At 45.5% G+C, this 71,654-nt stretch overlaps 2 protein-coding genes and 3 pseudogenes across 2 annotated transcripts; 3 read left to right on the top strand and 2 right to left on the bottom strand.

The window, feature by feature from the left end:
* Positions 1-5,366: 5,366 nt before the first annotated feature.
* Positions 5,367-6,016, top strand: TMEM217 (transmembrane protein 217). Its single transcript, XM_010334104.3, has one exon. It carries the CDS (start codon positions 5,381-5,383, stop codon positions 6,014-6,016), a length of 636 nt encoding a protein of 211 aa, XP_010332406.2. The 5' UTR covers positions 5,367-5,380.
* A 10,492-nt stretch (positions 6,017-16,508) lies between these two features.
* On the top strand, positions 16,509-17,057 carry TMEM217B (transmembrane protein 217B). The gene has a single exon (XM_039467684.2). The coding sequence runs from the start codon at positions 16,509-16,511 to the stop codon at positions 17,055-17,057; it is 549 nt and encodes a 182-aa protein (XP_039323618.1).
* Positions 17,058-32,108: 15,051 nt separating this feature from the next.
* Positions 32,109-45,021, top strand: LOC101046693 (ras-related protein R-Ras2 pseudogene; annotated as a pseudogene).
* On the bottom strand, positions 33,572-33,976 carry LOC101046382 (MICOS complex subunit MIC13 pseudogene; annotated as a pseudogene).
* Positions 45,022-47,966: 2,945 nt separating the features above from the next.
* On the bottom strand, positions 47,967-48,062 carry LOC120363444 (U6 spliceosomal RNA; annotated as a pseudogene).
* Positions 48,063-71,654: the final 23,592 nt, after the last annotated feature.

Below are 71,654 nucleotides of genomic sequence, written 5' to 3'. Positions count from 1 at the left end.
TTGTTAGTAACTATGGATGGATCTTCTCCTGACAGTTAAAAATCTTTATCTGGGTGTCTGAATGTTTAAATAATACAAATACACCCCCTCTTGAAACTATCAACAAGGAAATAAATACATACAATTACAGCTATCCTCAAGACTGTTGTGAAACTCTAATACAGTGCCTGGCACAAAGTAAGCTTTCACTAAATGTTTATTATTATCATTATTTTTATTTTATTTATTTATATTTTTGTTTTGTTTTGTTTTGTTTTTTTGAGACGGAGTTTCCCTCTTGTTACCCAGGCTGGAGTGCAATGGCGCAATCTCGGCTCACTGCAAACTCCGCCTCCTGGGTTCAAGCAATTCCCCTTCCTCAGCCTCCTGAGTAGCTGGGATTACAGGCACGCGCCACCATGCCCAGCTAATTTTTTTTGTATTTTTAGTAGAGACGGGGTTTCACCATGTTGACCAGGATGGTCTCGATCTCTTGACCTCGTGATCCACCCGCCTCGGCCTCCCAAAGTGCTGGGATTACAGGCTTGAGCCACCGCACCCGGCTATTTTTATTTTTGAGGCAAAGTCTCACTCTGTTGCCCAAGCTGGAGTGCAGTGGCGCGATCTCGGCTCACTGCATCTTCTGCCTCCTGGGTTCAAGCAATTATCTTATCTCATCCTCATGCGTATCCAGGACTACAGGCACATGCCACCATGCCCGGCAAATTTTTGTATTTTTAGTACAAATGGAGTTTCATCATATTGGTCAGGCTGGTCTCAAACTCCTGACCTCAGGTGATCCACCTGCCTTGGCTTCCCAAAGTGCTGGGATTACAGGGGTGAGCCACTGCACCTTGTCTTATTATTATTTTTTGAGATGGAGTTTCACTCTTGTTGCCCAGGCTGGCGTGCAACGACACAACCTTGGCTCTTTGCAACTCCACCTCCTGTGTTCAAGTGATTCTGCTGCCTCAGCCTCCCAACAAGCTGGGATTACAGGCATGTGCCACCACGCCCGGCTAGTTTTGTATTTTTAGTAGAGATGGGGTTTCACCATGTTGGCCAGACTGGTCTCAAACTCCTGACCTCAGGTGATCCACCGGCCTTGGCCTCTCAAAGTGCTGAGATTACAGGCATGAGCCACTGCGCTCAGCCTGAACTTTTTTTTATCATTATCTTTATCATTATCTCATTTCACTGATATCCTCATGTAAAGTAAATATTTTAATTTGCAAAATTAAAACAATTTAATACTTTGTATATATCTTTATATATATATATATATATATATATATATATATATATATATATGAAAAAAAAAACTGTAGGAAAAAAATGACCCAACACTGAGATTTTAAAAGTCACAAACAGGAATACAGGGGGAAAAAAAATTAATGTTTCCGCCGGGCGCGGTGGCTCAAGCCTGTAATCCCAGCACTTTGGGAGGCCGAGGCGGGTGGATCACGAGAGATCCAGACCATCCTGGTCAACATGGTGAAATCCCGTCTCTACTAAAAATACAAAAAATTAGCTGGGCATGGTGGCACGTGCCCGTAATCCCAGCTACTCAGGAGGCTGAGGCAGGAGAATTGCCTGAACCCAGGAGGCGGAGGTTGCGGTGAGCCGAGATCGTGCCATTGCACTCCAGCCTGGGTAACAAGAGCAAAACTCCATCTCAAAAAAAAAAAAAAAAAAAAAAAAAAAAATTAATGTTTCCATGTTACAGAAAGTTTCATATTTACATTATCAAGTGAAATAAAGAGATTTCTAAAGCAAGAGTCTAGAATTCTAAGGCCTTTTAGAGAAAGATAGGCAAGTCAAATAAATGGATGAGATTGAGGAGTACGATGATACTAGGGCTGGGTATGGTGGGTTGTACCTATGGTCCCAGCTACTTGAGAGGCTAAGGCAGGAGAATCACTTGAGCCCAGGAGTTTGAGGCCAGCCTGGGTAACATAGCAAGATCCCATTTCAAAAAAAAAACAAAAAACAAAAAACAAAAAACAGATAAAGTTAATAAGGAGTGTTAGAGATTATAGAAATTAGGACAGTATTCACTTGCCTTAAAGTATTTGAATTTGAATTTCCTTAATAGATTGTTCTGTTTGAGGACCGTGTTGCAATTTCTTGCTCCCTGAATTTCCTGGTCTGTTCTCCTTTCCCAGGTTAAACACCATTGTTGGCCGAGTGCAGTGTGGCTTATGTCTGTAATCCCAGCACTTTGGGAGGCCGAGGTGGGAAGATCATGAGGTCAGGAGTTTGAGACCGGCCTGGCCAACATGGTGAAACCCCCTCCTTACTAAAAATACAAAAATTAGCCAGGTATGGTGGTGCATACCTGTAGTCTCAGCTATTTGGGAGGCTGAGGCACAAGAATTGCTTGAACCCAGGAGCTGGAGGTTGAAGTGAACTGAGATTGTGCCACTGCACTCCAGCCTGGGTGACAGAATGAGGATCCATCTTAAAAAAAAAAAAAAAAAAAAAAAAAGATTCCACTTACATGACATATCCAGAGTAGTCAAATTAATAGAAACGAAAAGTAGAATGATAGTTTCCAGTAGCTGGAGTAGGAGGAAATGAGAATTTGTTGCTTAATGGGTGTAGAGTTTCAGTTTTGCAAGATGAAAAAGTTCAAGAGATGGGTCGTACAACAAAATGAATATACTTAACACTACTAAACTGTCTACTTAAAAATGGTTAAGATGTAAAATTTTATCTTGTGTATGTGTATATTAATATCTGTGTATTGTATGTGTATGAATTATGCTATAATAAAAGTAAAATAAATAATGCAAAAATCTAGTAATCATAATTGTTTTATAATCAGATATTACTGCAATTCTGTTTTGCTATCTGTTGTTTCGGCTGGTTCTCACAGTGCCTTGTTCTTTATATGCTTGGTTATTTTTCACTCTGTACTGGTCATTGTCCCTGAAAAACTACTGATGAAGATTCTTAGAGGATGAAGACCAGCATAAAAGTCAATCCTCCAGAGAGGATCTGAATTTGCTTCTGCAGGCACTTAGACACACTTTCAGTTCAGGACTACTTTAAACTAGGTTTATAACTTAAAAAAAAAAATACTTCATCCAATTTGGGCTATGAATCCACACACACACACACACACACACACACACACACACACACGCACACGCACACAGAGCCAGCTATGATTACAATGTCCTTTTCTTGGAGTTTTCTGGCAGAAAGATGTAGGGGAGGTTTACTCCTGATTCACCTTTTCCCTAATCACAGGCCTTTGGGGGTGCTCACAACTAATATAGGAAACACTCCTCATCTTGGTGGACCCTGGGCTTTGATTTCATTCCTCTTTACCCTGCATGGTTGTCATAATGAAATTCAATTTTGCCTAGACTGGCAAATAACCTCAGAGCAAAATTTACTTCCTCCCACTTGGGCAGCACTTCTAAACTTTATTTTTTAATTAATTATGTATTTATTTATTTTCAGACAGAGTCTCGCTCTGTCACCCAGGCTGCAGTGTAGTGGCCTGATCTGGGCTCACTGCAACCTCCGCCTCCTGGGTTCAAGCAATTCTCTTGCCTCAGCCTCCTGAGTAGCTGGGATTACAGGCACGTGCTGCCACACCCGGCTAATTTTTGTATTTTTAGTAGAGATGGGGTTTCACCACGTTGGCCAGGCTGGTCTTGAACTCCTGAGTTCAGGTGATCCATCCGCCTCAGCCTTCAAAAGTGCTGGGATTACGGGTGTGAGCCACCACACCTGGCCTTATACTTTATATTTTTAAACTATTTTATCCAGTATTTTTTTGTGTCAGGACCCAAATAATCTAACCAGTCAGAAGTCCCTCTACTTTATTTCCTGTTTCATTGACTTCTGCTCTTCTATTTATTTTCTTCCTACTTTTGTATTGTTCTTATTTTCCCTCTGACTTCTTGAGTTGAATACTTAGCTCCTTATTACATTTTCTTTTCTATTGTAAGGCTAGTCTATCCTAAAGCTCTAAATTTCCTTTAAAGTACATCTTTCATTGTAATCCATATTTTGATATGCAGCAGAGGAGTGACTGCCCAAAGCCAGTTGGTGTCCTCCTGTTTCTATCAACTCCACCCCAACAGGATTCTTGTGATACCCTGGTTATATTCTGAAACATCTGCATTCAGGTCTGAAAAAGTACAGGCAGTTTTCACCATCTGGGTAGCAATGGTAGCCCAAGGCAATGCTAGGCGAGTTAACAGCATAATTTTTTTTTTTTTGATACAGGGTCTTGCTTTTGTCACTTAGGCCAGAGTGCAGTGGCGTGATCTTGGCTCACTGCAATCTTGATTTCCTGGACTCAAGTGATCCTCCTACCTCATTCTCCCAAGCAGCTAAAACTACAGGCATGCGCCACCAAACCGTAGACATGTATCTCATCTTTGAGCAGAAGTACCTAGGGAATGGCAATTGCACTGAGATCGCACCAAAGTACAAGGGTTCAAGTGACATCATCAATAACTTCATCACCTGCTGGAGTTGGAAAATCATCCTCTTCCTATCTTTTATCACCATCTTCATCAGCTGCTTCCTCCTGTACTCAGTGTATGGTCTTGAACTGCTGGACTCAAGCAATCCTCACGCCTCAGCCTCCCAAAATGCTGGGATTACAGGCATGAGCCACTGTGCCCAGCTAAGAGCATAATTTAAACCATCTTTTCCTAACTCAGTTTTTTCCAACACTAGCTTCGTATGAAAATTACTAGGGAGTTTTGAAAAATACCGTCGTCTGTGTCCCACCCAGAGAATGTTGTGATTGGTCTGGGAGGTGGGGCCTGGACTTGGATACTTCTGGTGATTCTAACGTGAAGCCGGGTTGAGAACCACTGCTGTAATTGTATCTGGTCATTGCCACCAACTTGAGTGAATCCTTTCTCTTCCCCACCCCCAGTCCATTTTAAACAGCCTCTGTCTTCCCAAGGCTGTAATTTCCTGGTTTCCATATTTCTTTTCTTTTCTTTTTTTTTTTTGAGACAGAGTTTCGCTCTTGTTACCCAGGCTGGAGTGCAATGGCAGGATCTTGGCTCACCGCAACCTCCGCCTCCTGGGTTCAGGCAATTCTCCTGCCTCAGCCTCCTGAGTAGCTGGGATTACAGGCACGTGCCACCACGCCCAGCTAATTTTTTGTATTTTTAGTAGAGACGGGGTTTCACTACGTTGACTGGGATGGTCTCGATCTCTTGACCTCGTGATCCACCCGCCTCGGCCTCCCAAAGTGCTGGGATTACAGGCTTGAGCCACCGTGCCCGGCCTGGTTTCCATATTTCTGTCTCTATTTCTCCAAGGTGGATTTGGGGAAGGAGGCAGAAACCCTGGTAATTTACCATGTTGGCAGGAACTAGAATTCTCCCTCGTGTTGTTTGTCTTCACAGGAGGTCTCGGGATGAAACAGCAGCGGTGGTGTGGAATGACTGCCAAAATGGGCTCTGTGTTGTCAGGGGTCTTCACCATCCTGGCCGTAGACATGTATCTCATCTTTGAGCAGAAGTACCTAGGGAATGGCAATTGCACTGAGATCGCACCAAAGTACAAGGGTTCAAGTGACATCATCAATAACTTCATCACCTGCTGGAGTTGGAAAATCGTCCTCTTCCTATCTTTTATCACCATCTTCATCAGCTGCTTCCTCCTGTACTCAGTGTATGCCCAGATCTTCAGGGGCCTGGTCATCTACATTGTCTGGATTTTTTTCTATGAAGCTGTAAACGTCGCAATACAAATCCTCACTAACATCGACCTCAGCATTGAAGAGGTCAGAGTCATGCGCTGGTTTGGCTTGGTGTGTCGTACACTCCTGCACTGTTTCTGGATGTTCTTCGTCATCACCTATGCCCACATAACCTACAAAAACCAGAGCCAGGGAAGTATAATTTCATACAAGAGACGAATTTCTATGGTGGAGTCTATGCACAACAGAAATAAAAGATTATCAGGTTTTACTGGGCTTGGGGGCTTACACCTGGAATCCCAGCACTTTGGGAGGCCGAGGTGGGTGGATCACCTGAAGTCAGAGGTTTAAGACCAGCCTGGCCAACATGGCGAAAACCTGTCTCTACTAAAAAAAAATACAAAACTTAGTCAGGCATGGTGGCATGCACCTGTAATCCCAGCTACTTAGGAGGCTAAGACAGGAGAATCGCTTGAACCTGGAGGTAGAGGTTGCAGTGAGCCAATATTGCGCCTGAGTGACAGAATGAGACTCTGTCTCCAAAACAAATTAAAAAATAAATAAAAATTAACAGCTTTATCCACCACTATAAGCAATAATGTTGGCCCTTTTCTTTCCCCTGAGAGGTAGGTCTCTTAGGTTTCCAGGGAAGTTCTGCTTCCTTCCCACACCCCACTTCTGCTTAGCAGTCCTGAAAGTAATACTGCCACTCTTTCAGGAGAACATGAAGAGAAAATGTGATTATAATCAGAACTGGAACATCCTGCTTATTGAAGGTGTTCGGTTAAAGAATATTGTGATTTATCAAACCTTCTGCGAATTCCACCTTCCTTATTTGGTCAGTACCACCTTATTGGTCAAAATGAGTGGAGTAAAATGAAGCTGAATTGCAGTATGGCAATCCTTTTTTCTTGGTATCTTCGTTAGCCTTCAATCCATAACTCTTTAATTTAACCCTGGGATAAGCAAATCTGTATTTATACCTCATATTTTTGTAGCACAAAGGATACTGTTGGTCCTAGGGTGGGTTTGTGCTGTGATTTTCCCACTATGTCTTCTGTTTTATTCCAGATAGGGAAAATAATAAAAATATAGAGAAAATTCGTTCTTCAATTTCTGTCTTGAGTTTCCCCACCCTTCCCAAATTTGCCAAGGAGTATGAAAGGCAGGCACTTCCTTAATCAAAGGTACATGTTAAATATATTTCTGTATCTGCTGCTGTGCTGTACACTGTAGTGTGAACACTGTACTGAACATTGTGTATATACTGTATACAAAAATGTATAAGATACGAAGTCTGACTATGAGAATTTTGTAGTTTAGCGGAAGAAACTAAATTATTGCTTATGAATCAATTAGCTAGCCAATCATACAAGACAGTATATGATTACACACTATCACAAATCACCAGACATCACTTTGGTTTCAGGTTCAGAGACTGTCTGAAGCCCCCCGTTTTTTTTTTTTTGAGACTGAATCTCTCTCTGTTGCCCAGACTGGAGTGCAATGGTGCAACCTCGGCTCACTGCAACCTCCACTTGCAGGGTTTAAGCAATTCTCCTGCTTCCGCCTACAGGCACGGACCACCACGCTTGGCTAATCTTTGTATTTTTTAGTAGAGATGGGGTTTCACCATGTTGGTCAGCCTGGTCTCGAACTCCTGACCTCAGGTGATCCACCTGCCTCAGCCTCCCTAAGTACTGGGATTACAGGTGTGAGCCACCCACTGCACCCAGCTGGAAGCACTTTAAACTGAGATGGAAGACAAACCAAGAATATGTCTGCTTCAAACATTAGACATTGCATTGAGTTTTTGTCTTGTTAATAGATTTCTTAAAGTATAATTGACATACAATAAAATACTGCACATATTTAAAGCATATAATTTAACAAGTTTTGACTATGTGTATCCCAGTGAAACCATCACCACAATTAAGTTCATAAATGTATATATCACCTTCCAGCTTCGGTGTATCCCTGACTCCTGACTCGGTCCACACCATCTCCACCATCACCAGGCACTGATTTGCTGTCACTATGTATTAGTTTGCATTTTCTAGAATTTTACGTAAACGGAATAATACAGCATGTACTCTGTTTCAGTCTGGCTTCTTTTACTCAGCATAATGGCTTTGAGATTCATCCATGTTGTATTGCGTATTGATAATTCATTCTTCTTCATTGCTGAGTGGTATGCCACGGCAGGAATGTACCACAGTTCATTTATTCATTTGCCCATTGAAGGACATCTGGTAGTTTGCAGTTTTTAGTAATTATTAATGAGAACACTATAAACATTTGTATACAAGACTTTGATAGATCTATGCTTTCATTTATCTTAGGTAAATATCATTTTAATTTTTTAAGATGCTGGCATTTTTTTTCCAGAGTGGCTATACCATTTTATATTTCCACTGGCAATATATGAAAATTCCAATTCCTCTACCTCTTCACCAGCACTTAATACAGACAGTCATTTTTCATTAAAGCTAGTCTACTTTTTTTTTTTTTTTTTTTGAGACTGAGTCTCCCTCTATTACCCAGGGTGGAGTGCAGTGGCACAATCTTTGCTCACTGCAACCTCTGCCTCCTGAGTAGCTGGGATTACAGGGGTGAGCTACCATGCCCAGCTAGTTTTTCTGTATTTTTAGTAGAGATGGGATTTTATCATGTTGGCCAGCCTGGTCTCAAACTCCTGACCTCAGGTGATCTGCCTGCTTTGGCACCCCAAAGTGCTTGGATTACAGGCGTGTGCCACCATGCCTGGCTGAGCTATTCTAATAGTATATAGTATTATATCATTGTCGGGCAATCCTTCATGTGCTTACTCAGCACCCTTATATCTTCTTTGGTAAGGTATCTGTTCAAATCTTCTGCCCATTTCTAAAAATTAGGCTAGCCAAGTTTTTTTATTGTTGAGTTTTGGGAGTTCATTATATTTCCTGGACACAAATCTTTTATCAGATATATGATTTGTAAATATTATTTCCAGTTTGTGCCTTTTCTTTTCATTCTTTTTCATGTGTCCTTTGAAGAGCAGAGATTTTTAATTTCAATGAAGTCCAATTTATCAATTTGCTATTATTTTATTTATTTATTTATTTAGAGACAGAGTTTTGCTCTTGTTGCCCAGGCTGGAGTGCAATGGCGTGATCTCGGCTCACTGCAACCTCTGCCTCCCAGGTTCAAGTGATTGTCCTGCCTCAGCTTCCCGAATAGCTGGGGCCCCACCACGCCCAGCTAATTTTGTATTTTTAGTAGAGACCGGGTTTCTCCATGTTGGTCAGGTTGGTCTCGAACTCCTGACCTCAGGTGATCCGCCCGCCTCAGCCTCCCAAAAGGCTGAAATTACAGGCATGAGCCGCCGTGCCTGGCTATCCATTTGTTATTTTATGGACCATAATTTTGGTTATGATGTCTAAGGAATCTTTGCCTAATCCAAGATCACAAAAGTTTTCTCCTATTTTCTTCTAGAATTCATATTTTTCTGTTTTATATGTAGGTCTATAATCCATTTTGAGCTCTTTTTTATGTGTGTATGAGAGATATGGATCAAATTGCCCATTTTTGCTCTTGGATCTCCAATTATTTCCGCATCAGCTGTTGAAGAGATTATCCTTTCTCCACTGAATTGACTTTATAGATACATGTATACCCAGTTATTGACTCCATTCTGTTCCACTGATCTATTTGTCTCTCTTTATGCCAATGTCGTCCTGTTTTGATTATAATAAATGAGTCTATAAATCACATTCCTCGATCTTATTTTAGCTACTCTAGGCTGTCTTAATCTGCACTGCCATAACAGAATACCCAAGACTGAGTAATTTACAATGAACAAAATCATGAACTCCTGGGCTCAAACAGTCCTCATGCCTCAGCCTCCCAAAGTGCTGGAGTTACAGGTGTGACCCACTGTGCCTGGTCCATTTATTTTTAAAATTTGTTTTATTTTATTTTTTGAGACAAGGTCTCTTTCTGTTATGCACACTGAAGTGCAGTGATATGATCTTGGCTTACCGCAATTTCCATCTCCTTGGTTTAAGCAATCCTCCCACCTCAGCCTTCTAAGTAGCTGGGATTACAGAAGTGTGCCACTATGCCTGGCTGGTTTTTTTTTTTTTTTTTTTTTTTCTTTTTTAGATGGAGTCTTGCTCTGTTGCCAAACTGGAGTGTACTGGTGCGATCTCAGCTCACTGCAACCTCTGCCACCCGGGTTCAAGCAATTCTCCTGCCTCAGCCTTCTGATAGCTGGGATTACAGGTGTGTACCACGACACCTGGCTATTTTTTGTATTTTTAGTAGAGACAGGGTTCCACCATGTTGACCAGGTCAGTCTCAAACTCCTGACCTCAAGCGATCTGACCACCTCAGCCTCCCAAAGTGCTAGGATTAGAGGCATGAGCCACCATGCCTGGTAGAAAAATTAATTAACTATTACTATTTTCTATACTATGTTTTATGACTTCCTACAATTATATGAAATATGTGTCACAAACACTGACATCTATCCAAGCCAGGGTTTAGGAATTATATTTTTTAAAAGATAAAGGCAGCTCACTCTACTTTTGAGGATTTTTATCTACTTGGTCAATGGATATCAAGAAGCTTCAAGTGACTAAAAACTCAAGAGAAGGAATAAAATATACCACACTGCAATACGAATGAGAATGCTTGATTTTGGCTAAACTAGGGTCGTTAGGGGTACTATACCCAACAAGTGTTGTAAATATTTTGTAGCAAACAATCTACACTGTGGCATATTCAGATAAATAAAATGTATATAAATAATTGATTTATAGTAATCCTGTAATCCAAATGGATTGTCTTCTCAAAGAGAGATTTGAATGTCTGATTTCATATGTTTTCCTTCTCAAAGAGGAGACATTTAAAACATTCTATTTGTGAATGCAAAGGTAAGTCAAAGAAACCACAATTGCTAGAGGAGTTTTTTTTTTTTTAAGGATGAGAGTGGGGAACAAGTCTGCACGGACTGCTGTGATCACAAATGGCTTCACTAAAGTGACAGGATTTGATACGTCTTGAAAGATGGTTATAATTTTAATATATGATAAAGAGACAGGTAATATTCCACAGGTCATGCGTGACGGACCATAACATCACAGCAATCGGGACTCACCAATCTTTCATCCTTAGTCTTTGCTTTCTTTGGATTAAAAGATACAAAGATGCTAATAGTCATGCCGAGGTAAATTATAAAACTTCTCTCCCTATTACCCCTCTCCTTTCTTCACCCATCCAAATTTTTTAAATGGACATACATTGCATTTTTTAAAAAGGCTAAATTTATGTCACCAAACATTATAGGAAGTTCAACTTCCCATATGACAGCACAAGGAAAACCATGGAACTGCTCCCCAGTGAAACTGCTGAAAATTATTTTTAAAACAAACCTGTAAGGCCTCTGGAAATGTCCCCAACGGCATACAGCAAGTGAAGTATCTCTTCAAGAAAATCAATGATCTGCTTTTAAAAAGTGAGAGTCGCCGGGCGCGGTGGCTCAAGCCTGTATTCCCAGCACTTTGGGAGGCCGAGGCGGGTGGATCACGAGGTCAAGAGATCAAGACCATCCTGGTCAACATGGTGAAACCCTGTCTCTACTAAAAATACAAAGCATTAGCTGGGCATGGTGGCGCGTGCCTGTAATCCCAGCTACTCAGGAAGTTGAGGCAGGAGAATTGCCTGAACCCAGGAGGCGGAGGTTGCGGTGAGCCGAGATCGCGCCATTGCACGCCAGCCTGGGCAACAAGAGCGAAACTCCGTCTCAAAAAAAAAAAAAAAAAAAAAGTGAGAGTCAACGTGAACTCTAGACCTCAGCTCAAGGCAGGGGGCAGGAACCTGGTGCCCAGGCAGACCCTGCTGAGGGCATGTGATAACAGAGGGCCCGGACCCCAGCACATACCTTCTTCCACAACCCAAATCTCCTTCTTACTGGCTCCCAGTTCGGAGGACTCCCGAGCAAACCTCTCTTCTCTTCCTTCACCACACTGGCGAGCTACTTCTGTTATGGGGCAAAGGAAGGGGCACAATCACACATGAGGAGAACACAGGACTGTCCTCTGGCCGACCAATTTCCAGTGGGGGACAGCTTGTTGGAAGCCTGACTTGGCCTTTCTCTGAGGCGACCGTACGGTTCGATAAGTGCCTGCTCACTCTGCTTCCAAGGCGGTGCCTTGTTTCTGTGACCTCCAGAAGGCAGAAACGCTGTCCTGATATGGCAGAAGGGACGGAGAAGCAAAAGAAACTAGCTAGTTCCCTCCTGTCCCCTTATAAGGTCACTTATCCATTCATGAGGGCTCTGCTCTTATGATTTAATCGCCTCCTCAAGGCGCCATAGTTGAATGCTGTTGCATTAGGGATTAAGTTGTAACATGCATTTTGAACTGACAAACAGTCAAACCGTAGCAGTCACCGTTTGCCAAGCCGCCCTCATCACCGTCTTTCCCACTCCCATCCTAAGTGTGCGTCTGCCCCCGTGCTCCTCACCTCGATGGACGGGCTGTCTTCCACCCAGGTGCTCATCCAGACTCCTTCTCCCACAGCCCCGGACCCCAAATCTGTCCCCCGACATCCCCCTGCTGCCTCGCTTCACCTCATTTCCTTCCGTAGCCTCTCAACTGCTCTGCCTACCTCCACCTTTGCTCCCTTTCTGACCCATGGCCCTCAAAGCAGCAAGAAAAATTTTTCTAAAATGCAAATATGGCCAGGCGCAGTGGCTCACGCCTGTAATCCTAACGCTTTTGGAGGCCAAAGCAGGCAGACCAGTGAAGGTCAGGAGTTCAAGACCAGCCTGGCCAACATGGGGAGACCCCTTCTCTACTAAAACTACAAAAATTAGGTGGGCGTGGTGGCGGGTGCCTGTAATTCCAGCTACTTGGGAGGTTGAAGCAGGAGAATCGCTTGAACTTGGGTGTGGAGATTGCAGCGAGTTGTAATTGTGCCACTGCACTCCAGCCTGGGCAACAGAGTGAGACCTTGTCTCAAAAATAAATAAATAAATTGCAAATCTGGTTATGTCTGCCTGCCTGCCTGCCTGTCTGTCTGTCTGTCTCTCTCTCTCTCTCTCTCTCTCTCTCACACACACACACACACACACACACCCTGAAGACCTTCTCCTTTACCTTTCAGAGAAACATCCACATGGCCGGTAGTGGGTAAGGATCTTTCCTGATCTGGCCCCTGCCAACCTATACAGCCTTCCCCTCTGCTCAAGGCACGCCAAACTTGCTGTTTCCAAAATGGCTGCTGCCTGTCCCTGTGCCTACCTGGATGCTGTCCCCTTTTTCTGCTTAGTTAATGTCCTTGTCCTTTAAGACCCAAGCTCAGCTAAGAAAAAGGCTAAAAAATAAACAAGAACAACAACAAAAAACAAAACAAAAAAGAACCAAGCTCAGCTATTGCCTCTTCCAGAAAGCCTTCCCTGCTTCTCACGATGATTTTCATCTCTCTCATTGTTACATCTTGACAACACTGAGCCATCTCTTTCTTTACCACGTTTATCACACTGCTTTGCAAGTTTCCTGTTTTCCTTTTCCTTTTTTTTTTTTTTTTTTTTTGAGATGGAGTCTTGCTCTGTAGCCCAGGCTGGAGTACAGTGGCGTGATCTCGGTTCACTGCAACCTCCGCCTCCCAGGTTCAAGCAGTTCTCCTGCCTCAGCCTCCTGAGTAGCTGAGATTACAGACGCATGCCAGCATGCCCAGCTAATTTTTGTATTTTTAGTAGAGATGGGGTTTCGCCATATTGGCCAGGCTGGTCTTGAACTCCTGACCTTGTGATCTGCCCATCATGAGTTTTCTTTTTTCTTTTTCTTTTTTTTTTTTTTGAGATGGCGTTTCGCTCTTTGTTACCCAGGCTGGAGTGCAATGGCGCGATCTCGGCTCACCACAACCTCCGCCTCCTGGGTTCAGGCAATTCTCCTGCCTCAGCCTCCCGAGTAGCTGGGATTACAGGCACATACCACCATGCCCAGCTAATCTTTTTTCTTAATTAAAAAAAATTCTATGAGCTGGGCGCAGTGGCTCAAGCCTGTAATCCCAGCACTTTGGGAGGCCGAGGCGGGTGGATCACGAGGTCGAGAGATTGAGACCATCCTGGTCAACATGGTGAAACCCCGTCTCTACTAAAAATACAAAAAATTAGCTGGGCATGGTGGTGCGTGCCTATAATCCCAGCGACTCAGGGGGCTGAGGCAGGAGAATTGCCTGAGCCCAGGAGGCGGAGGTTGCGGTGAGCCGAGATCGCGCCATTGCACTCCAGCCTGGGTAACAAGAGCGAAACTCCGTCTCAAAAAAAAAAAAAAAAAAAAAAATTCGATTTGTTTTTTAATTTGTCCAGCTTCCACACTAGCATATTTACCTGTCTATCTCCAGTACCAAGCTCAGCCCCCAGCACCGTAGATACTCAATAGATGTTTGCTGTGTGAGTGTTGAATGAACAGAATGTACCACAGGCAGCGACAGAAAGAGAAGTCAGGTCGTTATTATAGTGAACCAGGAAAGAGGTGCCAAGGGTGGGGACCACGGCTGGGGCAGCAGACCTGTGGAACCAGTGGAGTTTATATAGACATTTCCTTGAGACTTGCAGCATGGACGTAGAGCAAAGGAATAAAACTGTGTGGTTCAGGGCCCTATTTTTGGATAATCCAGGCAAATACTCCATGGGTAGTGGCTGCTCTGGAAGCTGCCCTGTGAACAGGGCAGAGGTGAGGTTTTGTTGTGCAGACAGGCAAGTAACAGTGCAGCTATCCACCAGACAACACACTGTCTCCCTCCTGGGCCCCTCCAGGTTCTAGGGAGCACTGAGAGGTTTGTGTATCTGGAGATCTGAGTCGCACAGGGTTGGGAGGATGGTAGGGAATAAAGTATAAGAAATTTGAGATGAATCTGGAAAACATTATGCTAGATGAAGTAAGCCAGATACCAAAGGACAAATGTTTTATGATTCCACTTATATGAGGGACCTAGAGCAGTCAAATTCATAGAGGTCGCAAGAAAAATGGTTAGCAGGGAACAGGGGAAGAGGAGAATAGGGAGTTGATGTTTAATGGATATAGAACCTTTGATGGGAATGATGAAAAAGTTCTGGAGATGGCTGGCCATGGTGGCTCATGACTGTAATCCCAGCACTTTGGGAGGCTGAGGTGGGCAGATCACTTGAGGTTAGGAATTCAAGACCAGCCTGGCCAACACAGTATAACCCTGTCTCTTCTAAAATTAAAAAAAAAATTAGCTGGGCATGATGGTGCATGCCTGTTATTGCAGCTCCTTGGGAGGCCGAGGCAGAAGAACTGCTTGAACCTGGCAGGCAGAGGTTGCAGTGAGCCAAGATCACACCACTGCACTCCAGCCTGAGTGACAGAGCAAGACTCTGAAGAGAGAGAGAGAGAGAGAGAGAGAGAGAGAGAGAGAGAGAGAGAGATTGAGAGACAGACAGAGAGAGAGAGAGAGAAAGAAAGAGAAAGAAGGCCGGGCTTGGTGGCTCAAGCCTGTAATCCCAGCACTTTGGGAGGCCGAGGCAGGTGGATCACGAGGTCAAGAGATCGAGACCATCCTGGTCAACATGATGAAACCCTGTCTCTACTAAAAATACAAAAAATTAGCTGGCCATGGTGCTGCGTGCCTGTAATCCCAGCTACTCAGGAGGCTGAGGCAGGAGAATTGCCTGAACCCAGGAGGCAGAGGTTGCGGTGAGCTGAGATCGCGCCATTGCACTCCAGCCTGGGTAACAAGAGTGAAACTCCATCTCAAAAAAAAAAAAAAAAAAAAAGAAAGAGAAAGAAAGAAAGAAGGAAAGAGAAGGGAGGGAGGGAGGGAAGGGGAAAAGGACGGAAGGAAGCTTCAAACAAGCTGTCCCCCATTGGAAATTGGTCAGCCAGAGGACAGCCCTGTGTTCTCCTCATGTGTGACTGTGTCCTTCCTTTGCCCCACAAAAGAGGTAGCTTGCCAGCGTGGTGAATGAAGAGGAAAGAAGTTTGCTTGGGAGTTCTCTGAATTGGGAGCCAGTAAGAAGGAGATTCAGGTTTTGGAGGAAGGTGTGTGCTGGGCCTAGCCTATCCCAGCCTTGGGCCCTCTGTTATCAACATGCCCTCAGCAGGGTCTGCCTGGGCACCAGGTTCCTGCCTCTTACCTTGAGCTGACCTCTAGAGTTCAGGTCTAACCTAGGTTGCAGCTGGAGGTCTGCCTGCTGAGCCTTCGCCAGCACAACTGTGGCTTATCATTAAGGCATCTTGGCCCCCGGGGCATAGAAGACAGTAAGTCTTGCATGGATCCATAAACCTCCACCCACTCCTGCTGGCCAAACCCTGTGACTTGGGACAAGGCTGGGCCATGCCCAGGAGCGAAGCAGGGAAATTTCTAAGGGCTTGGAAGGAAAGAGTAGCGGGGCCAGGGGATGTCAGGGACGATTCCAAGCCTTTGAGGAGCCATGAGTTTTCTGACTTCAGAGAAGCAAACTCCCCAGATGGAGTTTGTACCATCCTTATTCCCAACACAGGAGCCTCTCAGTTCCACAAACCTGCATCATCAACAGGAACACTCTCTGCCGCTTTAAAGCAAAGCTGGAGCTAGAACAGCAGAACTGGAAGGTACTTAGGAGAGTCCCAGGCCAGTGATACATCCATTTCCCGATGATGTGGTCACATCTAGCTAGTTAGGTCAGAGCAGGGGCCAGCCCCCATGTCCCTTAACTTCCAGCCCATTGCCTGTCTACATACCATCATTGCTGTTCACGATTCTATTTATATCTAAGGCTAGCTCTGCCGTCTTGTCACGTGTCTGCATGATTTTCTTCCTGCAGGAGGTGCTCTGGTAAAACAAGTGTAAAATGAATGCCAGGATGGTCTCCCTCTTGGTGGGCATCTTCTCCGTCCTCAACACCATCCAGTTCTTCATCTTTGACCTGAATCAGACTACACACATTGGCTCTGAGCACAAGTTCAGCATCTACATGGACTCAAAGTCGAAGCTAGTCACTTGGATCCTGTTCCACAGGGCTAAGATCAGCACTGCCCTCTCCCTCACCACCATCGTTGTCAGCTGCTTCCTCCTTTATTGTATCTATAATAATTTCCTCCCCGGGCTGCTGATCTATGCCGTGTGGATCATCACTTATGAGCTCATCAACTTCTCCATAGTCCTGCTCCTCAACAGTATCATCAGAGATGAGTTCAAGCAGCTGAGTCACTTGTACCTCATCTTCCAAATCTCACACATGCTCCTGCACTTTTTCTGTCTGCCCTTCATCTTCAAGCATGCGTACAGCCTTTACAAGGAGCCCCCAGCTGCGAACAAGATAGCCCGCCACAAGTCCTCCTCCACCATTGTAGTGAACTCAAGACTATCGGTCCCTCGGAGAATGTTGTACCGGAAGTGAAACCGTCCCCTGCGGGGAAAGGTGGGAGGGAACGGTGCTCCTCAGCAATGGAACTCTCCCTGCCCCGCCTGTCTTCTGTTGATGCTGCTTGGTTTGTCAGGGCTTTTGAGGTTTATGCACTGTGGAATGATCCTTGGGAGACGGCGGGTTGTGTGGATCAATTATTGTACAGATGTGTGGTGTGACTTGTTTTAGCAGTTAATAATATATGTGGCCTTGTGCTTATTTAATTGTCTCACTGGTGTCTGTTTTTGCCTCTCACAGTCCCCTCTCCTTTGCACTTCCTTAGTTTCTAGTTTTTCCTTTATGGGTTGGCCCACAGATGCCCGTTCTGCTGAGTCCTTTGGAGCAGTATTGCCCAACAGAACTTCCTGTGCTGATGGAAATGTTCTCTATCTGTGCTGGCCACTAGCCATATGTGGTAACTGAGCACTTAGAATGTGACTATTACAACCCAATAACTTAACCAAATTTTAAATTTTATTCCATTTTGGCCAATTTCCGTTTCAATAACTATGTATGGTTGGCTCAAGACTAGCCTATCAGCCTAGCACAGTGGCTCACGCCTATAATCCCAGCACTTTGGGAGGCTGAGGTGGGTGGATCACTGGAGGACAGGAGTTCGAGACCAGCCTGGCCAGCAGGGTGAAACCCTGCCTCTACTAAAAATACAAAAATTAGCTGCGCACGGCAGCGGTGCCTGTAATCCCAGTTACTCGAGACGCTGAAGCAGGAGAATCACTTGAACCCAGGAGGCAGAGGTTGCAGTGTGCTGAGATCACACCATTGCACTCCAGCCTGGCTAACAAGAGTGAAACTTCGTTTCAAAAAAGAAAAAAACAAAACAAAACAAAAAAAACTACCCTATTGGAGAGCACAGGCTTCTGAACATTCACTTTAGAAAAGACCCCATTGGGCCGGGCGCGGTGGCTCATGCCTATAATCCTAGCACTTTGGGAGGCTGAGGCGGGTGGATCATGAGGTCAAGAGATCGAGATCATCCTGGCCAACATGGTGAAACCCCGTCTCTACTAAAAATACAAAAATTAGCTGGGCATGGTGGCGAGTGCCTGTAGTCCCAGCCACTCGGGAGGCTGAGGCAGAATTGCTTGAACCCAGGAGCCAGAGGTTGCGGTGAGCCAAGGTCGCGCCATTGCACTCTAGTCTGGGTAACAAGAGCGAAACTCCGTCTCAAGAAAAAAAAAAAAAAAGAAAAAGAAAATACCCCATTGAAAAGACCCCTTTCCAGAGTCATGCCTCACCCTGCTTCCCTCATACTTTTCAGAAAGCAATTCCTCATGTTGGTTCACAATAACATAGCAAGAAGAATCCCCATTTAAGAAAGTGCCAGAGGCTGGGCGTGGTGGCTCACACCTGTAATCCAAGCATTTTGGAGGCCAAGGTGGGCATATTACCTAAGGTCGGGAGTTTGAGACCAGCCTGGCCAACATGGTGAAACCTTGTCTTTATTTAATTAAAAAAAAAAAAAAAAAAAAAAAAAAAAACTCAGGAGGCTGAGGCAGGAGAATTGCTTGAACCCAGGAGGCGGAGGTTGCGGTGAGCCGAGATCGTGCCATTGCACTCCAGCCTCGGTAACAAGAGCGAAACTCCATCTCAAAAAAAAAAAAAAAAAAAAAAAGTGCCGGGATTTCTCAGCTGAAGCACCATTGACATTCTGGACCGGATAATTCTGTCTGTGGGGGGCGCTGTCCTTTGCACTGCAGAATGTTTAGCAACATCTCTGATCTCTACCCACTCTTCACTGGGAGCATCTGCCTGTCCCCCACGCTATCGCAACCAAAAATATCTCCAGGGGATTAAGCCCACCCATTCCCTCCTGGGCTGGTGGATTATCTAGTTTTCAAGTCAGATAGTAAAACAGGATTGGCTGGGTGAGGTGGCTCACACCTGGAATCCCAGCACTTTGGGAGGCCAAGGTGGATGGATCACTTGAGGTCAGGAGTTTGAGACCAGCCTGGCCAACATAGCGAAACCCCGCCTTTACTAAAAATACCAAAATTAGCTGGCTGTAGTGGCAGGTGCCTGTAGTCCCAGCTACTCGGGAGGCTGCAACAGGAGAATCGCTTGAATCCAGGAGGCGGAGGTTGCGGCGAACCAAGATTGCGCCACTACATTCCAGCTTGGGCGACAGATCGAGATTCCATCTCAAAACAAAAACAAAAACACAGGCTCAACACTTTGAAAACCAAAAAGAACCCCAAAAGTTATCTTCAGGCATTGTCAAATATCCCCTGGGGTGGGGTGGGGGTGGGGCAAAATTGCCCCTAGTTGAGAGACACTATTGAAAAGCAACACAGCCCAGTGTTGAGAGCTGGCAGGCCACTACCTTGAACTAGGAATGCCACTTTTCCTGAGAGCTGTTCACATTCACCACCTGTGCAGTCTTCATCCTAATGCTCTCATTTTATTGCTTGATGAAACTAAGGCTCATTTGGGCTTCAGTGGTAAGATCAAGGTCACATAGTAGCAAAAGCAGGACTTGCATCTCATCATCTGACTTCATGCATGAAAGTCTTACTTGGCTCCCTGATTCGGTTTTACTTTTACCAAGATAAGGAGGCACCTCCTTTTAGGGTAGTTCCTTTTCCTTTGAAAAATGTTGGGAGTGAAGTCAAGAGACATGTTTGTTTGTTTTGGCCATACTCCTCCAAACTATTGAGCATGAGAGTAGTTCGCTTTTCCTGAACCCTCAGTGCCGGGTACTATCCTACAATCCACTCAACTCTTTCCACCACCCTGATTTGAACCTAGGCCAGTTCCCTAAATGACCACAAGATGGCAGTCAGTAATAAGCTTTTGCTAAGCCAGATCCCAAGGGTAGCTGATTTGGATTTACGGAGCTTCCAGCTAATGACTGGGAGCTAATGTGTGTCTCTGCCCCAGTCTCCCAAGGCATGTCTAGTCTAACTGTGACTTGCTAGTACCAGAAACACCAAATATAAAACATGGGCCGACTTCGGGGTTCTGAACCATCCCGGTTGAGGTCGCTGGGGTGGGAGGTGGACTGCGCAACACCGAGGAAACTTGCGTGTTGAAGAAGTGTAGGGAGAAGCAGAGTTCCAAGAATCAGCTCAACCGAGAGTTACTTGAGTTGAGAAAGCTGAAGACGCTCAAATGCAAGGTTGTGCTATCCTCTCTACCAAGACTCTTCCGAAGCATGGTTGCCTCTGCCTTCACTTCCTGGTCTCCTGTTCTCTCTAGAACCCATCCAGTTGGGTTTCACTTCCTCCACCCCACTGGGACTGCTCTTGTCAAGGCCATCTCCACGCTGCTCAAGCCAGTGGTCAGTTCTCCGCCTTTGCTCACCTGTCCTGCAGTGGCCTTCGACTGCTGATCCCTCTCTCCTGCCAACAGGTTTCTCTGGCGGCCCCTGTGCCTCTGTCTCCATCCCTTCCCTGCTGCACTGGCCCCTTCTGCTCCGTCTCCTTTGCTGACCTCTCCTCATCTTCCTGACCTCCAAACATTGGAGTGCCCCCGGCTCAGTCCTTCTCTGTCTCACTGGCTCCCAGCTCACCTGGTCCAGACCCACCACTAAGCCCCATAGGTATCTTCAGCCTGGACCCCTCCCCCTAACCCTGGCTTTGCTTATGCAGTCGCTGCCTGGATGGGGTAGACAGCTCTAACATGGTTCCCGAAGATCCCTGCCAACTGATGCTCACATTCATTGCCTCTTCTGAGATGTGGGCAGGACCCAGTGAGCCTCTCCTAGCACAGAGAATATAGCAAAAGCAATGGGGTGTCCTTTCCAAGGTTAGGTTACAGAAAGACGATGGACATCAGTGCTGTGCGCCCTCTGAGGGAAGCTGGCTGCCCTGTTGAGAGTATCCTTATGGAAAGGCTCATACCGCCAGGATCAGAGGTTGCCAGCCAAGAGCCTGTGAGGAACGGAATCCTACCAACAGTCCATGAGGGAGCTTGGAAACAGATCCTCCCCTACACAACCCTTTTGGTTGTTGTTTTTTAAATGCAACACAAGGTCTCCCTATGCTGCTGAGGCTGGTCCTGAACTCCCGGCTTCAGGCAATCCTCCCATCTTGGCTTCCCAGAGTGCTGAGATGATAGGCATAAGCCACCATACCCAGCCAGGATACGTTTTGTGGCAGCCACTGTTGTAGAGACATGTTTGTAGAAATGTGACATGTACTAGTTATTTATTATTATATAACAAATTACCCCAAAATTAGCAGCTTAAGACAGCACATTTATTCTGTCTTAGTTTTTGTAGTAAGGAGTCCAAACACAACTTACCTCGTTCTCTGACTGAGATTTTCTCAGGGTCTCATTCAGGATGTTTATTGCTTTTATTTTATTTTATTTTATTTTGAAGGCGGGGTTTCACCATGTTGGTCAGGCTGGTCCTGAACTCCCGACCTCAGGTGATCCGCCCACCTTGGCCTCCAAAGTGCTTGGATTACAGGTGTGAGCCACCACACCCGGTAGCTTTTATTTGCTTTTTAGAGACAGGGTTGCACCGTGTCACCCAGGCTGGAATGCAGTGATGCAATCCTAGCTCACTGCAGCCTTGAACTTCTATGCTCAAGCTGACCTCTCACCTCAGCCTCCTGAGTCGCTGGGAATGCAGGCGTGCCACCACATCCAACTAATATAAACTTTTTAAAAAAAATTTTCTTAAAATTTGGGAGTGTAGCCAGGCGTGGTGGCTCTCGCCTGTAATTCCAGCACTTTTTGAGGCTGAGGCAGACAGATCATCTGAGGTCAGGAGTTCGAGACCAGACTGGCCAACACGATGAAACCCCATCTCTACTAAAAATACAAAAATTAGCTGGGCATGGTAGTGGGTGCCTGTAATCCCAGTTACTCAGGAGGCTGAGGCAGGGGAATCACTTGAACCTGGGAGGTGAGGGTTACAGTGAGCCAAGATAGCACCACTACACTCCAGCCTGGGCAACAAGAGCAAAACTGCATCTAAAAAAAAAAAAAAAAAAAAAAAAAAAAATTGAGGAGTGTATCCCAATCCACACTCCTGATTTTCTCTCATCACCTGCCCTAACTTTGCCCAGTCTTTGCCACCTCTACCCTTCCATTGCTCAAGCTAAAGACCCAGCAGGCATCCGTGGGTCCTCTCTTCCTCTCAGCCTGTATCCAACCCCTCCACAGTCCCCGTCAGCCCACCCTTCAGTATAGATCCAGATCCAACCACTTGGTATCACCTCTCCTGCCACCTCCCTGGCCCAGGCTAGCACCGTTTCTTGCCCAGGATATTGCAATAGCAGCTCCTGACTGGCCTCCCCAGACCACTGTGTTCCCTTCACAGCTCTCTGCTCAGCCATCAGAGGGGTCCCGTTGAGGCCTGAGTCAGATCATGTGCCTCCTCTACTCCGCTCCTAACCTGCCAGGGGTCCCCACCACACTTGGAGTAGAAATCCCAAGTCCTTACCATGGCATGCAGCTGCTAAATAACCCAGTCCCCTGCCACCCTCTGATCTCCTTTGTCACCACTTTGTCCGCCCTGCCTCCCTCTGCTGCAGCCACGCTGGCCTCCTTTCGGTGACCCTAACACAGCCAGCACACTCCAGCCTCGGGGCCTTTGCCCTCGCCATGCCTTCTGCCTGGAATATTCTTACTCCAGCTATTCACCAGCTTCCTCTCTTGCTCAAAGGTCATCAGAGAGGCCTTCCCTACCAACCTGTGTGAAACAGCCCATCTACCCCGCCCTATGTCTCTTTCCCACTTATTCTGCCACATGTTTTCATAACATGTACTATCAGCTGACTTACTGTACACAGGTGCCTCTCCCACCACCCCCCAAAAACGTGAGCACCATGTTTACTCCACTGATGTTTCCCCAGCACCTGGTTCAATGCCCAGTATGTAGCAGGTGCTTGATAAAGATTTGTGGAGGCCGGGCGCGGTGGCTCAAGCCTGTAATCCCAGCACTTTGGGAGGCCGAGGTGGGTGGATCACGAGGTCGAGAGATCGAGACCATCCTGGTCAACATGGTGAAACCCCATCTCTACTAAAAATACAAAAAAGTAGCTGGACATGGTGGCACGTGCCTGTAATCCCAGCTACTCAGGAGGCTGAGGCAGGAGAATTACCTGAACCCAGGAGGCGGACGTTGCGGTGAGCCGAGATCGCGCCATTGCACTCCAGCCTGGGTAACAAGAGAGAAACTCCGTCTCAAAAAAAAAAAAAAAGATTTGTGGAATGAATAGACATAGACCCTCATTTTGTTTTGTTTTGTTTTGTTTGTTTTGTTTCTTGGTGAAAAGATATACATGTATTTAGAATTAGCCAGCCGGACTCAGCTTAGATGATCCCACTTTTGTTGGTAACATCCAAAGCATCGTTATCAGGAGCCAGTCGAACACATGCCTTCTTCTCTCCAGCAGGCCGAATCAGGGTGTTGACCTTGGCCACATCAATGTCACAGCTTCTTCACATTCTGTTTGGTCTGGTGCTTGTTGGCTTTAACATCCACAGTGAACACAAGTGTGTTGTCGTCTTCTGTCTTCATGGCGGACTCGGTGATCAGCGGAAACTTGATGATAGCATGGTGGTCCAGTCTGTTTCTCCTGGGGGTGCTCTTCCGAGGATATTTGGGCTGCGTCCAGAGTCGCAGTGTCTTGGGCCGCCGGAAGGTGGGTGACGTGCGGATCTTCTTTTTTTGTGTGTGGCTGTGGACACCTTTCAACACTGCCTTCTTGGCCTTTAAAGGCTTCGCTTTGTCTTCGGCTTTAGGAGGAGCAGGAGCTTCCTTCTTTGCTTTCGGCACCATCTTGTGAAAAGCTGTTTTTTTTGTTTTTTGAGACAGAGTCTCTGTCACCCAGGCTGGAGTGCAGTGGTACCATTGGGGCTCAGTGCGGCCTCTGCTTCCCGAGTTCAAGCAATTCTCCTGCCTCAGCCTCCTGAATACCTGGAACTACAGGTGCTCCCCACCACGCTGGGCTAATTTTTGTGTTTTTAGTAGAGGCAGGGTTTCACCATGTTGGCCAGCTGGTCTCGAACTCTTGACCTCATGATCCGCCTGTCTCAGCCTCCCAAAGTGCTGACATTACAGGCATGAGTCACCGCACCCGGACTGTGGGGCAAATTCTTACCGTTCTTTCAGTCTCCTGTTTCTATTCCTTTCCTCTCTCATTCACTTCTGCAGTCTCTGGTGAAGAATCTAGACACAGGTAGGGAAATACGCACAAAGGATACGATTGCAGCCCCTTACTCCTTTCCTTTTGTCCCAGGCCTGTTCCCTTGCACCAATTGCCGCCACTAGAAGCACCACCTCATCTCCCAGCTCCATCTCACCAAGTGAAAAACAAGTCTTCCCAACAATGCAGGGGTCCCCAGGAAGAGTAACACTCTAAGCGCTGTCACCCACCCCTGACACTTTCAGTCCGCGAAGATTCCCCAACCTTCTGTCCTACTTTTCTTCATACAGTTTGTTACTGTGTTGCAGACCTTGAGTTAGCAATTGGGGAATACCTGGGGAAGCAAGACAGCCCACATTCCAAGGGGCTCCCAGCGCAGTGAGGGGCCAAGCCACTTGGGCCATTTGGACCCAGGACGGTAGGTGCTAGAGGAAGCACTGGGGGCCACAGGAGGAGACCTTGGAGGTAGAGAGTCAGGGAAGTCTTCCTGGAGGAGAAAAACCTTTAAGCCAAGTCCTAGAAGATAGTATAATTTAGCTCTTAGAGAGCAGGGGAAGGCCAGGTGCAGTGGCACACGCCTATAATCCTAGCACTTTGGGAAGCTGAGGCAGGAGGATGGCTTGAGCCCAGGAGTTCGAGACCAGCCTGGGCAATATAGTAAAACCTCATCCCTACAAAAAATTTGAAAATTAGGCCAAGAGCAGTGGCTCATGCCTGTAATCCCAGCACTTTGGGAGGCCAAGGCGGGCAGATCACAAGGTCAGGAGTTTGAGACCAGCCTGGCCAATATGGTAAAACCCCATCTCTACTAAAAATACAAAAATTAGTGGGGGTGTGGGGGCGCCTGTAGTCCCAGCTACTCAGGAGGCTGAGGCAGAAGAATCGCTTGATTCTCCAGGAGGCAGAGGTCGCAGTGGGCTGAGATCGCACCACTGCCCTCCAGCCTGGGCAACAGAGTGAGACTCTGTCTCAAAAAACAAACAAACAAAAATTTAAAAATTAGCCAAGCATGGTGGTTCGTGCCTGTATCCCAACTACTTCAAAGTCCGAAGTGGGAAGATCGCTTGAGTCTGGGAGGCAAACGTTGCATTGAGCCAAGATCACACCACTGCACTGCAGCCTGGGTGACAGTGAGACTCTGTCTCCAAAGAAAGAAAAGAAAAAAGAAAGAAGGGAGGAAAAGAAAAGATGGGAGCCTGAGAAGGTGCAGGTACCCCTGGGGTAGCAGAGCTGTAACTCTTTTCAGCCATTTCCACCTAAGGTGGCAGGAGGGGCTATGTGCAGGGGCGATAGTGTCAAGAGGAAGCAAACAGGCATGGAACTTCCCCAAAGATAAGAGGGTCTCCCCCTTTCCCACGCCTCTGCTGTTAGGTGTCTAACCACCAAATATTTCTTCGGTAACTTTCCCACCTGACAGCGGCTGCCTTTAGCTGCAAATCATTTCTAACGATAGTGTTCCGCAGAGGACAAACTTGATTCCCTGTCAGTTTCTCCCCACTGGTTGGAGATGTGTCAGTGTTTCCGTGAAGTTTACTGCTTTTCACCTTGCCGCCTTATTCCATTTATCTGGCCTGCCCCTAGTCCTCCCCACATGGATTGCTACCTTTCCTCAGTGTATTTTTTTTTTTCTTTTTAAAGACAGGGTTTCACCATGTTCGCCAGGATGGTCTCCATCTCTTGACCTCCTGATCCGCCTGCCTTGGCCTCCCAAAGTGCTGGGATTACCGGCGTGAGCCACCTCACCCGGCCTCTGTATTATTATTTTTTTTTTTTAGTTAGTCTTTTCAATGTGTTTGCTGTGGCATGCAGGTGGAGTGCAGTGGTGCCAGGCTCAAGTGATCCTCCTGCCTCAGCCTCCTGAGTAGCTGGGATTACAGGAGTATGCCACCATGCCTGGCTAATTTTTGCATTTTTTTGTAGAGACAGGATTTTGCTCTGTTGCCTGGGCTGGTCTCGAACTCCTGGGCTCCTGTGATCCTCCGGGCTCAGCCTCCCAAAGTGTTAGGATTACAGGCGTGAGCCACTGTGCCTGGCCTCCTCAGTCTCTTCAGACTGTTGGTCTGTACACATGGACTAAAGCTTTGCTTTTCCCTCCACCCCCCTGCATCACTCTCTCCACCCAGCAAGGGTTTTACGAAGGGTCCTGGGAACCAGCCCCAGAGGAGGCTGCCTGGAGACAAGCACTGAGACCCTGATTCCCGGACACACAGGGAAGGTGTGCAGGGAAGCGCTCCCAGCCTCCCTCCCGCTTCATCCTCTCGCTATTGGTAAAAGAGGAACTTATTTAAATGTTTACTTTTTTCCCCACAAATAACTTAGGATTTTATTCCCTGGGAAATCGTTTTTACAAATGCCTCTGATCATATTTTGTTTCATTAACAAGGAATTTTTTTGTTTTGTTTACCCCTCTTTTATTATTTATTTATTTTTAATTTTATTTTAGATTCGAGGGCACATGCGCAGATTTCTTATATAGGTAAGTTGCATGTCATGGGGGTTTGGTGTACAGATTAGTCAGTCACCCGGGTAATAAGCATAGTACTCCTTTGGGAATCTGAGGCGGGTGGATCAACTGAGGTTAGGAGTTCGAGACCATCCTAACCAACGTGGTGAAACCCTGTCTCTACCAAAAATACAAAATTATCTGGGCGTGGTGGCAGGCGCCTATAATCCCAGCTACTCCGGAGGCAGGAGAATCGCTTGAACCTGGGAAGTGGAGGTTGCAGTGAGCAGAGATCATGCCACTGCACTCTGACCTGGGAGAAAAGAGCAAAATTCCGTCTGAAAAAAAAAAGCATAATACTTAATAGGCAGGTTTTTTTCTTCTTTTTTGTAGTGACAAGGTCTCACTGGTTTTAAACTCTGAGCTCAAGCGATCCTCCCACCTCAGCCTCCCAAAGTGCTAGGATTCCACAGATTGTGTTTGTTTTTCAGACAGGGTCTCACTCTGTCGTCCAGGCTGGAGTGCAGTGGCATGATCTCAGTTCACTGCAGTCTCCGCCCCCGGGCTCAAGTGGTTCTCCTGTCTCAGTCTCCGAAGTAGCTGGGATTACAGGCATGCACCACCATACCCCACTAGTTTTTGTATTTTTAGTAGTGATGGGGTTTCATCACTACTGTTGGCCAGGTGGGTCTCAAACTCCTGACCTCAAGTGATTCACCTGTCTTGGCCTCCCAAAGTGCTGGGATTACAGCTGTGAGCCACGGCGCCTGGCAAGATTCCATAGTTTTGTAATCCTCGCTTTTCTGCCACCTTCCACCCTCTAGCAGGCCCCAATGTCTGTTGTGCCCTTCTTCGTGTCCATATGTACTCAGTGTTTAGCTCCCACTTGTAAGGGAGAACGTGCAGTATTTTTTTTTTTTCTGTTCCTGTGTTAGTTTGCTAGGAAACAAGGGTTTTATGCATGTGTGTTTGGTGTATGATTGTGTGCACCTGTGCATCTGTGATGGTGTGTGTGAATGTATGCATTTGTGTCTGTTGTGTCTGTGTGTATATTTGTATATCTGCGTTCGTGTGTGTTTGTATTTGTGTACGTTGTGTCGGTGTGTATGTTTGTGTATCTGTTCTGCGTTCGTGAATATGTATATTTGTGTATGTTGTATATGTGTCTCTGTGTGTGTATCTGTTTTGTGTTCGTGAATATGTATATTTGTGTATGTTGTATATGTGTGTTTGTATGCCTGTGTTTGTGTATGTGTGTGTGTTTGTGTATATGTAAAAGACTGTCACCTGAACCCAGAAGTCAGAGGTTGCAGTGGGCTGAGATTGCACCACTGCACTCCAGCCTGGCAACAGAGTGAGATACCCTCTCAAAAAAAAAAAAAAAAAAAAAAAAATTTACTTGATGTCTTCTGTACTGGAAGGGCTTAAAAAGAAATAATTACTTGGTGATTATCAGAAATAACTTACGTATTTTTAAAGATATTTAAAACTCAAATTTTTTTTTCAGACTTTACACGTTTTTAAAATCTCCTTCTGCCTCCTACCAAGGCTGACTCTTCTCTTCAGAAATGTATCCCATGAAGGGCATCTTATTTAAAATGTATGTTTGGTTTCTCTTCCCCTGACAGTGTGGTACTGACAAGATATGTTTTCAGGCCGGGCGCGGTGGCTCAAGCCTGTAATCCCAGCACTTTGGGAGGCCGAGGCGGGTGGATCACGAGGTTGAGAGATCGAGACCGTCCTGGTCAACATAGTGAAACCCCGTCTCTACTAAAAATACTAAAAAAAAATTAGCTGGGCATGGTGGCGTGTGCCTGTAATCCCAGCCACTCAGGAGGCTGAGGCAGGAGAATTGCCTGAACCCAGGAGGCGGAGGTTGCGGTGAGCCGAGATCGCGCCATTGCACTCCAGCCTGGGTAACAAGAGGGAAACTCCGTTTCAAAAAAAAAAAAAAAAAAAAAAAAAAAAGATATGTTTTCTGAATGATGTGATGGAGAATGGACTTGAAGTCAGCCTGCTTCTCAGATGGAGTTTCAGGGAAAATAAAGGATTCCTTTCAGAGTCATTGGGAGAAAGTAGTTGTAAAAGTGTCCCAGTGGCTGGGCACAGTGGCTCATGCCTGTAATCCCAACATTTTAGCGGGGGGCCAAGGCAGGAGGATCGCTTGAGCCCAGGAGCTCAAGACCAGCCTGAGCTGGTCAGTACAGGGCAATATAGTGAGACCCTGTCTCTTAAAAAAAAAAAAAAAAAGAAAAAGAAAAAGTGCCCAAGCAATTAGGAGTCCTCTCAATTCAGCAAATAAACATTTTGCAGCTCCTTTCAAGGACTTCCCAGGCCCCCACATCTTCCTCTCCAGCCTCCTCCCTGCTACCTGGACCTCAGCCTGACCCCATCTACCCTACCCTTTGATCTGAGGAGTCCTTGCATTTTTTGGCCTGATTGGGACTATTTTATTTAGCATTTGATCACTTTTGTATGAGAACCATCCACCTTCTCCACCTTCTGACATCTGGAGCACACCTATGTTTCCTAAACACATGCATTCACACCTTCTTTCATTCATCAAAATTTATTCATTCATCCAAACATGCTTATTAACTATATGCCAGGCATTGTGCTAAGTGAGGCAAAAATTAAAAGCAGAATGCAGTCTTGGCCCTGAATCAAGAAGGTAGCGTGTCAGGAAATCATTAAAGTACTATGTGATAAATCAGGTAAGAGAGGAAGTCCAAAGTGCTATCTTATCTTTATTCGTCAGTGATCCGTTCAACAAATCTTTATTGAGTTCATACTAAATATATCAGGTCCTGTTCTAGATATTGGAGTGACGAAGGTGAAGAAAACAGATAAATTCCTACTCTCACAAAACTTACATTCTGAGGAGGGAAAACCAATGATAAGCAACAAAATATGCACATCTATGTAATAATTTCAGCTGTGATAGGTGCTGTGAAGATAATAAGATGGGGAAATATAATAGAGAGTTTGGTTCCAAATAACAAGACTTTGCCAGTCCTAGTAATTCTACCCTCTCATGATTGACTGGTTCAGGAATAGGCTCATGACTCAACGGAGGCGGGCAGCCAGGAGACCTTTGGACAAAGGTTGTCTCTCTGGGGAGGTGATGCTTAACAGGACAGAGAAGACCTGTGGGAAGGGCACTCGGAGCAAAGAGGAAAGCAAGGGCAAAGTTCCAAGCAGGGGGAGCAGGTCTGGAGTGTTGAAAGAACAGTCAGAAAGCCAGGGACTGGGCTGGGCTACCACACTGGGCTGGCAGTCTTCATAAACATCAATCCACAAGTTTATCTTTGCCATGTTTGTTGAATTGCTCAAATAATTTTTATTTTTTTAGAGATAGGATCTTTCTCTGTTACCCAGGCTGGAGTGCAGTGGTGTCACAGTTACTGCAGCCTCACACTTCTGGGCTCAAGCAATCATCCTGCCTCAGCCTCCCAAGGAGCTGGAACTACAGGTGCACGCCACCATGCCTAGCTAGTTTTTATTTTTTGTAGAGATAAGGTCTTGCTTTGTTGCCCAGGCTGGCCTTGAACTCCTGGTCTTAAGTGATCCTCCCCACTTAGCCTCCCAAAGTGCTGGGATCACAGGCATGAGTTACTGTGCCTGGCCTCAAATAGGTTAAGTAGATGTGGCAGGCTTGATTTTCTCAGGCCATCTATTCCTGAGTAGGTTACGCTTGGCTAGATGTTCAATGACCTGTTTATTATTACAATTCTATAGACTAGCCAGGTATGGAGGTGATACTGGTCTGCATTTCCAGGTGACTTGCCAACTAAAGTCAACATTTATGGAGTGCTACTTGGACTAAGCAAGACTTGGACAAAAGCATTGAGCGAGATTTTCCCTCCAGGTGCTTACCGTTTAGTGGAGAGAAATATGTAGATAAGCCAGCAGAACCAACACTGAGTGAGTATAAACAATAAAAAATCATATTGTTTTTCCTATTTTACATTTAAGGAAACTGAGGCCCCGTGTTCCTGCCCTTGAGGTGCTCATGGGGTAGGAGGGGAAGCTGACGGCTAAGTACATTAATTGTGATACCAAATAATAAGGGGTTTGGGGGTATAAAGGGGTAGATTAACTCTTTGTAGGTGACTTACTGGTAAGAAAGCCTTCTTTGGAGAGGTGACACACAAGCTGGGTTTTGAAAAATGAAGATGGTCGCTGAGCACAGTGGCTAACGCCTGTAATCCCAGTACTTTGGGAGGCTGAGGTGGGAGGATCATGAGGTCAGGAGTTGGAGACCAGTCTGGCCAACATAGTGAACCCTGTCTCTACCAAAAACACACAAAAGATTAGCCAGGTGTAGTGGTCCATGCCTGTAGTCTCTGCTACTCGGGAAGCTGAGGCAGGAGAATCTAGTGAACCAGGAGGCAGAGAGGTTGCAGTGAGCGGAGATCGTGTCATTGCACTTCAGCCAGGGCAACAGTAGGAGACTCTGTCTAAAAAAAAAAAAAAAAGAAAGAAAAAAGAAAGGAAGAAAAGAAAAAGAAAAAGAAATGAAGACCGTTCGCAGGGCCAATGGTTGTGGGGTGGAAGGCCAAGGGTCAGAACTTGGGCAGAAGGCATTCCAGTCGGAGGGCACAGCAAGTGCGAAGACAAGGTGGTGTGGAATGAGATGGAGTGTTGCAGGGATCGGGAGCTCAGTGGGGTTGCAGCAGTGCTAGTGCATAGCAGCTGGAGGGGAGGCTGGAGAGGGAGCAGCTGCCATGTCTTGAAGAGGACTCCCCTCCACCACGCGCCACTTCTCATCCCCCAAGCAAATCCTGCTGTGCTAAGTTTGCACTTTTCTCTGGGACAGCGGTAAGGGTTGTAATTCATCCATTAGAATATTGTGAAATCAGTTCAGCAGGTCAAAAAGGAATCCAATGGGACAGACTAGACTGGAATAAAATAAAGATGCTGGCTGGGCCCTGTGGCTCAGGCCTGTAATCCCAGCACTTTGGGAGGCTGAGGTGGGCGGATCACGAGGTCAAGAGATCGAGAGCATCGTGGCCAACATGGTGAAAACCTGTCTCTCCTAAAAATATAAAAATTAGCTGGTCGTGGTGGCAAGTGCTTGCAGTCCCAGCCACCCGGGAGACTGAGGCAGAATTGCTTGAACCCGGGAGGTGGAGGTTGCAGTGAGCCGAGATTGCGCCACCGCCCTCCCCCTGGTGACATAGCAAGACTCTGTCTCAAAAAAAAAAAAAAAAAAAAGCTGGTATTAAGAGTAAGTGCTGAGGCGCTGCGGAGACGCGTAGAGGAGCGCGCCCCCCGGCCGCTGCCGCCCCTGGCCCGTGCCGTCACCCCGCTTCTCCGCGCCTCGGACGGTACCCAGCCAGCTCCTGGCGCCGCGCCGCTGCGCGGACCTGCCCTCCCGACACCTCCCGGGACCCGGGACCCCCGCCCGGCCGCTCGCCCGCTGCCCGCCGGCCGCACACGTCCCAGGAGCCGGGCCTAGGGCGGGAGGCAGCGGCGGCTCGGCGCGATCAGGCTGCGCTCTGCGGCGTCCCCATGGCAGCGGCCGGCTGGCGGGACGGCTCCGGCCAGGAGAAGTACCTGCTCGTGGTGGTCGGCGGGGGCGGCGTGGGCAAGTCGGCGCTCATCATCCAGTTCAACCAGTCCTATTTTGTAAAGGATTATGATCCAACCATTGAAGATTCTTACACAAAGCAGTGTGTGATAGATGACAGAGCAGCACGGCTAGATATTTTGGATACAGCAGGACAAGAAGAGTTTGGAGCCATGAGAGAACAATGTATGAGGACTGGCGAGGGCTTCCTGTTGGTCTTTTCAGTCACAAATAGAGGCAGTTTTGAAGAAATCTATAAGTTTCAAAGACAGATTCTCAGAGTAAAGGGTCGTGATGAGTTTCCAATGATTTTAGTTGGCAATAAAGCAGATCTGGATCATCAAAGACAGGTAACACAGGAAGAAGGACAGCAGTTAGCGCGGCAACTTAAGGTAACATACATGGAGGCATCAGCAAAGATTGGGACGAATGTAGATCAAGCTTTCCATGAACTTGTTCGGCTTATCAGGAAATTTCAAGAGCAGGAATGTCTTCCTTCATCAGAAAAAGGCAAGAAAGGCTGCCATTGTGTCGTTTTCTAGAATCCTTTCCATCTTAGCTACCAACTGCCAGGAAAAGCCCTCATCTTCTCCTCCTCTCCTCAGTTTACATCTTGTTTGGTGCCTTTCTAGCCTTAGACAAATGATCACCATGTTAGCCTTAGACCAAGAAGCGGGCTAGTCCTTTCTGTGAAGCTAATACAATGGTCACTTCCAGACAAATTTAAAAGAAACACTAAGGCTGCTTCAAAGATTATCTGATTCCTCTAAAATATGTGTCTATATACACAGACACGCTCTTTTTTTAAGTGCTTCCATGCTAATAGAGATGAATCAGTTTTGGAATCTAAGCTGTTTGCCAAGCTGAAGCCACAGGTTGTGAAATAATTTTTAACTTTTGGAATCATACTGCCTACTGTTACTCTAAATAGAAATATAGGGATTTTTTTTAAATGTGAATTTTTGCCTATCTTTGAAAATTTCAGTGTCAGCCTTTGTTAACCTTAAATACACTGAAATGAATCTACAAAAGTGAAACATCTCAGATCTTGACTGATATTGCAGCTTTTGTTTTCTGGTGGCCAAAAATACCAAAATGCCTGTTGACTTTATGGATTAAAAATTGCTCATAAAAGCCTGTGTTATTGCTCCTGCTCTTGAAGATGATAATATTCGACATGGTCAAATATTTGGACTCATTCGGGGCTTCGACACTTCAGTGTACTTGATTTTTTTTTTTTTTCCACTTTGGAAGTCCTTTATCGGGCCAGCAGGGCCGGGAGATGCCCTCCGAGTGGGGTCCCAGTCTGGAGTCTTCAGGTTGGTGGCAGATCTGGCGGTTCTGGCCGGGGCAGGCAGCCCCTGCTGACTTGCTACATGGTGCATGCCTTCACCTACTCCCAGCCCTCCTTGGAGTACTCGTGGGCCATGGAAGGGGCCACTGACAGAGCTGACATCACCGTGATGATGCCTGCATTCCAGGAGTCATGGATGGTAAAGTGAATCTTTGGAGGGGCTGGGAGCTGGGGTATCTGCAGGCCTGTCTGCTGACGAGGTACTGGCTGAACTGGTACATGGCAGGAGGGACCACCTCCCCAGCCTTTTGTAGGGCTGCCCGGCTCTGTCACTGGGCCCCAGCAGCTCTTGGTAGATGGTGCCTCCAGCCATACTTCCCTTGATGAGGAACCTCATCAGCGGCCACACCCGGGCCACCATGGTCGCTCAGATCCATGTGCAAGGACACCCGACTCGCCTGCTGCTTCTGGCCCTTGATTTTTTTAAACTCTTTTTTTCACAACCATGCTAAGGGTAAAAATGAATAATTTCTGTCTTCCTTTTCAAGTATTTCTGAATAAGGGATTCAAAAAACTAAAACTATTTTTGTTTAATATAATATAAAATATGGAATTGAGCTTTCTGGGTCAGAGATGATTAATGTTTTTGCTATATACTTTTATACTTTTTTAAATCAAATTAGTTGAGTATTTTTATATGTTTGTAAGCAGATATGCTTTCACAGCATAACTTGTGTATATATAAAGATAAGCATTTAATTCTCACTGTTTACCTTTAACTGACAAAGAAAGACAAATGAAAACTACAGAAGCTGTGGTAGAACTTTTACTTGCTGGCCTGGCCTTGGTTGTACCCATTTTTGGCCAGTCACGTGTCTACTCAAGAAACCTTCCCAATAGAGTACAATAGGATGAGACTCTAAAATCGCTTTCAAAAACCAAAACTGTTTTTGTTTCATGTAATATAAATATGGAATTGAGCTTTCTGGGGTCAGAGATGATTAATGTTTTTGCTATATACTTTTACACTTTTTTTAAAATCAAACTAGTTAACAAGTATTTTTATATGTCTGTAAGCAGATAAGCTTTCACAGCATACCTTGTGCATTTGCAAAGATAAACATTTAATTCTAGCCGTTGACTTTTATCTGACAAAGGAAAACAAGTAGAAACTACAGAAACTGTGGTAGAACTTTTACTTGCTAGTCTGGTCTTTGCTGTACCCATTTTTGGCCGGTCACGTGTCTACTCAAGAAACCTTCCCAATAGAGTACAACAGGATGAGACTCTGAAATCGCTTTAAGTATTCCCTGCTAGATATTGATTGTTATGTAAAGTTTTAAGTGTAAGTTTTTAATGGAGAATTAAATCTGATTTTGTTTTTAATTCTGTGGATTGTGTTTAAGCAATTCAATAGTATGTTCCTGATTTTTAGATGCTAAGTGATATTGCACAGTTGTCACTTTATCAAGTGTCTACAACAGTCCCATGAAGTTTATAGAGCATACCCTGTATAGCTTCAGGTGCTAGGATTAAAACTGACCTGTTGGCCAGGCGTGGTGGCTCATGCCTATAATCTCAGTACTTTGGGAGGCCATGGCGGGCAGAACACGAGGTCAGGAGATCGAGACCATCCTGGCCAACACGCTGAAACCCTGTCTCTACTAAAAATACAAAAAACTAGCCAGGCGTGGTGACTCGTGCCTGTAATCCCAGCTACTCAGGAGGCGGAGGCAGGAGAATTGCTTGACCCCAGGAGGCACAGGTTACAGTGGGCCAAGATCATGCCACTGCACTCCAGCCTGGTGACAGAGCAAGACTCTACCTCAAAACAAAACAAAACAAAACAAAAAACCAAATTGATCTGTTATCACATACACACACACACACACACACACACACACACACAGAGAGAGAGAGAGAGAGAGAGAGAGAGAGAGAGAGAGAGAGAGAGAGAGTAAGGGCAATCCTGTAAAAATGCTTCCATTTTATATATCTGCAAGTTTTATAGAGGCTGCAAGTTTTCCATCAATCCATTCTCCTGTTCTTCATCTTAATAATCAAATCCCTGAGTGTTTGTTGGCACATTGGCTTCCCAGTTAGAGACTACATTCTCCAGCTTCCTCTGCAGTCAGGTGTAGAAACGTGACTAAGTTCTGACCAATGGGATATGAGCAGAAGTGGCATGTGTCACTTCTAGGTCACACTCCTAAAACAAATGGGTGTGCACTACTTTGTCTCTTTGTCTTTTTCTCCTCCCACTGGCTGGGATGCAGACATGCTGGTAGGAACTGGAGCAGCCACTGTGGGCCTGGAGTTGGAAGCTGTGTATTGAGGGTGTTTGAGCTCTGAAAAGCCCAGCCCTAGGCTGTAAAAGAGAAGTCAAGTTATGTGAAAGAGAAGTTAATTTCTACCTTATTTAAGGCACAGTTACATTTCTGTTACATTATCTCAAAACAATCCCTAATACACATACGCACATATATGCACGTGTATATGTGTTCATATATGTATATACGTATGTGTTTACATACACACGCCACAAAGTATACTGTAAATTATATTTATTACTATGGCTTTGGTGGGAAAAATAAAGAGAAACTACCTGCCTTTAAAAGATGTTTTAAGGGCCGGGCGCGGTGGCTCACGCCTGTAATCCCAGCACTTTGGGAGGCGAAGGCAGGTGGATCACGGGGTCAAGAGATCGAGACCATCCTGGTCAACATAGTGAAACCCTGTCTCTACTAAAAATACAAAACATTAGCTGGGCATGGTGGCACGTGCCTGTAATCCCAGCTACTCAGGAGGCTGAGGCAGGAGAATTGCCTGAACCCAGGAGGTGGAGGTTGCGGTGAGCCGAGATTGCGCCATTGCACTCCAACCTGGGTAACAAGAGCGAAACTCTGTCTCAAAAAAAAAAAAAAAAGATGTTTTAACCAGGTGCAGTGGCTCATGCCTGTAATCTCAGTACTTTGGGAGACCGAGGTGGGTGGATCACTTGAGGTCAGGAGCTCCAGACTATTCTGGTCAACATGGAGAAACCCTGTCTCTAACAAAATACAAAAATTAGCTGGGTGTGGTGGCAGGTACCTGTAATCCCAACTACTCAGGAGGCTGAAGCAGGAGAATCACTTGAACCCAGGAGGCAGAGGTTGGAGTGAGCCAAGATCGTGCTATTGCACTCCAGCCTGGGTGAAACAGTGAGACTCCATTTCAAAAAAAAAAAAAAAAAAAAAAAGATGCTCTAAGCAAGTGAGCAATGTAATAAGATTCATGTTCCCAAGCTGAAAGGAATCTTAAGGATCACTTGGCCCAGTTATTCCTTCTTATAGATTGGAAACGTGGGCCTATTGAGGTTAAGCAACTTATTCAAGGTCCTGAGGCTCAGTGGCAAGACCTGGTTTTTGAACCTTGATTTCTGAATCCAAGACCAGACCCCTCCAGTATCACCAGCTGTCAAAGATCCATTTGTCTTGCTGTCTTTCAATCCTCAAATACATTTCAACATCACTTCATTCCTCTAATTTTCTAATTAATTTAATTCAATTCAGCAAATATTTATGTAAACCTATTATATACTAGGTTGTAAAGACAGAGTAACAACCTTCATATATAATTCTCCTTAGCTGGTATCATAAAATAGATACAGAAGTAAATATTTCTGGATTTATGCATGGATTCGTACGTATACATATCTCTCCTAGCTCTGACAACTGAGAGGGCATAGAAGCAATGATATCCTCATAGCAATTGAGCACATCTAGAGCTCAGTTTTTTTTAAAACATAGATTTAGGAGGTACAAGTTCATATTTGTTACATGGATATGTTGAATAGCTGGGCTTTAAGCGTGACCATTACCCAAATAGTGTACATTGTACCCATTAGATAATTTCTTTTTTTTTTTTTTTTTTTTTTTTGAGATGGAGTTTCACTCGTTACCCATGCTGGAGTGCAATGGTGCGATCTCAGCTCACAGCAACCTCCGCCTCCTGGGTTCAGGCAATTCTCCTGCCTCATCCTCCTGAGTAGCTGGGATTACAGGCATGCGCCACCATGCCCAGCTAATTTTTTGTATTTTTAGTAGAGACGGGGTTTCACCATGTTGACCAGGATGGTCTCGATCTCTTGACCTCATGATCCACCTGCCTCGGCCTCCCAAAGTGCTGGGATTACAGGCTTGAGCCACCTTGCCCGGCCCCATTAGGTAATTTCTTATCCTTCACCCTCCTCCCACCCTCCTACCTTTCCAAGTCTGGTCTGTTATTCCACTCTCTGTGTCCATGTGTATGCATTATTTAGATCCCCCTTATAAATGAGAACATGTGGGATTTGACTTTTTGTTCCTTTTTTTTTTTTTTTTTTTTCAGATGGAGTCTCACTCTGTTGCCCAAGCTGGTGTGCAGTGGCGCAATCTTGGCTCACTGCAGCCTCCACCTCCCAGGTTCAAGTTATTCTCCTGCCTCAGCCTCCTGAATAATGTGTCATCACGTCCCGCTAATTTTTGTATTTTTAGTGGAGATGGGGTTTCGCCACGTTGGCCAGGCTGGTCTTGCACTCCTGACCTCAAGTGATCCACCAGCCTCGGCCTCTCAAAGTGCTGGGATTACAGCCATGAGCCACTGCGTCTGGCAGGACGTTTTGTTTCTGAGTACTCCACTTCAGATAATGGCCTCCAGTTCCATCCATGTTGCTGCAAAAGACATAATTTCATTTTTTTATATAGCTAAGTAGTATTCCACAGTATGTACATTTTATTTACATATATATTATATGTATAATATGTATAACAGCCATTTTGACTGGTATAAGGTGATACCTCATTATGGTTTTAATTTGCATCTCTCTGATGATTAGTGATGTCGAGCATTTTTTATATCTTCTTGGTCATTTGTATGTCTTCTTTAAAAGGTATCTGTTCATGTCTTTTGCCCACATTTAAACGGGGTTATTTGTCTTTTTCGTGTTGTATTGTTTGAGTTCCTTGTAGATTCTGGATGTTAGTCCTCTGTTGGATGCATACATTGCAAACATTTCCTTCTTTCCTTCCTTCTTTTTTTTTTTTCCAGGATCTCATTTTGTCACCCAGGCTGGAATGCATGGAGTGCAGTGGCATGATCATAGCTCACTGTAGCCTCAAACTCTAAGACAAAAATTATCCTCCCACCCCAGCCTCCAGAGTAGCTGGGGCCACCAGTGCATGCCACCATGCCTTGCTAATTTTTTAATTTTACTTTTTTGTAGAAATGGGGTCTCGCTATGTTGGCCAGGTTGGTCTTGGACTTCTGGGCTCAAGCGATTACCCCACCTCAGCCTCCCAAAGTTCTGGGATTATACACATGAGCCACTATGCCCGGCCTGCAAATATTTTCTCCCATTCTGTAGGTTGTATGTTCACTCTGTTGATTATATCTTTGCTGTGCAGAAGTTTTTTCATTTAATTAAGTCTCATTTGTCTATTTTTGTTTTTATGGCATTTTCTTTTGTGTCCTTACTCGTGAATTATTTGCTTAGGCCAAAATCCAGAAGAATTTTTCCTAGTTTTCCTAGATTTTCTTCTAACATTTTTGCAGTTTCAGGTCTCACATTTAAGTTTTTAATCATCCTGAGTTAATTTTTGTATATGGTGAGAGGTATGGGTCTGGTTTCATTCTTCAGCATATGGCTATCCAATTTTCCCAGCACTATTTATTCAGTAGGGCCTTTCCCCAGTGTAAATTTTTGTCAGCTTTGCAAAGATCAGTTGGCTGTAGGTATGTGGCTTTTTTTTTTTTTTTTTTTTTGAGATGGAGTTTCACCCTTGTTACCCAGGCTGGAGTGCAATGGCACGATCTCGGCTCACCGCAACCTCCGCCTCCTGGGCTCAGGCAATTCTCCTGCCTCAGCCTCCTGAGTAGCTGGGATTACAGGCACGCGCCACCACGCCCAGCTAGTTTTTTTGTATTTTGAGTAGAGACGGGGTTTCACCATGTTGACCAGGATGGTCTCGATCTCTCGACCTCGTGATCCACCCGCCTCGGCCTCCCAAAGTGCTGGGATTACAGGCTTGAGCCACCGTGCCCGGCTGTGGCTTTTTTTTTTTTTCTGGATTTCCTATTCTGTTCCGTTGATCTATATGTCTATTTTTTTTTTTTTTTTTTTTTTTTTGAGACTGAGTTTCGCCCTTGTTACCCAGGCTGGAGTGCAATGGCGCGATCTCGGCTCACCGCAACCTCTGCCTCCTGGGCTCAGGCAATTCTCCTGCCTCAGCCTCCTGAGTAGCTGGGATTACAGGCACATGCCACCATGCCCAGCTAATTTTTTGCACTTTTAGTAGAGACGGGGTTTCACCATGTTGACCAGGATGGTCTCGATCTCTCGACCTCGTGATCCACCCGCCTCGGCCTCCCAAAGTGCTGGGATTACAGGCTTGAGCCACCGTGCCCGGCTGTGGCTTTTTTTTTTTTTCTGGATTTCCTATTCTGTTCCGTTGATCTATATGTCTATTTTTTTTTTTTTTTTTTTTTTTTTTTTGAGACTGAGTTTCGCCCTTGTTACCCAGGCTGGAGTGCAATGGCGCGATCTCGGCTCACCGCAACCTCTGCCTCCTGGGCTCAGGCAATTCTCCTGCCTTAGCCTCCTGAGTAGCTGGGATTACAGGCACATGCCACCATGCCCAGCTAATTTTTTGCACTTTTAGTAGAGACGGGGTTTCACCATGTTGACCAGGATGGTCTCGATCTCTCGACCTCGTGATCCACCCGCCTCGGCCTCCCAAAGTGCTGGGATTACAGACTTGAGCCACCGCGCCCGGCGATATATGTCTATTTTTTTTTAACCCTTCTACAATTAGATATGTGTCTATTTTTATACCAGTACCATGCTGTTTTGGTTACTATAGCCTTGTAGCATAATTTGAAGTCAAATAATATGATACCTCCAGCTTTGTTCTTTTTGCTCAGGATTACTTTGGCTATTTGGGCTTAAGCCAGGGAGGTTGTGGCTGCAGTGAGCCAAGAGTGTGCCACTACCTCTAGCCTGGAAAGTGTATTGTATTGTATTGTATTGTATTGTATTGTATTGTATTGTATTGTAAAGTATTGCTATTCCTGCCTACTTTTGGTTTCTATTTGCATAGAATATCTTTTTCCACCCTCTTTCTACCTTCAATCTATAAGTGTATTCACTCAAGCAAGACCCCATCTCTTAAAAAAATTAAAACTAAAAATAAGTTTATTAAGACCTGTTTTGTGGCCTAACATAAAGTCTATCTTGGAGAATGTTCTGTGTGCCAACGAAAAGAATGTATATTCTATTGTTGTTGGGTAGAATGTTCCGTAAATGTCTCTTAGGTCCATTTGTCTAAAGTCCAATTTAAAGCCAGTACTTCTTTCTAGGTCTTCATTCTTGATGATCTGTCTAGTGTGTCAGTGGGGTGCTGAAGTCCCCCACTATTATTGTATTTCCGTATATCTCTTGTTTTAGGTCAAGTACTATTTGTCTGATGAATCTGGGAGCTCCAGTGCTAGGTGCATATATATTTAGCATTGTTGTATCATCTTGTTGAATTGATCTCTTTATCATTATATAATGATCTTTATCTTCTTTTTTAATGTTGTTGATTTAAAGTCTGTTTTATCTAAGTATTGCTACTCCTGCCGACTTTTGGTTTCCATTTGCATAGAATATCTTTTTCCACCCTCTTTCTACCTTCGATCTATAAGTGTATTCGCCAGTTTACAAGGTGGATTTCTTGCAAGCAATATATGACTGGATTATTTTTCTTAACCATTGCACCACAGATTTTGCTTTTAAATAGCATTCTTCAATAACAGGAACCAAGGTTTCTTGGAGAAGTGGTTGATTTCAGTGCTGGGAAGGGGAAACGCAAGAGCTTATGGTGGCAGAAAGAGAAAAAGTGCTCAAAAAAGTATGGGAGCTCATTGAAGGACACAGAAACCAACCTGAAAGAGCTCCCGGTGGTTAAAGCGGAAGCAGTTTGAGCAACAAAACCATTAACAATAGTAATGGATTCCATAACCCATAGAATAAAATACATATCCATGAGTCCATACTGATATAAATAACTGAATAAACGAAATGTCCTTCTTTACTTATCCAGATGACTGGAAATGTGAGAATTTTAATCCTCATAACTGTGAGTAGGCTTGAATAATTATATTTTTAGTAACTAGAATTAAAACCACTTGTGGTAGACAAGTGGTTTTATCCATTTCAAGTGGCTTATCTCTGCCACTCAGCAGTCTTGTCATCCTCACCATCTATAAAATGGGCATCAGATTATCTATCTTGCCTACCTCATGGTTCTCCAAAGAAATAAAGTATGTAAAAGGAAGTGGCTGGGTGAGGTGGCTCACACCTCTAATCCCAGCACTTTGGAAGGTCAAGGTGAGCAGATTGCTTGAGCTCAGGAGTTTGAGACCAGCCTGGACATTATGGCAAAACCCTGTCTCTTCCAAAAATAGAAAAATTAGTCGGGCATGTTGGTGTGTGCCCGTAGTCCCAGCTACTCAGGAGGCTGAGGCAGGAGGATCGCTTGAACTTCAGAGGCAGAGGTTGAAGTGAGCTGAGATTGCATCACTGCACTCCAACCTGATCAACAGAGCCAGGCCCTGTCTCAAAAAAAAAAAAAAAAAAAGAAAGAAAGTAAAGAAAGGAGGCCAGGTGCAGTGGCTCACACCTTAATCCCAGTACTTTGGGAGGCTAAGGCAGGTAGATCACCTGAGGTCAGGAGTTCGAGACCAGCCTGACCAACATGGATAAACCCTGTCTCTACTAAAAATACAAAAATTAGCCAGACTTGGTGGCATGTGCCTGTAATCCCAGGTACTCAGGAGGCTGAGGGAGAATCAGTTGAACCTGGGAGGCAGAGACTGCAGTGAGCTGAGATCGTGCCATTGCACTCCAGCCTGGGTAACAAGAGCAAAATTCCATCTCAAAAAGAAAAGAAAAGAAAATGAGGAAAGAAAAATTTTCCTAATCATCAAGTACTCCAATCACCTATGTCATAATGTAGTTGATACTTATTATTTGTGGATTCTGTATTTATAAATTCGTCTACATGCCAAAATGTATTTGTATTTGTGACCCCAAAATCAAGACTCACAGTGCTTTCACAGTCACTACGAACATAAGCAAAGTGGTGAAAAATCTGAGTCACCCAGCTGGGACCAGTAGGTGGCTCATTCCTGTAATCCCAGCAATTTGGGAGGCTGAGGTAGGAGGATCGCTTGCACCCAGAGTTCACGATCGGCCTGTGCAACATGGCAAGACGCTGTCTTTACACACACACATACACACACACACACAATACAAAAATTTGAGTCACCCAATGTGCACGAGTTGCTAATTGTTCCCCTTTCAGGTGGAACAAAGCAATGCTCTGCATCTTTGAGTTTACAGACTGTCAACAATTGTCCTTTTGGTGGTATATTTAGTGCCACAATTTTTGCATTTTTGTGCTCTTTGTTGGTGGTTTTACTATTTAAAACAGCCCTTGCTAGCTTGGTGGCTCACACCTGTAATCCCAGCACTTTGGGAGGCTGAGGCAGGCGGATCACCTGAGGTCAGGAGTTCAAGACCAGCCTGGCCAACATGGTGAAACACCTTCTCTACTAAAAACACAAAAATTAGCTGGGCATGGTGGTGTGCATCAATCCCAGCTACTCGGGAGGCTGAAGGAGAGAATTGCTTGAACCCAGGAAGCGGAAGTTTTAGTGAACCAAGATCGTGCCACTGCACTCCAGCCTGGGCGACAGTGAGACTCTATCTAAAAAGAAAAAAAAAGAAGCCCTTGCTCTTGCCCTTCCACTTTCTGCTATGTGAAGACACAGTGTTCCTCCCATCTCCCCTCTGGATAACACAGGAACAAGGTGACATATTGGAGGGAAACAGAGACCATCCTTCATCAAATAATCAATCCTACTGGTGCCTTAATCGTGAACCTCTCAGCCTGCAGAACTCATGAAGACCATCACCGTATGTGGGCTGATTGCTATTGGACTTCCAAGCCTCCAGAACTAGGCTGCTCATTTGAAAGTATGATAACTGCTGTTCCAAAACCACAAAAGCTTTGCAGGAAATTCATATGTGAACAGTAGCAGAAATTTTCATTGCTGTATTAATTATCCCATGCAGAATTTCCAGATTCAACAAATTGTTTTACCCTGTTCTTAAAAGCACCGTATTACTAAGAGGTGTCTCACCTCTTTAAAAATATGCGTCTATACGTCTCTTTTATATATTGCTTCTTACTTTATGTCATTTTCAGAGCTTAATTTTAGATACCAAATGTCTCTTAATCAATGTAGAATAAAAACCCGTAACTCATTTAACAATTAAAAATAAATAAATAGGCAGGGTGAGGTGGCTCACTCCTGTAATTCTAGCACTCTAGGAGGCCCAGGAGGGTGGATCACAAGATCAGGATGTCAAGACCATCCTGGCTAAAACAGTGAAACCCCGTCTCTACTAAAAATACAAAAAAATTAGCTGGGTGTGGTGGCACGTGACTGTAATCCCAGCTACTCTGGAAGCTGAGGCAGGAGAATCACTTGAACTCAGGAGGCGGAGGTTGCCGTGAGATGAGATCACACCACTGCACTCCAGCCTGGGTGACAGAGTGAGACTCCATCTAAAAAAACAGTAGTAATAAATAAATAATAAAACAGTCCTTAAAGGTAGTGCTGAGCTGCTGTCTTATCTTTCTATGCACAAGAAACTATAATGTGCCTTATGAAGAAAATGCACGTGTCAGATAAACTTTACTAAAGCATGAGTTACAGCACTGTTTTATATATATCTATGTATGTATATACACATATATGAATATATATACACATATATGTATATACATACATATTTATATATGTGTGTATATTCACACATATATGTGTATATTCAAATAAATATATTTTTTGATACAGGGTCTCACTCTGTCGCTCTGTCTGGGGTGCAGTGATGCAATCATGGTTCATTACAGCCTCAATCTTCCTGCCTCAGGCTATCTTCCCACCTCAGCTTCCCAAGTACTTGGGACTACAGGTATATACCACTACACCCAGCTAATTTTTTCAATTCTTTTGTAGGGATGGGGTCTCACTATGTTGCCCAGGCTGGCCTTTAACTCCTGAGCTCAAGCGATCCTCCCACCTTGACCTCCAAAAGTGCTAAGATTACAGGCATGAGCCACCACACTCAGCTAACAATCTATATTACGTAAATGTCTTTATAAACAGGCCTGACACGGTAGCTCCCGCCTGTAATCTTAGCACTTTGGGAGTTTGGGACCAGCCTCGTCAACATGGTGAAATCCTGTCTCTGCTAAAAATACAAAAATTAGCTGGACGTGGTTGCAGGACCCTGTAGTCCCAGCTACTTGGGAGGCTGAGGAAGGAGAATCACTTGAACTCAGGAGGTGGAGATTGCAGTAAGCCAAGATCGTGCCATTGCACTCCAGCCTGGGTGACAGAATGAGACTCTTCTCAAAAAAAAAAAAAAAAAAAAAAAAAAAAAAGGCTTTAAATGGAAACACACATATCATAAAATACGATTATGTATAGATTAGTTGATGAAAATGTTATGACCAGAGGCTTGCAGAACCTAACCCTGTATTCCCCTGGGAGCAATGGTTCAGTACTCACTAATTCAGTGTTCATGGCAACTTTATGGAATGTAACTATTTCAAATAATAAGAGTCAACTGCATTTAGTAGCACTTTCTATGTGCCAGATCCACCTGCACTTGTTTTAATACAGTCTCAAGTATTCCTTACAACCTCGGAGGAAAATGTATTTGTCTAAGTCTCCTACCAGTCATTGGAGCATTAAATTTGGCTGGTTTTTCTGCCACTTTCTCACCCCTGACAGATATCTCATTAGCTGGGCACTTTGTGGTCCTAATTTTTCTCAAGTAGGATGGGAAATTCAACCTACTTGAGAAAAATTCCTGATTTCTGTATTCAGTTTTTGCCAGTTTCAGAGAGAAAATACCCAGGTGACAGACGCTTGATTTTTTTTTTTCTTTTAAAATATTTCTTGCTGGTCAGGTGTGGTGGGTCACACCTGTAATGCCAGCACTTCGAGGGGCGGAAGTGAGAGAATTGCTTGAGGCAGGAGTTTGAGATCATCCTGGGCAATGTAGTGAGATCCTATCTCCGCAAACAAAATTTTTAAATTATCCAGGCATGATGGGTGTGCACCTGTTGTCCTAGCTACTCGGGAGGCTGAGGTGAGAGGATAGCTTGAACCCAAGAGGTTGAGGTTACAGTGAACTATGATTGTGCCACTGCACTTCAGCCTCAGTGCCAGAGCAAAACCCTACCTCTAAAAACACAACAACAAAAAATCAAGCACACAGAAAGATGAGGCCAGATGGTGATGGCTCATGCCTATAATCCCAGTACTTTGGGAGACCAAGGTGGGAGGATCGCTTGAGGCCAGGGGTTTGAGACCAGCCTGGCCAACATCGCAAGATCCCATCTCTCCAAGAAATACAAAAATTAGCTGGTTTTGATGGTGGGTGCCTGTAGTCCTAGTTACTCAGGAGGCTGAGGTGAGAGGACACCTGAGCCCAGGAGGTCGAGGCCGTGGTGAGCTGTGATTGTCCCACTGCACTCCAGCCTAGGTGCAGAGTAAGACCTTGTCTCAACAAAAGTAAAAAATAAAGATAAAATTAAAAATTAAAAAAAAAGAAAGTTGCCGGGCGCGGTGGCACGTGCCTGTAGTCCCAGCTATTTGGAAGGCTGAGGCTGAGGCTGGAGGATCTCTTGAGTCCAGGAGTTCTGGGCTATAGTGGTCTATGCTGATCGGGTGTCCGCACTAAGTTTGGCATCAATATGGTGACCTCCCGGGAGCAGAAGACCACCAGGTTGCTTAAGGAAGGGTGAACTGGCCCAGGTCAGAAATGGAGCAGGTCAAAACTCCCGTGCTGATCAGTAGTGGGATCACGCCTGTGAATAGCCACTGCACTCCAGCCTGGGCAACACAGCGAGATCCCGTCTCTAAAAAAAAAAAAAAAAAAAAAATAGAAAAAAAAAAGGAAAAAGGAAAGTTGAAAATAGTAAAATGAGTACTCATCTAACCCCCATTCCAGTTAAATACTTAGATGCCACGATTGCTAACATTGTGTCATGTTCGCCATACTCTCTCTTTCCACTTTTCTTTTACTTACTTCTTACATTTGAAATTAAGTTGTGGTTTTAAAAAAATGAAGTGAAATCAAGCTACTTCACCTTGAAAATACGTCATGCATCTCCTAAAAATAAGGACATGCTTTTATACAATGACTGTGTCATTAACACACCTAAGAAAAAGAGCAACCACTATCTAAAATCTTCTAATATCCAGTGAACATTCAAATTTTCCCAGAATTACAGAAACATGGAATTGAATATCCCCAACTGTATGGTAGCCATATATTCAAACCAAAAGGTCGGGCGCTGTGGCTTGTGCCTGTAATCTGAGCACTTTGGGAGGCGGAGACAGGTGGCTCACCGGAAGTCAGGGGTTCAAGACTAGCATGACCAACATGGTGAAACCCTGTCTCTACAAAGTACAAAAAAAAATTAGTGGGTGGTAGTGGCGCATGCCTGTAATCCCTGCTACTTGGGAGGCTGAGGCAGGAGAATTGCTTGATCCTGGGAGGCGGAGGTTGCAGTGAGCTGAGATCTCACCATTGTGCTCCAGCCTGGGCAACAGAGCAAAACTCCATCTCAAAAACAAACAAACAAAAAACAAAAACACACAAAAAACTTAGGGTGTCTGGCCAGAAAATGGATTTATTGGACAAGCCAGAAGATCTCTTTCATTTCTCTAATGCCTCCAGGAGCAACTGCCTACACCCGGCTTCCTCTTCCCCTCGCACAGGGGCTCCCGCCCCTCCAGAGAGCAATGTGGTGGCCACCGCGGCGCCCAGGAGTGTCTCTAGCACCACTTCCCCTTACCCAGAAGAACACACGGTGGCTTCTCCAGGATTCTTCCTCGTTCAGTTAATTCCACTTCGGGAAATCCGAAACACAACTTTTCTCTTCTTTTTTGTTTCTTTTGTAAACCCAAAGACACCCTAATTATGACTTGTCCAAGAAGATTACTAGTAACGTGCATTTATGAAGGAAGGAGAATCCACACAGCCAATCTTTCAGGATAAAACAGGTATGATAGCACCTGGAGGTTCCAGCTGATCATTTTAAACCCCTTTCAGCATCCACCTCTGTCACACCCACTCACCCATTCTCCACCAACTAAACTTGCTGTGCTACAAAGCATCAGTCTTCAAGGCACAACAAAAGCTACTTCTTATTTATTATTTTAAAATTATTTTTATTTTTAATTGACATATAACCATTGTATATATTTATGGGGTACAATGTCATGTTTCTGTACATGAATACATTGTGTAAAAATAAATCAGGTTAATTAGCATACCTATCAGCTAAAATATTTATCATTTCTTTGTGGTGGGAACATTTAAAATCCTGAAAATATGGAACGTTTCATGAATTTGTGTGTCATCCTTGAACAGGGACCATGCTAATCTTCTGCATATTATTCTCCATCTCCGTATTGATCGGAGCTGCAGTGAGCCATGATCGAGCCACTGCATTCTACCCTAGGCAACAGAGCGAGACCCTGTCTAAAAAAAAGAATCTAGGCCAGACACAGTGGCTCACGCCTGTAATCCTGGCACGTTGGCAGGCTGAGGCAGGTAGATCACCTCAGGTCAGGAGTTCGAGCCGGGCTGGGTGTGGTGGCTCACATCTGTAATCCAAGCACTTCAGAGGCCAAGGCGGGTGGATCACCTGAGGTCGGGAGTTCAAGAACAGCCTGACCAACATGGTGAAATCCCGTCTTAAAAAAAAAAAAAAGGAGTTTGAGCCCAGCCAGCCTGGTCAATATGGTGGAAACCCCATCTCTACTAAAAATACAAAAATTAGCCAGGTGTGGTGGCATGCATTTGTAACCCCAGCTACTTGGGGGTGAGAGGAGGGCTGAGGCAGTAGAATCACTTGAACCCAGGAGGCACAGGTTGCAGTGAGCCGAGAACACGCTGCTGCACTCCAGCCTAAGCAAAAGAGCAAGACTCTGTCTCAAAAAAAAGAAAAAGAAAGAAAGAAAGAAGGCCAGGCATGGTGGCTCACACCTGTAATCCCAGCACTTTGGGAGGCCAAGGTGGGTAGGTTAAGAAAGTGAGGTTAAGAAATCGAAACCATCCTGGCCAACATGGTGAAACCCCGTCTCTACTAAAATACAAAAATTAAGCGGCCGGGCGCGGTGGCTCAAGCCTGTAATCCCAGCACTTTGGGAGGCCGAGGCGGGTGGATCACGAGGTCAAGAGATCGAGACCATCCTGGTCAACATGGTGAAACCCTGTCTCTACTAAAAATATAAAACATTAGCTGGGCATGGTGGCGCGTGCCTGTAATCCCAGCTACTCAGGAGGCTGAGGCAGGAGAATTGTCTGAACCCAGGAGGCGGAGGTTGTGGTGAGCCGAGATCGCGCCATTGCACTCCAGCCTGGGTAACAAGAGCGAAACTCCATCTCAAAAAAAAAAAAAAAAAAAAAAAATAGGCCAGTTGCTGTGGCTCACACCTGTAATCCCAGCACTTTGGGAGGCCAAGGTGGGTGGATCAGGAATTCAGGAGATTGACATCCTGGCCAATATGGTGAAACCTCGTCTCTACTCTAAATATAAAAATTAGCTGGGCATGGTGGCACACACCTGCAGTCCCAGCTGCTCAGGAGGCTGAGGCAGGAGAATTGCTTGAACCCGGAAGGTGGAGGTTGCAGCGAGCCGAGATCGTGCCACTGCACTCCAGCCTGGGTGACAGAGCGAGACTCTGTCTCAAAAATAAATAAATAAGCCAGGCGCGGTGGCTCACACCTGTAATCCCAGCACTTTGGGAGGCCGAGGTGGGTGGATCACGAGGTCGAGAGATTGAGATCATCCTGGTCAACATGGTGAAACCACGTCTCTACTAAAAAAAAAAATACAAAAAATTAGCTGGGCGTGGTGGCACCTGCCTGTAATCCCAGCTACTCAGGAGGCTGAGGCAGGAGAATTGCCTGAACCCAGGAAGCGAAGGTTGCGGTGAGCCGAGATCGCGCCATTGCACTCCAGCCTGGGTAACAAGAGCGAAACTCCGTCTCTACATCAATCAATCAATAAATAAACAAACTAAATATAGGAGAGTGTAATGGATAAGACTGTGTATTTCATGCAAAAAAGACCAGAGTTCAAACTGATTAACTCAACAGAAATGGTGGTCAAGAAAAGGTAATAGGCTAGGCATGGTGGCTCACCTATAATTCCAGCATTTTGGGAGGCTGAGGCAGGTGAATTACTTGAGGTCAGGAGTTCGAGACCAGCTTGGCCAATATAGTGAAACGCTGTCTCTACTAAAAATACAAAAATTCTGCCAGGCGCAGTGGCTCAAGCCTGTAATCCCAGCACTTTGGGAGGCCGAGGCGGGTGGATCACGAGGTCGAGAGATCGAGACCATCCTGGTCAACAAGGTGAAAACCCGTCTCTACTAAAAATACAAAAAATCAGCTGGGCATGGTGGCACGTGCCTGTAATCCCAGCTACTCAGGAGGCTGAGGTAGGAGAATTGCTTGAACCCAGGAGGCGGAGGTTGCGGTGAGCCGAGATCGCGCATTGCACTCCAGCCTGGGTAAGAAGAGCGAAACTCCGTCTCCAAAAAAAAAAAAAAAAAAAAAAAAAATACAAAAATTCACTGGGCATGGTGCTGCACACTTGCAATTCCAGCTACCTGGGAGGCTGAAACAGGAGAATGGTTTGAACTCAGGAAGCAGAGGTGGCAGTGAGCCAAGACCACTCCACTGCGCTGCACTCCAGCCTGGGCAACAGAGTGACTGTCTAAAAAAAAAAAGAAAGAAAGAAAAAGTAATAGAAGGCTACATACTGTTGGGGCTCAGGGCATACAACCAACCTCAAGCTGCTACCTTGAAGACTTTATCTGCATAATGACACAACTTTTGCCCACGTACACTTCTTCCCCTCGTCCTCCCATAACTTGTGTTGTCCCCACCAGCAGAAGCCCCAAGTCCCTATTTTTTTCTACAGTCTCACTGTGCTGTAAAACTTCAATCAGGGCCGGGCGCGGTGGCTCACGCCTGTAATCCCAGCACTTTGGGAGGCCGAGGCGGGCGGATCACGAGGTCAAGAGATTGAGACCATCCTGGCCAACATGGTGAAAACCCATCTCTACTAAAAATGCAAAAAAAAATTAGCCAGGCGTGGTGGTGCTTGCCTGTAGTCCCAGCTACTCAGGAGGCTGAGGCAGGAGAATGGCTTGAAACCGGAAAACGGAGGTTGTAGTGAGCCGGGATCGCGCCACTGCACTCCAGCCTGCAATAGAGAGACTCTGCCTCAAAAAAAAAAAAAAAAATTCAATCAGCTGACCCTCTTCGAGTCTTACATTTTGTAAAGCTACCATGCAAATGCACATAATAAATGTGTATGCCTTTTCTCATGTTAACCTGTCTACTGTCAAGTTCATGCCAGAAACTGAATATATCAAATCTTCAGATGATGGAAGGAAAGCTTCCTTTACCTCTGTAACAGGCACTGTATTTCTTTTGTTAGATATCATCAATAGTGACGCAGACCGGATGTCCTGTTTTGGGGGGTATTTTTGTTTGTGTGTGTTTGTTTTCTTAGAGACAGGGTCTCTCTATGTTGCCCAGGCTAGAGTGCAGTGGCTTTTTTTTTTTAGACTAAGTACCAAATTCTTGGGTTGAAGCAATCTTCTCACCTCAGCTTCCCAAAGTGATCGACAGCTGTGAGCCCCTACACCCAGCCGGCAGTGCCACCGCAGTGCCTGTTTACAGGCACAGTATAGCACACTACAGCCTCGAACTCCAGGGCTCGAGCAATTCTCCTGCCTCAGCCTATTGAGTAGCTGAAACTGCAGGTGCATACTACCAGGCTTGGCAGGGTATCCTCTTTTAAGAAGACAAACGGGCATGTATCTGATCTTGTCCAGGATGGTGAAGGTAGTGGTATAAGTGTTTAGTAAATGAAAAGAGAGACAGAATGGGAGGGAGGGAGGGAGGAAGGAAAGAAGGAGGGAAGGAAGGAAGGAACAAAAGAAGAAAGGAAGGCCCTCATTTGTAGCATTTTCTGATTTCCATGATATAGACACTCCTGCCATGGCTACCAATGTGATGTCAATTGGCTCAAGAAACTTCTGAACTTTTTTTTTTTTTTTAAGACAGAGCCTCTCTTTGTCGCCAGGCTGGAGCGCAGTGGTGCAATTTGGCTCACTGCAGCCTCTGCCACCCCCACCCCCGGGTTCAATAAATTCTCCTGCCTCAGCCTCCTAAGTAGCTGAGACTACAGGTGTGTGCCACCACACCCATTTAATTTTTGTATTTTTAGTAGAGACAGGGTTTCAGCATGTTGGCCGGGATGGTCTCGACCTCTTGACCTTGTGATCCGCCTTCCTCGGCCTCCCAAAGTGCTGGGATTACAGGTGTGAGCTACCTTGCCCGGCCTCTGGAGTATTTTTAACATTCAATTTTCCCAAGCTGTCACGAGCCAACTCCAGCACAGCACTGGGCAAGAGGATCTAGAAACCAGGTCATCTATCAAATAGTCAGAGGACTGACACCCCTTGACTGGGAATGAAGACATTTCTGTGGAATAAGACAGTAGTCCTTAACTATTTGAAGACCTGTCATAGGGGAGAGTTATCAGATTCATGGAGGCAGACAGTGGAGCTAGGACCAAAAGGTAGGCCAGGCACAGTGGCTCACACCTGTAATCCCAGCACTTTGGTTATTACACATTGCATACCTGTGTCAAAACATCTCATGTACTCCATAAATATATATACCTACTATGTATCCCAAAAATTAAAAATTAAAAAATAATTGGCCAGGCACAGTGGCTCACACCTATAATCCCAGCAGTTGGGGAGGCTGAGGCTGGTGGATCTCTTGCAGCCAGGAGTTCAAGATCAGCCTGGCCAACATGGTGAAACCCTGTCTCTACTAAAATACAAAAATTAGCCTGGAGTGGTGGCACATACGTATAGTCTCAGCTGGGAGACTATACTTGGGAGGCTGAGGCAGGAGAATAACTTAAGCCTGAGAGGTGAAATTTGCAATGAGCCAAGATGAGGCCAATGCACTCCAGCCTGGGGGCAGAGCAAGACTCTGTCTCAAAAAAAAAAAAAAAAAAAGAGAAAGATAGAAGGTAGCTGCAGACAAGAAGAAAATAACAGCTTGAAACAAGGAAGACTTTTCTTTTCTTTTCTTTTTTGAGATGGGGTCTTGCTTCATCACCCAGGATGGAGTGCAACGGCCCAATCTCAGCTCATTGCAACCTCTGACTCCTGGGTTCAAGCAGTTCTCTTGCTCAGCCTCCCAAGTAGCTGGGATGACAGGCCCACACCACCACGCCTGGCTAATTTTTGTATTTTTAGCAGAGACGGGGTTTCACCATGTTGGCCAGTATGGTTTCCGTCTCTTGACCTCGTGATCCGCCCACCTCAGCCTTCCAAAATGCTGGAATTACAGGCATGAGCCACCTCGCCCAGCTGAAACTAGGAAGACTTTTCTAACTGTCTTGGCAGGGGAATGGTCTCAGCTCAGGGAGGATGCCTATGGACATGGTCATGCTGATTCCGGCACTGAGGAGGAGGGAGCTGTAGGCAACAAGATGGACCAAGATGTAGGGGTGGGATGGGGAGACTGACTGCAAAGAGCAAACTCAAAAGCCTAAGTCCACAATCAGCTGTTTTGTCTGAGCTCTAGAATTCCCAGAGTATTGTTTTCTTAGCAATTGTATAGTATTTCAGCCACCTAATGTGTCAACTCAGCATTTGAGGGCAGAGCTGAGAGCTCAACCTCCACTTGTAATGCGGTTTCTATAGGAAGATGTGTTGGATTTCAAGCAAATGATACACAGACGAACTTTTGAAACATGACCCTTTAGAAGCAGAGAACTGCCTGCTCTTCTTTTCACTGGTTCTTAAACTCCTTAACACATACTGTTCTTGAATTTGGGGATTAAGTCTATGTTTGTCTTATTAAATTATAATCTTCTAAACTTCAAATTCCAGGATGAGTTTGACCAGATAGGAAAAAAGAAAACCTGAGACCTGGGCTCTTCTGAGTCCAATTTTTCCAAGTTAGGTAGAGGCTGGTGGATCACTTGAGGTCAGGAGTTCAAGATCAGCCTGGCCAACATGGTGAAACCCCATCTCTACTAAAAATACAAAAAAATCAGCCGCACCTGCTGGCAAGCACCTGTAGTCACGACTGAGGCAGGAGAATTGCTTGAGCCCAGGAGGCGGAGGTTGCAGTGAGCCAAGATTGAAGCGTTGCACTCCAGCCTGGGCAACAGAGGGAGACTCCATCTCAAGGAAAAAAAAAAAAAAAAAAAAAAAAAATTTTGCCGGGCGTAGTGGCTCAAGCCTGTAATCCCAGCACTTTGGGAGGCCGAGGCGGGTGGATCACGAGGTCAAGAGATCGAGACCATCCTGGTCAACGTGGTGAAACCCCGTCTCTACTAAAAATACAAAAAAGTAGCTGGGCGTGGTGGCGCGTGCCTGTAATCCCAGCTACTCAGGAGGCTGAGGCAGGAGAATTGCCTGAACCCAGGAGGCGGAGGTTGCAGTGAGCCGAGATCGTGCCATTGCACTCCAGCCTGGGTAACAAGAGCGACACTCTGTCTCAAAAAAAAAAAAAAAAAAAAAAAAAGATTTTTACTACCTAGCTTTATTATTTTGTCTGAAGTAAATGCTTAGGTTGATGGTTGATACATAATCCTGCCCTCTCCCCACCTCCCCGAGAAACCTGCTGTGACACCTGCAGCCAACATTCTCTTCCTAGGTCTCCAGTAGCGATTTGTATCTCTGTAAGGCAGACAACATGTTTTGGTGTTTGGTTATGTATCCTCTTGTCTGTTCTCTAGTTGTTCTGTGTATCCTGCACCTGCCTTTTCATAAACCTGGATGCCTTGACCTTACACTAGCCTGTAACATATTCATCTGTTAGAGCCTCCAAAAAGCCAAGAACAGCAGAAATACAGTGTGGGGTTTTTTTGTTTGTTTTTGATGTTTTTTTTTTGGGGGGGGGGTTGTTTGGAGATGGCCTTGCTCTGTTGCCCAGGCTAGAGTGCAGTGAAGTGATTTTGGCTCACTGCAGCCTCTGCCTCCCTAGTTCAAGCGATTCTCCTGGCTCAGCCTCCCAAGTAGCTGGGATTACAGGCGTGTGTCACCATACTCAGCTATTTTTTGTATTTTTAATAGAGACAGGGTTTCACCATGTTGGCCAGGCTAGTCTCGAATGCCTAACCTCAGGTGATACTCTTGCCTTGGCCTCCCAAAGTGCTGGGATCGAAGGCGTGAGCCACCATGCTGAGCAATGCAGTAAGGAAAGATCCTAAACTTGGGGACACATAAACTTAGAATTCTACTCTGCCATTTACTAGCCATGTGACCTTGGTAAATTATTCCATTTTGGAGTCTTGATTTATTCATCTCTAAAAGGGAAATGACTGTACATTTACAAAGTGTCTGTCACATGCTAGGCACCCAATAAATTGTCATTCCCACAAATGAGCACATGATGTATGACACCACTTACATAAAATCCTACAACAGTCAAACCTAATCTACAGTGACAGAAAACAGATCTGTGGTTGCCTGGGGCCAGTGAGGGTGGGATGGGGAGATTGACTGCTAAGGGCCCAGGGAACTTTTGGGGGTGGCGGAAACGTTCTATATGCTGATAGCGGTCATGGTTACAGGGCCTGTACGTTTGTCAAAACACATCAAACGCTGCTTAAAATGAGTGTTATTTAGTTGTAAATTATCCCTCAATAAAGTTGTTTTTAAAAAACATGTATTCCCTTCTCCTTTCTTTCTTTCTTTTCTTTTTTTTTCTTTTTTAAAAGGGAGTTTTACTCTGTCACCCAGGTTGCAGTGCAATGGCAAAATCTCAGCTCATTGCAACCTCGACCTTCTGGGTTCAAGTGATTCTCCTGCCTCAGCCTCCAGAGTAGCTGGGATTACTGGCGCCTGCCACCATGCCCGGCTAACTTTTGTATTTTAGTAGAGACGGGGTTTCATTATGTAGGTCACGCTGGTCTCAAACTCCTGACCTCAAATGATCCGCCCACCTCAGCCACCAAAGTGCTGGGATTACAGGTGTGAGCCACTGCGCCCAGCCGTATTCCCTTTCTTTCTCCATCAATTAAAATATGTTGGATTTGGCCAGGAGCTCATACCTGTAATCTCAGCACTATGGGAGGCCGAGGTGGGTGGATTACCTGAGGTCAGGAGTTTGAAACCAGCCTGGCCAACATGGCAAAACCTCATCTCTACTAAAAAATACAAAAATGAGCTGGGCATGGTGGTGCATGCATGTCTGCAACTCCAGCTACTGGGGAGGCTGAGGCAGGAGAAATGCTTGAACCCAGGAGGAAGCTGCAGTGAGCCTAGATCATGCTACTGCACTCCAGCCGGGGCAACAGAGCAAGACTCTGTCTCAAAAATAAAAATAAAAAATAAAATAAAAATTAATAAGAATTTAGGAACATATTCTAGTGCCAAATAAACATTTCAGTTATCTTTCATTTTAGATTATTCATACTACTGTATACTTTCCCCATGGATTGATGTAAATAAATGAGAATCAGCCTGATAGTCAAGCTTACTTTCTTTTTATTTTTTATTTTTGTTTTTTTTGGAGACAGGGTCTCACTCTGTCACCCAGGCTGCAATGCAGTTGCACCGTCATAGCTCAATATCACCTCGAACTCCTAGGCTTGAGTGATCCTCCAGCGGAAGCCTCCTGAGTAGGTAGGATTACAAGTGCATGCCACCATGCCCAGTTTATTTTTATTTTTATTTTTTTTTGAGACGGAGTCTTGCTCTGTCACCAGGCTGGAGTGCAGTGGCACAATCTCGGCTCACTGCAACCCCTGCCTCCTGGGTTCAATCGGTTCTTCTGCCTCAGCCTCCCGAGTGGCTGGGACTACAGGCGCATGCCACCACACCCAGCTAATTTTTGTATTTTTAGTAGAGACCTCGTGATCCACACACCTCGGCCTCCCAGAGTGGTGGGATTACAGGCTTAAGCCACGGCGCCCGGCCTACTTTTATTTTTCAGTAGAGATGGAGTCTCACTATGTTGCCCAGGCAGTTCTTGAACTCTTGGCCTCAAGCTATCTGCCTGTCTTGGCCTCCCATAGTACTGGGACTACAGGCGTGAGCCACTGCACTCAGCCTCCAATCTCACTTTCTAACTGACTTGCAGTATAAAATTGGACAGATGTGTCATGAGGAATTGGGAGGAGCAGACACCTCCGCCTCCCGGGTTCAGGTGATTCTCTTGTCTCAGCCTTCCGAGTAGCTGGGATTACAGACGCCTGCCACCACATCCAGATAATTTTTGTATTTTTAGTAGAGACAGGGTTTCACCATGTTGGTCAGGCTGGTCTTGAATTCCTGACCTCAGGTGATTCATCTGCCTCGGTTTCCTAAAGTGCTGGGATTACAGGCGTGAGCCACTGCGCCTGGCCGGGAGCCACTTTTCTTCTGTTCAGCAAGCTTTCTCCCCAACTCTCACTACTGCCTTCTCATAATAGCTCCTATTTCCCTCTGTCCGTGAAGGAAATTTTCTGGAATCTGCTCCAGAACATTTTGGCTTACGCTTCATTGTCCTTAATTTTGTCATGTGTCCACAGCTAGCTGCAAGAGAATCTGAGGAATTTCCTGTTTATTCTAAAGGAAGGACACACAACTTGCTAAAAACAAGAGGTTCTAAAGTAAATAAATAAGTAAAAATAAAAATTTGGCTAGGTGCAATGGCTGACACCTATAATCTCAACATTTTAGGAGGCTAAGGCAGGAGGACTGCTTAAGGTAAGGAGTTTGAGACCAACCTGGGCAACATAGCAAGACCCCATCTCTACAAAACAATTAGCAAGGCATAGTACCCAGTTGCTCAGGAGGCTAAGGTAAGATGATCACTTGAACCCAGGAGTTCAAGTTTACAGTGAGCTGTGATTACACCACTGCACTCTAGCCTGGGTGACAGAACAAGACTGTGTCTCTAAAAGAGTAGTAATAGGCTGGGCGCGGTGGCTCATCCTGTAATACCGGCCCTTTGGGAGGCTGAGGCGGGTAGATCACGAGGTCAGGCGTTCAAGACCAGCTTTACCAACATGGTGAAACCCCATCTCTACTAAAAGTACAAAAATTAGCTGGGCGTGGTGGTGCGTACCTGTAGTCCCAGCTACTTAGGAGGCTGAGGCAGGAGAATTGCCTGAACCCAGGAGGCAGAGATTGCAGTGAGCCGAGATCAAGCCACTGTACTCCAGCATGGGTGACAGAACGAGAGTCCATCTCAAAAAAAAAAAAAAAAAAAGGAGAGAGAATAATAATAAATTACTTTCAATTTGATAAGAAAATAAATTTAATAATAAAATAATTTTAAAAATAAAAAGTAGAAGTCTTTCACCAAAGCAGAAAAGGACAATGTATAGCCAATAATCTCTGCCCCAAACCCTTAATGGTGGTTTGTCTGTTAATGGAATATTTTATCTATAAAATGATGGAATTTTGGAAATTACCAAATTTATTTATTTATTTTTTTAAATGAGGTTTCACCATGATGGCCAGGCTGGTCTTGAACTCCTGACCTCAGCTGATCCACCTATCTCAGCCTCCCAAAGTGCTAGGATTACAGGCGTAAGCCACTGCGCCCGGCCCCAAAATTATTTTTTTTTTAACTTTTATTTTAGGTTTGGGGACATAAGTGAAGATTTGTTGCATAGGTACACACGTATCATGGGGGCTTGTTGTACAGATTATTTCATCACCCAAGTATTAAACTTAGTGCCCAATAGTTATTTTTTCTGCTCCTCTCCCTCCTCCCACCAGCCCCCCTCAAGTAGATCCCAGTGTCTGTTGTTTCCTTCTTTTTTTTTTTTTTTTTTTTTTTTGAGACAGTCTTGCTCTGGCACCCAGGCTGGAGTGCCTTGGTTCACTGTAACCTCCTCCTCCTGGTTTCAAGCAATTCTCCTGCCTCAGCCTCCCAGGTAACTGGAATTACAGGCACCCACCACCACACCTGGTTAATTTTTATATTTTTAGTAGAGACCAGGTTTCACCATGTTGGCCAGGCTGGTCTCGAACTCCTGGCCTCAGGTGATCCACACATCATGGCCTCCCAAAGTGCTGGGATTATGGATGTGAGCCACTGCATCTGGCCAGTTGTTTCCTTCTTTGTGTTCATAAATTATTATTATTTAGCTCCCAGGAAATTATTCAAATTAATTACGTACATCCACATATGACCATATCAAAATAATTGTGTTTATCAATAGTTCTTGAAATGGAAACATATCCACAGCACATTGTTAAGTGGGAAAAGATTACTAATATATAAGCTCTGGTAGGCATGGTGGCTCACGCCTGTAACACTTTGGGAAGGTGAAGTGGGAGGATCACTGGAAACCAGGAGTTCAAGACCAGCCTAAGCAACAGAGTGAGACCCCACTTCTACTTAAAAAAAAAATACGAGATGAGCCGGGCGCGGTGGCTCAAGCCTGTAATCCCAGCACTTTGGGAGGCCGAGGCAGGTGGATCACGAGGTCGAGAGATCGAGACCATCCTGGTCAACATGGTGAAACCCCGTCTCTACTAAAAATACAAAAAATCAGCTGGGCATGGTGGCGCGTGCCTGTAATCCCAGCTACTCAGGAGGCTGAGGCAGGAGAATTGCTTGAACCCAGGAGGCGGAGGTTGTGGTGAGCCGAGATCGCGCCATTGCACTCCAGCCTGGGTAACAAGAGCGAAACTCCGTCTCAAAAAAAAAAAAAAAAAAAAAGCCGGGCGCGGTGGCTCAAGCCTGTAATCCCAGCACTTTGGGAGGCCGAGGCAGGTGGATCACGAGGTCGACAGATCGAGACCATCCTGGTCAACAAGGTGAAACCCCGTCTCTACTAAAAATACAAAAAGTTAGCTGGGCATGGTGGTGCGTGCCTGTAATCCCAGCTACTTAGGAGGCTGAGGCAGGAGAATTGCCTGAGCCCAGGAGGCGGAGGTTGCGGTGAGCCGAGATCGCGCCATTGCACTCCAGGCTGGGTAACAAGAGCGAAACTCCGTCTCAAAAAAAAAAAAAAAAAAAAAAACGAGATGGATGAAGAGAAAAAAAAAGAAAAATAATACATAGATATATGTGTTTATTTATATGTGTATATATATATGTATATACATATATACACAGAGAGAGAGAGAGGGAGAGAGTCTGGACATACTCAAAGTATTTCTCTCTGGAGTGGTAGGATTACATCACATAACTTTAATTCACTTTATATTATTATTTTTATTAAAAAGCATGCGTCATTTTTATAAGCAGAACCAAAAAAATGTATTTTCACTTAGAAATATGTGAGCCTCTGTGTCTCTCAAGCACTTCCTGAGTGGAGCTGAAAGACGAGCTGCAGCAGGGTGGGGTTGAGAGTTGCGGGTGGAGAGTTGGGGGTGTCTCAATCCCTTGCCTCCAGCACACAAATAGTACTGAGTGACCCGGTGTCTGGGAGCCCCTGGGCAGGGGTATTTGGGAGGCCTGGAGCTCAGGAGGGGTCTCGGTGCTGGAGTTCCAGGAATAGTCATGAGGGGAAAGTGGCGGTGCTGGGTGTCTCCTTGGCCTCCCAGGAGCTGCTCCCTGCCCTAGGGAGACGCAGACTGCAGCACCCCAGACTCCCTGCCTTCTGGCTTCCAGTTGATGCAATGAGATGCCCTGGTGGGAGAAGAGAGGGTGGCTCCTGCCAGGTGGGGTTATGCAGGCTGATTTCTGAAATGAAAGTCACAGCTCTTGTCAGGCAGCCTTCTGGACACAGACAGCCTCCAGCAGAGCTCCCTCCTGTAGCTCCCAGGCCCCAGGGAAGGAAGGAATGCGCCTCAGGGTACAGCACAGCCCCTCGGAGTTTTTTGTTTTTGTTTTTTTTCTGTAACCAGGCTGCAGTGCAATAGCCGGGGCTCACTGCAGTCTCTGCCTCCCAGGTTCAAGCAATTCTCCTGCGTCAGTCTCCCGAGTAGCTGGGATTACAGGCGCACGCCACCAGGCCCAGCTAATTTTTGAAATTCTTTTTTATGCCCTCCTCACATTAATTGATTTGAGCGGGTCGTCTGTCTCCTGCCAAGATCCTGACCCCCACAGAGGGCTTGGGAGTGAGAAAGGGGAAAGACACTCAAGTTTAAACAGCAAAGAAAAGAAGGAGAGGAGCTGGGTTTGGTGGCATTTTGGGAGGTGAAGGTGGGCGGATCACCTGAAGTCGGGAGTTTGAGACCAACCTGACCAACATGGAGAAACGCTGTCTCCACTGAAAATACAAAATTAGCCAGGCATGGTGGCGCGTGCCTGTAATCCCAGCTACTTGGGAGGCTGAGGCAGGAGAATTGCCTGAACCCCGGAGGCGGAGGTCACAGTGAACAGAGATGGCGCCATTGCACTCCAGCCTGGGCCACAAGAGCAAAACTTCATCTCAAAAGAAAAAAAAAAAAAAAAGAAGAAGGAAGAAGGAGGGGAAACGGGGCCTAAGTGACAGAGAAGTTGAAGGCAAACTGGGGAGAAGTTTCAAGAAGGAGGCAGAGGTCAAAAGTTTTGTGGAAATTGTGGGGAGGTCAAACAAGGATGGGATCTCAAAGTGCATTGGGATGTGCCATCAGGAGGAGGGGTGGGGAAGAAGAGTGGAGAGAATTGGGTGGCTAGTTATGGAAGGTTGAGGGGAAGAGGAGAGATAAAACAAGTTGAAAGAAGGGAGTGGGGGATCATTGAGGATCGATGCAGAGGCAGACAAGGAGGTACCCAGGCCCCAGAGGGAAGCGTAGGGTGTTAGCCAGCTGAGGCAAGGCAAGTGACAGCTCCAGGACTGAGCGTGTATGTACAGGGCACACACATACACAACACCCACACTCACTATATGCACACGCACAGCCCCACCACCGCACACACATAGACACCACCTTTTTTCACCCCTCACGTCACACACGCCAAAGAGACACCTTTGCACACTTACATACACCATCACGCCTACACCACACCAGATACATTCCGCACCACATACACAACATCCACGGCCAGATCTATCAATCTCACTGGGAGGCCACTGACACCAGATCTGTGCTACAGTGCTTGTCTATTTGCTGGCATCATTGTGAACCCTGAAGAGAAAAGGGGAAGACCCTGGTTCTGTCTCCTCACACAGGAAAAGGAGTTCACAGGTGTTTACAGCAGGGTGCCTGGTTCAGTGTGGGTGCTCCGTGAATGGAAGGGCTACATGGTCACTGCTCCTGGCTCCTGGTTATTTTACAAGGGCAAAACCTTGCTGTGTATATTGATCTAAGCGATTTAACCCAGAGGACATCTAAAGACTGGCTTCTGCTGGCCACAACCCAAATGCCTGTTCCATACAATGGAATATTCTAGAGTGAAAATAAAATAGAGCTACACACTACAACATGTGTGAGTCCTTATAACATGATGAAGAGTGGAAAGAACAAGTTCCAGATCACGACATACACGCATGATACTATTTTTATAATGTTCAAGAATAATTGAAACGAAATAGACTGAGTGTGGTGGCTCACACCTGTAATCTCAACAATTTGGGAGGCCAAGGCAGGAGGATCACTTGAGCTGAGGAGTTTGAGACCAGCCTGGGCAATGTAGTGAGACCCCCATCTCTACAAAAAAATTAAAAATAAAATGAGTTGAGCATGGTGGTGCACACCTGTGGGTCTCAGCTACTTGGGATGCCAAGGTGGAAGGATCGCTTGAGGCCAGAGAGGTCGAGGCTGCAGTGAGCCTTGATTATGCCACTTCACTCCAGTCTGAGTAACAGTGAGACTGTCTCAAAAAAGTCCCAGAAGGGTCAGGTGCGGTACCTCGCCTGTAAGTCTAGCACTTTGGGAGGCCAAGGTAGGTGGATTATTTAAACCTGTGAGTTTGAGAGAGCCTGGGCAAGATGATGAAACCCTGTCTCTACAAAAAATACAAAAATTAGCTGGGTGCGGTGGTACAGACCTGCAGTCCCACCTACTCAGGAGGCTGAGGTAGGAAGATTGCTTGAGCTCAGGAAGGGAGGTTGAAGTGAGTTGAGATTGTGCCACAGAACTCCAGCCTGGGCATCAGTCTGACACCCTCTGTCAAAAACCATCAACAACAATAACTAAATACAGCTAGAGCAATCAGACAAGAGAAAAACAGGGCATCCGAACTGGAAGGGAAGAAGCCAAATTATCCTTGTTTGCAGACGATATGATCTTACATTTGGAAAAACCTAAAGACTCCACACACACAAAAAAAAACTATTAGAACTGATAAAAATCAGTAAACTTGCAGGATACAAAATCAACATATGAAAATCAGTAGTGCCAGCTGGGTGCAGTGGCTCACACCTGTAATCCCAGCACTTTTGGGAAACTGAGGCAGGCAATCACCTGAAGTCAGGAGTTTGAGATCAACCTGGCCAACATGACAAAACCTCGTCTCTACTAAAAATACAAAAATTAGGTGTGGTAGCACACACTTGTAGTCTCAGCTACTCGGGAGGCTGAGGCAGGAGAATCGCTTGAACCTGGGAGATGGAGGTTATAGTGAGCAGGGATCAGGGCACTGCACTTCAGCCTGGGTGAGAGAGTAAGAATCTGTCTCAAAAACAACAACAACAACAAACAGTATTTTAAAAAACTAGACACAGCTGGGTACGGTGGCTCACGCCTGTAATCCCAGCACTTTGGGAGGCCGAGGCGGGCAGATCACCTGAGGCTGAGAGTTCGAGACCAACCTGATCAACATGGAGAAGCTAAAAATAGTTGGTCAGCAAGGTTGACTATCAAAAAAAAAAAAAAAAAAAGAGGCCGGGCACGGTGGCTCAAGCCTGTAATCCCAGCACTTTGGGAGGCTGAGTCGGGTGGATCACGAGGTCAAGAGATCGAGACCATCCTGGTCAACATGGTGAAACCCCGTCTCTACTAAAAATACAAAAAAATTAGCTGGGCATGGTGACGCATGCCTGTAATCCCAGCTACTCAGGAGGCTGAGGCAGGAGAATTGCTTGAACCTGGGAGGTGGAGGTTGCGGTGAGCTGAGATCACGCCATTGCACTCCAGCCTGAGCAACAAGAGGGAAATTCTGTCTCAAACAAACAAACAAACAAACAAACAAAAACTAAACATATAGACCAATGGAAGAGAATAGAGAACTCACAGAACTCAGAAACAAATCCACACACCTACACTGAACTCATTTTCAACACAGGTGCCAAGAACATACACTGAGGAAAAGACAGTCTCTTCAATAAATGGTGCTGGAAAAACTGGATATCCAAACACAGAAGAATGAAACTAGACCCCTATCTCTCACCATATACAAAAATCCAATCAGACCGAGTGTGGTAGCTCATGCCTGTAATCCCAGCACTTTGGGAGGCTGAGGTGGGTGGATCACAAGGTCAGGAGGTCGAGACCAGCCTGACCAACATGGTAAAACCTGTCTCTACTAAAAATACAAAAAAATAGCTGGGCGTGGTAGTGCATGCCTGTAATCCCAGCTACTCAGGAGGCTGAGGCAGGAGAATCACTTGAACCCAGGAAGCAGAGGTTGCAGTGAGCCAAGATCACATCACTGCACTCCAGCCTGGGTGACAGAGCTAGACTCCGTCTCCAAAAAACAAATCGGGCCAGGCATGGTGGCTCATGCCTGTAATCCAAGCACTTTGGAGGCCAAGGGGGGCAGATCACCTGAGGTTGGGAGTTCAAGACCAGCCTGATCAACATGGTGAAACCCCTGTTTTTTTTTGTTTGTTTGTTTGTTTGTTTGTTTTAAATCAAATCAAAATGGATTAAAGACTTAAATCTAAGACTTCAAACTATAAAACTACTACAAGAAAACTTCCGGGAAACTCTCCAGGACATTGGTCTGGGCAAAGATTCCTTGAGTAATACCCCAAAGACACAGGCAACCATAAAAAAAAAAAATGAACAAATGGGATGACATCAAGTTAAAAAGCTTCAGGACCTGGGCTTGGTGGCTCACATTTGTAATCCCAGCACTTTGGGAAGCCAAGGCAAGCGAATCATTTGAGGTCAGCAGTTCGAGACCAGCCTGGCCAACATGGTGAAATACCACCTCTACTAAAGATACAAAAATTAGCCTGGCATGGTGGTGCACACCTGTAGTTGTAGCTACTAGGGAGGCTGAGGCAGGAGAATCATTTGAACCCGGGAGGTGGGGGTTGTAGTGAGTGAGCTTAGATCAAGCCACTGCACTCCAGCCTGGGCGACAGAGCAAGACTCTGTCTCAAGAATGAAAAACAAACGGCCGGGCGCGGTGGCTCAAGCCTGTAATCCCAGCACTTTGGGAGGCCGAGGCGGGTGGATCACGAGGTCGAGAGATCGAGACCATCCTGGTCAACATGGTGAAACCCCGTCTCTACTAAAAATACAAAAAAAAATTAGCTGGGCGTGGTGGCGCGTGCCTGTAATCCCAGCTACTCAGGAGGCTGAGGCAGGAGAATTGCCTGAACCCAGGAGGCGGAGGTTGCGGTGAGCCGAGATCGTGCCATTGCACTCCAGCCTGGGTAACAAGAGCGAAACTCCGTCTCAAAAAAAAAAAAAAAAAAAAAAAAAAAAAAAAAAAAAGAATGAAAAACAAACAAACAAAGAAAAGCTTCTGCACAGCAAAAAAAAAAAAAAAAAAAAAAAAAAAAAATCAACAAAGTGAAGCGACATCCCAGAAAATGGGAGAAAATATTTGCAAACTACCCACCTGACAAGGGATTCAACTAGAATATATAAAAAGTTTAAACAATGCTATAGGGAAAAAAAATCCAATAAATCTGATTAAAAATGGGCAAAAGATTTGAATAGACATTTCTCCAGAGAAGACATACAAATGGCAAACAGGCGTATGAAAAGGTGCTCAGTATCACACATCATCAGAGAAATGCAAATTAAAACCACTACAATGAGATATCATCTTACCCCAGTTAAAATGGCTTTTATCCAAAAGACAGGCAATAATGAATGCTGATGAGGATGTGGAGAAAAGGGAAGGAACCCTCGTACACTGTTGGTAGAACTGTAAATTAGTACAACCACTATGGAGAACAGTTTGGAGGTTCCTCAAAAAACTAAAAATAGAGCTGTCATATGATCCAGCCATCCCACTGCTCGGTATATACCCCACAGAAAGGAAATCAGTGTATGGAAGAAGTATTTGCACTACTATGTTTGTTGCAGCCCCGTTGACAGTAGCCAAGACTTGGAAGCAACCTAAATGTCCATCAACAGATGAATGGGTAAAGAAAGTGTGGTGCGTACACACAGTGGAGCACTACTCAGTCATAAAAAGAATGAGATCCAGTCATTTGCAACCACACAGGTGGGAGCAGACGTCATTATGTTAAGTGAAATGAGGCAGGCACGGAAAGACAAACATCGCATGTTCTCCTTTATTTGGGAAATCTAAAAATCAGAATAATTGACCTCTTGGACAGAGAGTAGAAGGAGGGTAACCAGAGGCTGGGAAAGGTAGTGGGAGCCTGGTGGGGAAGAGGGGATGGTTGATAGGTACAAAAAAAAAAAAAGCCAGGCGCTGTGGCTCAAGCCTGTAATCCCAGCACTTTGGGAGGGCAAGGTGGGTGGATCACAAGGTCAAGAGATCAAGACCATCCTGGTCAACAAGGTGAAACCCCGTCTCTACTAAAAATACAAAAAATTAGCTGGGCATGGTGGCGCGTGCCTGTAATCCCAGCTACTCAGGAGGCTGAGGCAGGAGAATTGCCTGAACCCAGGAGGCGGAGGTTGCGGTGAGCCAAGATCGCGCCATTGCACTCCAGCCTGGATAACAAGAGCGAAACTCCATCTCAAAATAAAAAAAAAATATATTAGAAACAATGACTGTGACTCTAGTCAATAATAATTTAAGTGTTCATTTAAAAATAACTACAAGAGCATAATAGGATTGTTTGTAACACAAAGGATAAATGCTTGAGGAGATGTATACCTCATTCTTTATGATGGCAATTATTACACATTGCATGCCTTTGTCAAAACGTCTCACGAACCCCATAAATATATACACCTACTATGTACCCTAAAAATTAAAAATTAGAAAACAATTGGCAGGATGCAGTGGCTCACGCACTTTGGGAGGCCAAGGCTGGTGGATCATTTGAGGTCAGGAGTTTGAGACCAGCCTGGCCAACATGGAGAAACCCTGCCTTTATTAAAAATACAAAAATTAGCCAGGTGTGGTGGCGCATGCTTGTAATCACAGCTACTCAGGAGGCTGAGGCAGGAGAATTGCCTGAACCCAGGAGGCGGAGGTTGCGGTGAGCCAAGATTGCGCCATTGCACTCCAGCCTGGGTAACAAGAGCGAAACAGTGAAACTCCGTCTCAAAAAAAAATAAAAATAAAAATAAAAATACCAATGGACTAAGAGAGGATCATATAGACAGATGATGTAATTGTTAATATTCTGTTTCTTGAGCTGGGTGGTGGGTTCTCTACCCAATATAATTAAATGTAATAATAATGGGCCAGATGCGGTGGCTCACCCCTGTCATCCAAGCAGTTTGGGAGGTCAAGGGAGGTGAATCACCTGAGGTCAGGAGTTTGAGATCAGCCTGGCCAACATGGGGAAACCCCATCTCTATTAAAAATACAAAACAATTAGCTGGGTGTAGTGGCACATGCCTGTAATCCCAGCTACTTGGGAGGATGAGGCAGGAGAATTACTTGAACCTGGGAGGCAGAGGTTGCAGTCAGCCAAGATCATGCCATTACATTCCAGCCTGGGCCACAAGAGTGAGACTCTGTCTCAAAATATACATATATATATATGTATATATATATATACACACACACATACATATGTGTGTGTGTGTGTGTGTGTGTTTGTGTGTGTGTGTGTATTAACAAAAGACCATTCTTGGACCAAGGTTGAGAATATGTGATGAGCCAAGGATTATGATGGATCCAATTCTGTACATCGGATGTCGTTACAATAAATAAAAATAAAGACAGCCCCTGGGCTTGCCCCTAGTTCTGCTTATTTTTGCACTTCCTCCCACAGCACTGCTGAGGCGACACTGCAACACTGCTGTTGGCAATCGGGGTTAGTAGCGCAAGGCTGGGCAGGAAATGAACTGGGGGCTGAGGCCGTATCTTTTTTAACACTGTTCTGTTAGGCCTTTGTGGTGAAGGTTTCCAAGAACCAGCACAGCAGTTGAAGGAGCTGAACAACATTTACAAGAAATGTGCCCCTGCCCCACCCCAGTGCCCCTTGGGTCTCCTTTCTTCTCCCTTTGCAGCCTCCAACTCTTCCTCCCCAGCCAGGCCCCAGTGAAAGATAGTTTCCAGGAGTTCATAATGACTATTTCCACAGAACACAGCGGCTTACCCAGCTCGAGAGTCTGGGGAGGCACTACCCTCACCTCCAGATCCAGGGTTTCGAAGGGACCTTGAGATGCCTGATCCACACAAATGTTAGCAGTGAGCCGTGATGGCAGGGTCCCGATGACCATGAAACCACAGACTGCCTGGGTACAAATTCTGACCTGACCACTACCTAACAGGTGGCCTTCCACATGATACTTTACTGCTCTGCACGTCTGTTTTCCCCATCTGTGAAATGGGGATACATAACTGCACGAAGCCAGGCTGGGTGGCAAGTACCTACATGCACAGCTACTCCCAGGAGGCTGAGGGAGGCATATTGCTTGAGCCCAAGCGTTTAAGGCCAGCCTGGGCAACATAGCAAGACCCTCTTCTTTAAAAAAATAAAAGAGAGGCTGGGCGTGGTGGCTCACGCCTGTAATCCCAGCACTTTGGGAGGCCGAGGCGGGTGGATCACGAGGTCAAGAGATCGAGACCATCCTGGTCAACATGGTGAAACCCCGTCTCTACTAAAAATACTAAAAATTGGCTGGGCGTGGTGGCACGTGCCTGTAATCCCAGCTACTCAGGAGGCCGAAGCAGGAGAATTTCTTGAACCCAGGAGGCAGAGGTTGCGGTGAGCCGAGATCGCGCCATTGCACTCCAGCCTGGGTAACAAGAGTGAAACTCCGCCTCAAAATAAATAAATAAATAAATAAATAAATAAATAAATAAATAAAATACAATAGAAAAAAAAGTAAATAAATAAAAGAAAATAGGCCGCATGTGTGCAGTGGCTCATACCTGTAATCCTAGCACTTTGGGAGGCCAAGGCTGGTGGATCACGTGAGGTCAGAAGTTTGAGACCAGTCTGGCCAACAAGGCAAAACCCTATCTCTACCAAAAAAAAAAAAAAAAAAATTAGCTGAGCGTGATGGCACATACCTGTAATTCCAGCCACTCAGAAATCTGAAGCAGGAGAATCACTTGAACCCAGGAGGCAGAGATTGCAGTGAGCCGAGATCATGCCACTGCACTCCATCCTGGGTGACACAGTGAGACCCTGTCTCAATAAATAAATTAATTAATTTAATTAAAAAGTAAAATAAAACAAATAACAAAGTTTCCCCCTCTATTCTCGAAGTGTCGTAGAGAATTGTCGTAAGGATAAATAAGTTAATGCATGCAAAGCATGCAGAATAGTGCTGGGCACATAGTAGGTACTGAATAATAGCTAGTATCACTAAGGAACTACTACAAGCCTGCACTAGGTTAAGAGTTATCAAAGATGGAGTTGAGACCAGGCACAGTGGCTCATGCCTGTAATCCCAGCACTTTGGAAGGCAGTGGCAGGAGAATCACTTGAGCCCAGGAGGTTGAGGTTGCAGTGGGTCATGATCTCTCCACTGCACTCCCGCCTGGGCAACATTGCAAGACCCTGTCTCAAAACAAACAAACAAAAAACAAATTATCTGGGCACAGTGGTGCCCACCTGTAGTCTCAGCTACTCAGGGGCTGAGGTGGGAGGATTGCTTGAGCCTGGAAAGCCAAGGCTGCAGTGAACCCTGATTGAGCCACTGCACTCCAGCCTGGGCAACAGAGCGAGACCCTGTCTCAAAAAAAACCTCCAAAAAACAAGAAAACAAATGAGTCAATGGGACCGTAATCTAGTATAGAGATTAGCAAATTTTCTATGTAAAGGACAAGATAGTAAATGTTTTTAGCTTTGCCAGCCATACTGAATGTCTTAACTACTCAACTTTGCCATCGTATCACAAAAGCAGCCATAGACAATATGTAAATCGACAAGATTTATTTATGAACACAGACAATTGAGTTGTATACTTGTATGTGTGTGTGTGTGTGTGTGTGTGTACATTTTTTTCTTTTTCTTTGGTTTTTTTTTTTTTTTTTTGAGATACAGTCTCGCTGTGTTGGCCAGGCTACTGTGCAATGGAGCAATCTCGGCTCCATCTCCCAGGTTCAAGCAATTTTCCTGCCTCAGCCTCCCCATTAGCTGGGTCTACAGGCTCGCACCACCACGCCTGGCTAATATTTGTATTTTTAGTAGAGACAGGGTCTCACCATGTTGGCCAGGCTGTTCTCGAACTCCTGACCTCAGGTGATCTGCCTACCTCAACCTCCCAAAGTGCTGGGATTACAGATGTAAGCCACCAAGCCTGGTCTTTTTTTTTTTGAGACGGAGTTTCACTCTTGTTACCCAGGCTGGAGTGCAATGGCGCGATCTTGGCTCACCGCAACCTCCACCTCCTGGGTTCAGGCAATTCTCCTGCCTTAACCTCCTGAGTAGCTGGGATTACAGGCACGCGCCACCATGCCCAGCTAATGTTTTATATTTTTAGTAGAGACGGGGTTTCACCATGTTGACCAGGATGGTCTCGATCTCTTGACCTTGTGATCCACCCGTCTCGGCCTCCCAAAGTGCTGGGATTACAGGCTTGAGCCACCACGCCCGGCTGCTTTTTGTTTTTTTTTTTGAGCCAGAATCTCACTCTGTCACCCAGGCTGGAGTGCTGGAGTGCAGTAGTACAATCATAACTCACTGTAACCTCAAACTGCTAGGCTCACATGCCTCCCAAGTAGCTAGCCCACCACGCCTGACTAATTATTTATTTATTTATTTATTTATTTTGAGTCAGAGTTTCACTCTTGTTGCCCAGGCTGGAGTGCAATGGTACAATCTTGCTCACGGCAACCTCCGCCTCTCAGGTTCAAGCAATTCTCCTGCCTCAGCCTACCGAGTAGCTGGGATTAAAGGTGCGTGCCACCACACCCAGCTATTTATTTATTTTTTATAGAGATGAGAGTCTTGCTAGGTTGCACAAACTGGTCTGGAATTCCTGGCCTCAGGCAATCCTACCACGTCAGCCTCCCAAAATGCTGGGATTATAGGCATGAGCTATTACGATCAGCCAAGTATTATATAATTTTTACATATCACAACATATTGTTCTTCATTTGATTGACTTTCAACTATTTAAAAATGTAAAATCTAGCCTCAGCTTGCAAGCTGTACAGAAACAATACAGGGACCAGTTCAAACAGCAGGCCATAGTTTGCTAATTCCTGGTTTAGTGGGGGAAAAACATTGATCACCCCCAGATTTCTCTTCTCTATCTACATGTTTGGTGCCTCACTTTACAGGTAAATAGGCTGAGGCTCCATCCTTCAAAATCCAGGTGAAGGCCGGGCGCGGTGGCTCACGCCTGTAATCCCAGCACTTTGGGAGGCTGAGGCGGGTGGATCACGAGGTCAAGAGATCAAGACCGTCCTGGTCAACATGGTGAAACCCCGTCTCTACTAAAAATACAAAAAATTAGCTGGGCATGGTGGCGCGTGCCTGTAATCCCAGCTACTCAGGAGGCTGAGGCAGGAGAATTGCCTGAACCCGGGAGGCGGAGGTCGTGGTGAGCCAAGATCGCGCCATTGCACTCCAGCCTGGGTAACAAGAGCGAAACTCCATCTCAAAAAAAAAAAAAAAAAATCCAGGTGAAATGCCACCTCCTCTTTGAAGTCTTCCTAGATCACCTCAGCCAACCGCAGTAGTAACTCTATCTGCTGCCTCCTACATGATAAGAACAAATATATTCACTTTTAAAAGCTTATCATAGGCTGGGCATGATACTCCATGCCTGTAATCCCAGCACTTTGGGAGGCCAAGATAGATAGATCACCTGAGGTCAGGAGTTTGAGACCAGCCTGGCCAGCAAGATGAAA

Source organism: Saimiri boliviensis, chromosome 4 (genome assembly GCF_048565385.1).
Source record: "Saimiri boliviensis isolate mSaiBol1 chromosome 4, mSaiBol1.pri, whole genome shotgun sequence".
NCBI classification, from domain to species: domain Eukaryota; kingdom Metazoa; phylum Chordata; class Mammalia; order Primates; family Cebidae; genus Saimiri; species Saimiri boliviensis.
This window is presented reverse-complemented; position numbering and strand designations above follow the sequence as displayed.

Coding starts and splice junctions, on each gene's coding strand:
- TMEM217 (XM_010334104.3), top strand. CDS start 5,381: ATGAAACAGCAGCGGTGGTGTGGAATGACTGCCAAAATGGGCTCTGTG.
- TMEM217B (XM_039467684.2), top strand. CDS start 16,509: ATGAATGCCAGGATGGTCTCCCTCTTGGTGGGCATCTTCTCCGTCCTC.